At 34.6% G+C, this 72,089-nt stretch overlaps 2 protein-coding genes across 3 annotated transcripts; both read right to left on the reverse strand.

Moving 5' to 3' along the window:
- Positions 1-16,579: 16,579 nt before the first annotated feature.
- On the reverse strand, positions 16,580-19,925 carry LOC121250343 (protein TIFY 10A-like). The gene is made up of 5 exons (XM_041149448.1): positions 19,474-19,925; positions 18,752-18,944; positions 17,320-17,630; positions 17,157-17,214; positions 16,580-16,921 (listed from the first exon to the last, which is right to left on the reverse strand). Exons 1-5 carry the CDS (start codon positions 19,625-19,627, stop codon positions 16,801-16,803), a joined length of 837 nt encoding a protein of 278 aa, XP_041005382.1. The 5' UTR covers positions 19,628-19,925; the 3' UTR covers positions 16,580-16,800.
- Positions 19,926-32,472: 12,547 nt separating this feature from the next.
- LOC121250168 (probable polygalacturonase) lies at positions 32,473-43,868 on the reverse strand. Of its 2 annotated transcripts, XR_005937725.1 has the most exons (6): positions 43,043-43,868; positions 37,859-37,979; positions 35,330-35,578; positions 34,621-34,774; positions 32,696-33,324; positions 32,473-32,621 (listed from the first exon to the last, which is right to left on the reverse strand). XR_005937725.1 is itself a non-coding variant. In XM_041149151.1 (5 exons), the coding sequence occupies exons 1-5, from the start codon at positions 43,466-43,468 to the stop codon at positions 32,799-32,801; spliced, it is 1,476 nt and encodes a 491-aa protein (XP_041005085.1). In that variant the 5' UTR covers positions 43,469-43,868; the 3' UTR covers positions 32,473-32,798. The 2 variants fall into 2 exon arrangements, 1 of the variants encoding a protein (XP_041005085.1); XM_041149151.1 differs by having other exon boundaries at positions 32,473-33,324.
- Positions 43,869-72,089: the final 28,221 nt, after the last annotated feature.

Consider the following 72,089-nt stretch of genomic DNA (forward strand, 5'->3'; position numbering starts at 1 on the left):
TTTTTGAAGTTCGATTCTTAAGCTGGTTGCTCCGAGAAGAGCTATTGATCACGAGGGTTGTCAATTCTAACACACAGGTTAACTTTGTGTAACGACCATAATATTGATGAAGTAAAGGTAACGAATGATTAATGATGTTAAGAAGATTAATGTTTATGCTTGAAGATGAGGTAAAAGGATGTTTCTTAATGTCTTATTATTAATGTTTGATTTATGCTAGTTTAAGTAAAGTTTTTCTCCCTAATCTCTTAAAGGAAATCACTTAATTACCTGTAGCTGGAAATTTACACTCATTAACAAGATTTCAATCACATTAACTTGAATCTTAGTAGGGTCCTCTTTAACCTAATTAAACTGACATATTGGCCCCTTTCTCACTTGGAAGTAACAATCCAGTTGTGAAAATGGACCTTCACATACGGCCATTAAAGACGACATAATTTTAAGTACAATTTAACACTTCCTGACGAGGTTTTTACTGAAAATAAAGCAATGAAACTTGTTTTCATTGGCCTGAGCTGGTTTAAATAATGTGATGAATACTTCTTCTTTTTATTTCACTTTTGTTTAGAAGGGCGGGGCTGCTTCACTTCAAGGTAGATGTTTAATTTGTAAGTTAAAGATCATATCCCATGATATAGATCATCCCCTTAAAATTGTTTAGAACCCGGGCGAATGGTTTGGATAGTGAAAGTGTTTCATCACATTTTATCTCATCATTACAACTTTTTCAAATCCCTACACAAAATGCAATAAATAATTCAATTCAACTTTTTCAAATTTTAAAACAATAATAATATTAAAAATTAATATTCTAACAATATTTTATTTAACATTAAACTTTCATCTAAAACCATCTCATCTTATATCATCTCACTATCTAAACCACTGTTTGCCATTTAAAGTACTGGCTAGATCCCAAACTGGCCTAGCTAGCTAATATTCTTAGAAAAAATCAGATTTTAAGATGCATTGGAATCTTGTGATTCATTTTTCAAAAGTTGCTTAATTTCAGGCTTGTCTTTCTCGATGTTTTTATATATTAAGAGCAATATCGTTGGCCGGTCCATCTCGATCTAAACATGCAATTTTTTTTCATCTCGGGATGGCCTTAGCTAACTTGACTCAGGAGTTCACTAATTAAGAACTTATAAGTTCTTATTGCAATTAATATATCCCCAACCATTTTGTTCAAACCCCACTTGGAGTAAATTAATAAATATTCATACACTTGGAGAGAACATTGGGAGGCAATGTAGCATCGTCTGTGCATTATATAATATAGAAAAACTCAAAATGCAGGCATAAAGGCGTAGGTCTTGTGCACACCAGCTAGCGTGTATTAATGATATGCTGCGTTTAGTGAATTGAGAGGTTTCAGAAGGATGCACAAACGCGGCCAGAAGGATGAACATACGCGGCCACGAGGGACAGAAATCCCTTCTGATGAAATGGTGTGTTTCATTAACGTAACCCTAAGCCTCTTGCAATTCAAACCCTTCTGAACGAGCAACCTTTTTTTAATTCATCAGCTTCGTATCTTCTCCCTGGCTATGAGTCCAAATGCTTCAAGCAATTGGATTAGCATGATTCCCACAGTACACAATCGGCATCTAACAAATTCTATAGTAACAGTTAATTTCTATACATCCAGCAGTGTTGAACTTTAGAAAGAATCACTACCAATTTAGTCAATATAACATCCTCTATTGATGCGGGGAAAAAACAAACCAACTAAAGAGAATATGAAGTGAAATGAAGGCATTGAAGGTTTCCATAGAAAGTAACCTAATGGGTTTCCAACAAAATTTAACCAGAAAGTTTTAGAGAGAGAGAGAGAGATGCATTAACAGTGGAAAGTAGGATTCGTTTTCCAAGTAGTTTGAAGTGTAAGAGAAATTTTAGAAGCAAACTCTCGAGGAACGCAAAATGGGTTTCATTTTCTGAGCGGTCTGTATATGGATAGAAATGGGCACTGTGTGTTTCTTTCCTCTTCCTACGTTTTGTTTTGTTTTGTTTTTTTTAATATAAGCGTTGACATGTCTACAGCATGCATAATACCTCCGCACTTGTGCTTGTACATATCAGAATTGTTCATTACTGTGCCAAACTGACATTCCTTTCTCACCAAAATTATGATGTGATTGAGTTAATACTTGACCATATGGGTCTACAGGAATCTGGCTGAAAACCGATCAAACCGGCTGCCGGAGCACGGAACTGGCTGAAACCGACAGGGAACCGGTCTACCGGCAGTGGAAAATAAGCAGAACCGATGTCAGCCGGTTCGGTCTCGGTTCGACCCAATGAAAAACCGTTGAACCGGTCGATCAGTTCTACCATTTTTTTTATTTTATACCTATATAAAAACGATGTCGTTTCACTTAAATGAGCGAAACGGCGTCATTTTAGGCCCCCTCGGTTGAAAAACAAAAAGATAAAGCAAACGGCGTCCTTTCTGGATTAGGTTAAGATCGCATCCTTCCCCCTTCTCTCTCTCATTCTCTGTGTCATTCTCTCTCTCTCTCTCTCTCTCTCTCTCTCACACACACACGCACACACACTCACAGACTCTCTCATCTCCCTCTCAGCTTTCTCTCTCTTCGATGCCATCGATCCATTACCAGTTTTATTAGGTTCTTCTTCCGTTGTCGTCCCTCTCTCCTTCCATCCATTTGCGCAGTTTCATCCATTCGCACTGTTTCAAGTTCTCATCTTCAATTCGTTTGAGGTTTGTTGATGGGAACTGGGGTTCTTTTAATTTTTCTAGAGAGGGTACAGATCCATTTTGTTGACTTTGTTGTGAATCAATCTTATGATATTTGTTGTAAGATTTTCTAGAGAGGGAACCGATCCATTTTCTAGTTTTTTTGTTATGGCTCAGTTCTGTGATAGTGTGATATTTGTTATGAATCTTTTGATATTTGTTGTGAATCTTGTAACTTTGTGAATCTGTGATAATGGCGTTTGAGTGTTTGTAATTTTGTTTGCGTTCAAGTGTTTGTGTGATGATTGCGTTCGAGACTCAAGTGAATTTGTGAAATGTGAATCTTCGTTTCAGTATTTCTCATTCCTCTCTCTCTCTCTCTCTCATCGCGCCACCGAAATGTCGGCGAACCGATCGGAAGAAAACTGAGACCAACGTCGATGGTTTTCTTCCCCTTCACTGGCCGGTTTCGCTCAAGGTAAAGATATTTTCAACTTATCGATGCATTTTCTGTTTCGGACCAAAACCGCACCGAGAACTTCAGCTTTCACCCCTACCTTTTTTTTTATAGAGAAAAACTTCATTTCATCAAGGTATAAAAACCTTAAGATGGTGTATAATAGTGTTGATCAATGAAAATTACATTCTTAATGAAAGAAGGAACATTATTCCACCAAATATTCATATCTTCAATTGAGTACATGTCTGCGTAACGGGCGGGAAGTAAAAGGGACTCTCGATCTTCTAATAATGAGACATCGACGAACCACCAAGGACACCAGTAGGGTAAGGCAAATCGGAGAACCACGCCGCATTAATAGCACCACTATCCGAGCTACACGCCATATCAATGATGTCGTTATAGAGGTATGTTGCATTAAAGGACTATGACAAAACGAACAATAAAAGGACTCGAACTCCATAGGGATATACACAATTTGTCCTCCTAGACTCCCGATATAAATAGCAACTTCCAGGTACGAGAAACTCTCTCTGATCCCTAGACTCTCTCATTATTTACAAACTTCTAAGATACTCTACTAATTTTGACATTGGAGACTCCCCGGCCCCAAGGCAGACCTTCCCTAGCTACTTTCTACTTCTTTTTCGCAGGCCCAGTTCTGAAGAACTGAGTTGTTAGAACTTGGCTCAAAAGTGTACGAAACATGATGTTAACAATAATGATCCAAAATGCATCTACAAATGATCCCAAATGCATCAAGAAAAGGGAGAAATATAATAAGAACAGTAATGTTGCCTTCAATGCACTTAATGAAATTATCTGCTTCTCCTTCTCTGGCAAAGGCATGAATAGCATCCATTTTATTGAAAATTAAAGTAAGGAACTTTTAGCTCAACAAAAAGAAAGAAATAAGTACCTTTGAAATTTTTATAGATAATTTATTTCTTTCAACATATGGCATCTGTTGGCAAAAGAAAGTTGTTATCAAGGACCAGTTAATACCAATAGGAGTTATTTAAAAATTCATGCTTTGCAATGCTAAGGAAAAGTATTGCATAGCTCATGAAGCACATCCATAGACATAATAAAAGGCATCATGTTAACTGATTACATACAGTAAGCATTCCATAAAACGACTACATATTTCCATTAGTAATAAGAAAGGAACCACTAAAAACCCTTATCAGTTGCTAAACAAGAACAAACTGAATCATGATACTTGTGCCCCATCACAAACTCCAAAAATAATATTTGCCTTCTCCTTCTCATACAAAGCCTATCCCATAAAAAAGTCATAGGCAATATATATAATATCTAAATCTGGAATAGTCTAAAGATTTAAACTTTTAGTTGGTTATAAGAGTCTTCAACCTAAAGCAAAAAAGAATAATTGACCACCCTGGAATCATTCCTTTTAAATTCAAAACAAGAAGTTAGCATTTAAAAGACCAACAAAACGGAATTGCACACCTACTCTAGACTGAAATTATTGAGTACTGAACTATCAATTTATTCATAAAACATGAAGACACTAATTAAAAATGATAATGCTTGAATATAACAAGAATCTCAATGTCCCTGAAACCAAATGGCAAAAACCATTGAGAACCCAACAATCACTAGATCAAGAAACGCATTACTACTAGCCAATCACATCAATTCCATGATAACAAAAATCTCTAATTCAATAAAAAAGCAATAAATGATAAAAATAAATAAATAAATAAAAACAACCCTACAAATAACACTCACATCCTCTTCTTATAACAGAACACATAAACTCTAATTTTAAACCAGCCAAAATTTCAAACACGAAATCTCAACCATATGTAAAATCAATGTTCAAATCTCAACCCACCACAACAAAATTTAAGTTTTAAAGCATTAAAAATGAAATTGAGAGAGGGGGAGTGAGAGAAATAGATGGGGAGACGGAGAAAGCTTACTAGACATCGGCATTGCAATGGTGGGAAAGACACTCATTGGCTAGACAGAGGGAGCGAGATGAGTGCAAGGCGGCGACGGACGGAAAGAGTGTGCGGGATGAGTGTGAGAGGGAGAGAGACAGAGGTGAGAGAAGAGGCGGGAGAAAATTCCTATAGAAGAGAGTTAGTATCGAGCTGGGGAAGATAATAGGGAAGAGTAATGCTACTCATCATCTCAATTCTCATCATCCCATGATGTGACATTAGATAATTGGAGACTATTTATTATATTTCATTTGTAAACCTATAATCTAATGTCTCATCATGGGATGATGAGAAAAATGATGATGAATAGATTTACTGAAAAGGGAAAAGGCTAATTAGTTCTTCTATCGTGACTTTTTTCGACAATTTAACTTCGTCGCAAATGAAAATGTAACTAATAAAAGTACCAGCGTCTTCAATCGCTTCAAAAGGCATCTTGATTTCAAGTTTTTTATGTTCATTTGCAGTGATTTTTTATCGCCGCAAAAAGTGGGTTTTAGCCTCAACTTATTGTTCACCGAAAATAAACAAACAAAAATGTTAAAACTTGCATTTTTGCAGAAAAGTTATAATTGCCATAAATAAAATTGGTCGCAAAATATCTTTTTTGGCGATTTTATTTGCAGTGAGTAATTTTCACCAGAAAAAGTGTGTTTTTTTCAACGATTCAACCACTCGTCGGCGAGGCATCCTTGCAACAATAATTATTGACTTATTGCAACAAAATACTAGACGGTGATTCAGCCACTCACCGGAGATGCAACCTTGCAACAGTGAAGAACTCAGCTTATGTCACTTCGGTGTCCTCTTTTGCATGGCTGACCCCCTTTCTCTCTCTTCTCCCCATTTTTCACGTCACTTCCCCCTTTCTCTCTGACTCCCCTGATTACCCCATGTCTCTTGTCTCATCGTTGTCCCCTTATCCTCCTTTCTCACTTCCTTTCTGATGAATCCTCTCTTTTGGGTTGGGCCTAAGATGCCATATGGGTCAGGGATATTTTATCCCTTCCAATTAGTGCGCGATTCTTAAGGTCGTCCTGCTCAATAAGAGAGTGTTGAGAATCTTCAAATCAAGCTACATGTATAACTATAAACTTTGAAAGTTGGTCTTTAGTCTTCCGCTTGCCAAAATGATGATGATCCTTAAGCGCGAGGCTCAGCTTGTAGAACTAGGCGGGAGATCAGTCGACCACGCTAGGTGCGAGCGTGAAGCTTGGCTTATAGAACTAGGCAGGAGATGACTCGATCGTGCTAGGTGCGAGCACGAAACTCGGCTTGTAGAACTAGGTGGGAGATAACTTGATCGCGTAAGATGCGAGCGTGGAGCTCGGCTTGTATAACTAGTCAGGAATGACTCGGTCGTTTTAGATGACGAGCGTTTGCTTGATAATCAAACACTCGAATGGTCGTGCATCTCTATTCGATGTTAGCGATGAGTGTGTATACTTATTAGTGTTCGGTGGACTTTTGTCCCTTGGTGTTAGTTTTTGTTTGATGTTTCCATTTTGGCGTTAATGTTAAAGTTTGTTTGAAGAAACCCGTGCTTAAGTGGTCAAGGAGCCTATCGAGCCCCTGGGTTCATCTTAGGCGGTTGTTGAGCCTGTCAACTCTTTTCCAAAGGAAACCCGTGCGAGGCTGTTGTGGAGCCTGCAAGCTCAATCCTGAAGGTAACCCGCTAGCGGCAGTTGTGGCTCGAGTGTAACACTCAACGGTTGTGCCATTGTTGCTATCTAGATGCGAGCTTAGAGCTCGGCCTTAAACTAGGTAGGAGGTTTGCTCAACCGCATTAGGTGGCGAGGAAGCCCGGGGAAACTTGGCACAAGTGTTCTCTTCTATGATCGTCAGGGTGAAAGAACGGAGCATTGGCTTATGGCAAGGAGGATGTGGGACACTTGTGAGAGGTGTTCCCTCTGTTGATTTCCGGGTGTAAGCATGGAGCATCGACTTATGGCAGGGAGAGAGTAGGACACTTGGGAGAGGTGTTACCTCCGTTGATTGCCGGGTGTCAGCACGGAGTATCAACTTTGATGGGAGATGGACTCGACAGAGTTGAGGCGAGGAGGAGTGAGACACTTGGAAGAGGTGTTCCCTCTGTTGATCGCCAAGTGTGAGCGTGAAGTATCGACTTATGGCAGGGAGGGAGTGGGACACTCGGGAGAGATATTTGCCAGTTGATTTCTTTGCGTGAGCACAGAGTATAAACTTTGGAGAGAGATGGACTCGACCGCCTTGAGGCAAGGAGGGACTGAGACACTTGGGAGATGTGTTCCCTCTGTTGATTGTAGGGTCCGAGCACGGAGCATTGACTTATGGCAAGGAGGGAAAGAGACACTTGGGAGAGGTGTTCCCTTCGTTGATTGTTGGGCTCAAGCGCGGAGCATCGACTAAGGTGGGAGATGGACTCGACCGCGTTGAGGCGAGGAGAGACTAGGACACTTGGGAAATGTATTCCTTCCTTTGATCACCAAGTGCAAGCGTGGAGCATCCACTTATGGCAAGGAGGGAGTGAGATACTTAGAAAAGGCATTCCCTCCGTTGATGTCGGGTGCTTGCGTGGACCATGGACTTATGGCAGGGAGGGAATGGGACACTTGGGAGAGGTGTTCTCCCTGGTTTATTGTTAAGTGCAAGCGTAGAGCATCGACTTTGCCAAAAGACAGACTTGATCGTGTAGAGACGAGGAGGGATTGGGATACTTGGGGTGGTGTTCCTTTCATTGATCGTCGGGTGTGAGCGCGGAGCATCAACTTATAGCAGGGAGGGAGTGGGACACTTGGGAAAGGTGTTCCCTCCATTGATTGTCGAGTGCGAGCGCGGAGCATCGCCTTTGGCGAGAGATGGACTCGACTGCGTTGAGGTGAGGAAGGACTAGGACACTTGGGAGAGATGTTTCCTCAGTTGATCGCCGATTTCCAAGCACGAAGTATCAACTTATGGTACGGAGGGAGTGGGACACGTGGGAGAGGTGTTCCCTCCATTGATTGTCGATGCGAGGGCAGAGTATCGACTTTGGTTGGAGATGGACTCAACAGTGTTGAGGCGAGGTGTGACTGGGACACTTGGGAGACTTGTTCCCCCGTTGATTGTTGGGTGCGAGCACGAGGTATCTACTTATAGTAGGGAGGGGATGGGACACTTGGGAGAGGTGTTCCCCTTGTTGATTCCCAGGTGCGAGTGCGAACCATCAACTTATGGAAGGGAGGTAGTGGGACACTTGGGAGATATGTTCATCCTGTTGATAATCCAAATTAGAATTTTGAGATCTACAAACTTGAGCTACTTTACTTTGAGTGTGATGAGATGTTGTGGAACCTTGTATGGTGGCACCATGGTTTGCACAAACCGTGGCATGTAACACACTATGGGTGAGTACTCGTTGTGGATAAGTAACATGCTATGGCTGAGAAGTTTCCTGCCATGGCAAGGAAGCACACTAGTAGCAGGTCCACGGTTGTAAGGAAGCCTAAGGTGGGTGAGTTGTTCATGGCCCGCCATGGGGGTGGCTAGATGCAATCCAGTGTGACCGTTAGGCATGTTGCTTGGGCCATGCAACATGCAGCAGAGCCCGGACTTGCTCCTTATGAGCCCTAGGTGCATGGCAATGCAAGCCGCCACACACTGCCGTCACATGAGTGTGAGGGTCGTCGTCTTGGAGTAGTGTTGTGGATGGGATCACCACATGAGGATGCCCTGCTCGGAGTGGCGATGGAATCCACTAGGCAAGCAAGAAGCTTGCCCTCCACAATGATGATGCCAACTGAGCGGGCAAGGAGTTTGCTTGTCATGGTGGTGATGCCCACTAGGAGGGCAAGGGCACGTGGTCATTGAGTTGTGGCCGAGGAGGGTGGCAAAGAGTTTCCTTCTGCCGGGTCAAGGATCTTAAGTGGCCGAGCAACTATCGTTTCCCATCATAGGACTGAGCAAGAACCTGTTGGGCTGAGGAGGCACACATCGCGATAAAGGAGCTTCTCGTGGCGAGCAGGTTTCATGGCTAAGGAGTTGTGCGAGGGTGGCGAGGTGGTTACACCCACCCTTGGAATGCACTGCCAAGGGTAGGGATAGGGTTATGGAATACCCTACCGGTGCAGAAATCGCCAAGGGTCCTAGTGGTGGTTGGTGGTCCCCCCACCAACCCATGAGCGTTGTGGGGAGAGACTGCAACTAGTGCACAACAACATGGACCCACCACACTCCTCGTGCATGTCGCCCGTGTAGGGGCCACCTTCACGATGACAGAAGTCATCGTGTTAGGGACCTCGGTCTAGTCCCCAAACATTAGGGTCCGCTAGCTAGCATCACCTTGTGATGACCGAATGACTCTTACTAACTTGCTTGACCTTGAACTAATTATGGCAATGAAGGGTCCCTAGGTTGATAGAGGCATAATGTTTAGTGGTGGGATTGATGATGATGAGGAGGAGTTGGGGTGATCTAAGTGATGAATTTTTGCGTTTGATGCAATGTGGCACAGTTTGATGATGACCCTTGGTGTTGGCACCATTTGGGTGATGCCTATGGTTGGTATGGTGAAGTGAGGCTAGGTTTTGGATTATGGCTAAGAGGAATTACGAAATTGAGAGGCGTTGGATTAGGGTTGGCGTGTAGGATGAGTTGCTAGGGTTTGAAAAGATGTGAAAGAGTGAGACTAGGATTCCTAAATTGTAGGAGACAATTTAGGGATGAGGAAATTCGGCTAAGGCTTGGAAAGGAATGTCTTTTAGGTGTTTGAAGGAGTCTAGGGTTGTTCCTAGAATTTATGGATTTGGAGATGGAATATAGGATTTGGAGATGGAAGATAGAATTTATGAGTTCTTGGAAGATGGATTAGGGTTTTGACTTGGTCAAGAGATGATCCTACATTATAGGAATTGCAAAGGAGGCTAGGGTTAAGATTCCTAAAGTTTAGAAAATCCTTATAGAATGCTAGGGTTTTAGCAAAGGCAAAATATGTGTATGGAATGATGGAGGCAATGGCTTAAAATGGTGGAATGTATAAGGAAATGGGGATTTCGGCTATGGTAATTGGTGGAATGTATAGAAAGTAGATTTGGTCTTTGATAGCAAATGAAAGATGAAGACTCTATTTTTGGTATTTATGGATATTTGAGAAATCAAGGAATATGAAGAATAAGGCTTAGGATATGTTTGATATGCAAGAAAATGCAAGAAAATATGTGAACAAACTATGGATAATTTGGATATTGAATAAGGAACGGAAAATATGCAAAAGGAAGATAAAAGATTCAACACCTATTCACGAATTGCAAGGTGATGAAACATAAATAGATAAATGGATAGATAGATGGGACAACACATATTCATGAATTGTAAAGTGATGTTCCTCTCATTGGGATTCATGAATTGCACTTAAGTAGTTCAAGTGCAAAGGCACCGAAAAGGATCTCAAGAACAAATAAACCGTCCACAAAGGCAATTGCCAAAAGATCCAAATGAAATTTCTAAAGATCATATTTAAAACAATAACATAAGTGGAAAATCCTAAAAGGTCTCCTTATAAAATACGTCTTAGATGGGCCCCATGAAGGTCAGTACCATATGTTGGCCCATGGTGGCCTAGGCTAGCCCATGGCTACTAGCGTGTGGCTGGCATGGTTGTGGGGCTATCAGGGCTTGTCAACGACAATGTCGAGGCATGGCCCGTGGAAGGGGTGCTACCCACCCCCTATAGGGCGGAGCCACTCCTTCCCCGTACCCCACCCCCATAGGACGGGGGGTGGCGTTTTCACCCCCGCCCCTGAGATGCGGGTGCGGGGTGGATACCCAATCTACCCCACCTCCGTCCACTTAAAAAATATACTAGATTTTCACTAGGTTTAAAAATTATTCCGAAGTCCAAAAGTGATTAAAAATACATTTTTAGACCCAAATTATAAATTTAAAATTTGTAAATATGACTATAATTTAAAAACTATGTAATTTTTAAATTTGCTAGTGCATATTTTGTGTAAGTTGTAGTGTATTAGTGATCAGTGCAAAACTGAAAGTGCACAGTATCATAGTTTTATAGTAAAGTGATTAGAAGAATATCGTCCTCAGGGATTGGTAACTTACTTTTGACAAATACCGAAATTATATTAATCTCGACTTTATTTAGAAAAGTCATTAAGATTTTTGTAATTGCAATTTAAAATAAAATCAATTCAAAGAAAATACTCAAAAGAAAAGAAAGATGTTGTTCGAATATCAAATTAATGGTAAGAAAACTTCTAGGAAATTGATCTCACCTAATCTCTCACTATGCTTTACTCATCTAACTAATTGAATTTAATTCTCTCTGTTCGGTAGCAAATCTCCAATTCATCCAAAAGGCCCTTTCAATAATCAATTAGAATGTATTCTTGTTCATCATTTTACACACGAGTATGCAAATTAATAACGCAAGAAAGCAATAAGACCAATAATTTTAATACTACATAGATTCATACAAATCTTTCGATCTCTATATTTACCTATGCCAAAATATCTAAGATCTATCCTATAATTCTCTCTTTCGATAGCAAATCACAATATCAAAATCATCTAATTAATGGCCAGTTAATTAGAAGCGATAAACTCAGAATAAATCAGACAAACATGAAAGAGGATTACTTCAAATTAGCATAGAAAAGCAAGTATAATTTGAAACTAGATTACATCGTTTTCGTAAAATAAAAAGAATTTAGTTCATGCTAAAAATCAAATTCAATATAAATGAATTCACTATAATTTTTTTGAGAAGAATGGAAAAAAATAAACATTAAAAAATATTCCAAAAAATAAACACTAAAAAATACTCGTCATCCCAACCTCACAGTCATAGCGTCTTCAAACAAAAAAGAAAAATCCCTTTTCGTCCGAAAGTGCCAAAAGCCAAAAAAAAAAAAAAAACTGTTGTTTTACCTCGCTCTCCTCTTTTTCGAACCAAAAATTAATTCTCATGCACGTCCGTGCGTGCCGTTCTGTGGACCTGTTGCCCCACCTTGCGTCCCTCATGCAAAAGTCGTTTGTCCAATAGAAGGCTCGTATCGTACGCCTTCCAGCCTCTCAAGCCAAGTCAAACCGTTTCCTTGTGTATATCCGTTCAAGAGCCCAAAAATCCCACGCACGCATGCAAGCGTCTAGCGTCTCATTCCAAATCAAAATAAGAGCTCGTATCGCACGCCTTCTAGCATGTTTATCCGTAAAAACCAAAAAGACCCCCGCGTGTATCTCGCATAAATTCAAACCGCAACTTACGTCCCTCGCGTCCCAGTGCTGCATGCGTTTTTTTTTCTTTTATTCGGCAACTCTTATATTCAAATAACATCTTCATTTAAATGGAAGAGTTTCTAAACGATAGGCTTACAAATTTTGGATTTTCATTTCTTCAAATTTAAAATAAAATTTAATGATAATAATGAAACCTAAAATAAATAAATAAATAAATAAAATTAAACTAAAGTTTAAAATTAAGAAGTGATAAAATATACTAAATTATGCAAGTCATCAATTAGTTTTTAAACTATGTAATTTTTAAATTTGTTAATGTATATTTTGTAAATAAGTCTAACAAATTGCAATATATATTTATATATATACAATTTGTAAAATATAAATATATATTTATGTATATAATATATATATATATATAAATGTAAGCAGGGGAAATGCAGGGCGGGGTTGGGCCCTCCCCTTCCCCCACCCCCGCTAGGAGCTCTAGATGCAGGGCAGGAGGCCCCACTCTCGCATGGGCGAAGCAAGGTTGCCCGCCCCGCCATGAGGGGGTGGGGCGAACAGGGGCAGGGTGCGGGACCTCGTTGCCCACCCCTAGCCCGTGGGGCTGTCAAGGCTTGTCAGCAGTAGTGTCGAGGCATGGGCCGTGGGGCTATCCAGCCTTGTCAGCGACAATGTCAAGGCATCAACCATGGGCCTGTCAAGGCTTGTCATGACAAGTTAGCAACTTGGTCGTAAGCCACTAAACGTGGGGTTTTGACACATTAGCGGTCAACGTGGTGACTATCGGCATCCTCGGTAGGCTCACGATTAGTAACCGTGAGCCTTTTGGGAGCAAATTACATGCACAACTTCCATGGTCGGGACCTCAGCATGCATGGCCGTAGTGGTCGGAGACCACCGCAGCAAAGACAAATGATGCTAGCTGTTCACATTGGGTGGGCGAGGGGGCTTCGACCGCGTGCATGTTACATGCACACAATTGTTGTGGCGGGCATCGCCTCCGTGGTCGGGGACCACTTCAGCGGTGACAGAAGTTGCCAGCGGTCCATGTGGTGGTCGTCGGCGTCTATGCTTGGCCTATAATGGTTGGGCGATGTCTCCTTGACGTGCACCCATATTGCACCGTGCACGGTTGGGATGCTCTCATTTGCACAACGCACTTGCCCGGCCTCTACCTGCACACTGTGCACTATACACATTAAGTGTACAATACATGTCTGGGCTTTGGGTTATTGCCCCTTGATTTTCCAGCAGCAATATTAATAAAAATAAGAAGCTAAAAGTTGAGAACACTTATCTGAAAGGGATTTTATCTACTTATTTAGAGGTGTTTTGGTAAGCTAGAACATCATCCTTCCCCCACTTCCGGTGTAGAAAATAAATCGATGCTACAGACATCGTCAACTGTTAAGGTGAGTACCACTAGGCTGCAAAGGGAGAGAGTCAATCCTAGCCCACGGTGGTGACTTGGGCTTTGGTCAGTGTAGTTTGAAGCTCATGAGGGCGGTCCAAGGTGACGGTATGGTGTCTGTACATATGTCAATTCCAGTAAATAGAAAATAAATACAACAAATATAAATGGAGATATAGACATAAAATGACATGGTTCAGCATATGGCCTATGTCTAAGAGGTTTGGAGGGCAAATCTACTATAAATGGGAGTATTTTATAGTCTCTCGTGGTCTCTCGTAGCTCACTATACAATTGGAGTTGGTGATCTCTACTGCCTGAACAAAATAATAAAACTGAATCTTCTGTCTGGAGGTTGAAGAAGTTCTCACATCCAGTCGCTCAGAAGTCCCCATCTCTAAGCCGATATGGTCCATTTTATCTATCTATGTCCGTGGTAGGTGAATAACTCAAGTTTATGTCATTTCATTATTCTCTTATGCATAGCTGACCTCTTTTTTCTCTCTTCTCTCCCTTTTTCCCGTCACTTCCACCTTTCTCTCTAATTTCCCCTTACTTCCCTACGTCTTTCCCATGTCTCTTGTCTCATTGTTGTCCTCATGTTCTTCTCTTTTACTTTTTTTTTTTTTTATGAATCCCCTCCTTTGAATTGGGCCTAAGATTCTATATGTATATGTGTATGTATAAATGTGGGTGTTTAAATTTTTTTAACAATCTAAACAGTTGAAAATGGGTAATTTGCAGTGTCAATCTTATTAGCAAAACTTAGATATTGAACTTTTATCTCGGTTCGTGCCATAACCACGAATGAAAGGAATGGAAACCAACTGAATTTGCCGCATTGAGACCAACCACAACGTTTCGGATGAAAAAAGGGCTTCCCAGTCCCCTAGCAATTTTCCCGAGAATCAAACTAAAACTTAACGAAATTATGCCCTGGACCACAGGACCTAATAATAGGACTTGGTTCCCTGTATAAATGGGCAAGAATGAATTCATCCCACTTGGAAAGAAAAACCTAAATCATTTTTAATTTCTTGTGATCGTGATTCGTAAAGTGGGTAACCAAAAGCGAGAGAGAGACAGAAAAAAATAATAGGTCAAAACAGGACCGTCCCTATATCCCACCAAAACATGTTGTTCACATAATTATATTGGGACGGCAAAACATGCCGTATCTTTGATGTTTCTATAAATAATAAATGGTTAATTGTAAAATCAATCCTTTGAGTTTTTATGTTTTTGCAATTTGAAGTCTCAATTTCAACTTTTACAAAATTGATTCCCAAACTTTAAAAATTTACAATTATGTACTTCTGTCAACTTTTTGCTAGGAAACTAGCAAAAGACAGATGTCAATCTTTTATTGGCTGACGTATGACATCAATACCCACGTTAGCCAAACGAACGCCAACCTATGGTATGCTAATGCCACATGTTAATCATGCCAATAGTTTTGCAGTGGCAAATTATCCGATATACCTAATTATTAGTTTCTTAAAATTCAAGTATTAATTATTAGGGCTGTACAAAAAATCGAGAAACTGACCTAGACCAGCTTAAACCAACCGTCGGAGCTCAGAACCGGTTGAAACCAATGGAGAACCTGTCGAAGTGCAGCAACAAATAGAGAAAATCGATATCGGCCGATTTGGCGCAGGTTGGCCGACTAAAGAAATTATTTTTTTTATATAGATTCTGTACTCAAAACGACGTCAGAACGGTGTCGATTTAAGCCTGTACTTGTGTATTAAACCAAACCCCGTTGTTTAAGTCATAACGAATTAAAAAAAAAAATTAAGTAGAACGATGTCGTTTGGTTTAAACCAAACGTTGTCATTTCAAAATAACTTTGTCTTCTTCTTCACACCGTCTTCTCAGTTCTCATCCTCTCTCTCTCTCTCTCTCTACTCTCTCAGATGAAGCTCGGTCTAAGAACCAATCGGGAACCACCAAAAAAATGAAGCAACGGTTTCGGCCGGTCTTTCTCCTCCTCGTTAACCGGTTTCGGCTTGTTTTCTTCTCTAAAAATTAACTTTCGATCAGCGTCAATTTTATCCAAAAACCGAACCAAATGGATCGGTTTTCACCCTTATTAATTATACAAAAAATTAAAAATTATGAGCAAAAATTGCGAAAAGTGTGAAAACCCAAATCCAATTTTGCAATTAACACAATAATTAAAAAAAATGTACATGTCTATTATTTCTCAATCGCCTGTCGCTTTTATGGGGTTGACTATTCACCAGTAGTGCTCTCATTGCAGGGCCGGAAAGAAACCCTTTTTCAATCAACAAGTTGCATTCCAGCCGAATTGTTTGACTTGTTAGGAACATTTTGGATTACGATTCAGAGAAAGAAAGTTTAGGGTAATGATAGCTTTGTGATAACATCTGGAAGGAGCGATATCATATTCAGAAAGGTACATAAATGCACCATATTCACACTAAATATAGGATGTTTTAACTTACTGTCTATTTCATTTCATTTCAGGCACAATTTATGTGAGTGAGTAAATATGGCCATATGATAAGCATGATGGAATATGACAAAATTTAAAATAAAGCATTTTCTTATAAATTATATTTGTTTTCAAACATTAAATAAATAAATACTTTAATCACAAAGAGATTATACAAAAATAAATTTACAAACTGACTTGACTTGATACAGTTCGTTAGATTATAAAATTACTTTTAATATATAATAGATCTAATGGATCATATGAAACCATATCAGTTTGTAAGTATACTTTTGTATAATCTCTTTATATGTGTAGCAGTCCAGAAAAAAAAAAATAGTACATCCACCCAAATCAGAAGTAAATCAGTTTCCTTCATTCAAAATTATCCGTAACCGAGATGATCATATCAAACATAATTACAGCAACTATGGTTCATCAAAAGTTAGGTCTAACAGAGAAACATAAAGGAGGAAGCTAAAATAAATAGTATAAGGAGGCATAAAAACCCACCAAAAAGAGAGGACAGTAGGTTCAAATTATATAATTTTCCTAAAACTGAGTATGATTTGACTACTTTGGTGACTGAGCAGCCAATCCGAGCCATGGCTTGCTATCAGCCGGATTGGTGGAGGCTGCTGCCGCTGCTGCCGCTGCCGAGTTGCCTGTTTGGTATGGTGCTCTTGCTGTGACCCTGTAAAAAAATTGCCATAAAGAGATTAACCAGAGATCAATCATTGAACCACAATATAATGTCACTGTTATTCAGCTTTCTAAAATAAGTATAGCAGCAGATAAAAGCACCCCTATCACCAAGATCACTGGTGAACCAGTCACTTTGATAAATCTACAGCTAAATTTAGAGAGACATGTTAGACAAGCAATTTTTCTAAAAAGAATATTTTCTTTTTCCCAGAAAAAATGCATACCTATCTTTTCTCTTCTCCAAGAACCGGTGGAGGGAAGCTCTCCTTGCAATTGGTAACTCTGCCATTTTGGAGAAAATTTTAATCAGAAATATATCCAGCATAACGATCTGAACATTCCATATTTTGTACCAGAAACATATGGTCAATCACAAGAAATAATTACCACAAGCAAGGGGTTGAGTTGGTGGTTGAATTTGCTCGTGAATTGTTGTTTTGTTGCCCAAGTTTGGAGGAACAATACTGGAGCTAGTAGCCATCGAACTGCTGGAGTCAACTGAGTTCCCGGCCAATTTAGAAGCAACAAAGGCATGCTGGTTGTTGTTGGTGTTGTTCTGGGAGCTTCCCTTGCTTGCTAAGAGCATGACTTCCTGGGCCTTGTCAGCTGGAAAGTCGTTAAACACAATTACTTGCCCAGCATAAAATATTGTCATTTGGGCTTTTTCAGGCTCTGTTGTGGCAGACTTGTTAACCATGCTGTATGATGAATACGTTCCAATAAGATAACCAGAACAGATAATTCTCTTCTTGTATAAAGAGTGTTGAGACAAAATATAAATAATTAAATCTATCACTTTTTATCAGCTTAAACTTTTGCCACATGTGGTGATTTCTCATGGTCTAGATTCTTGTTCGAACATTGGTTCTGCCCTCTATCCCATTTAATTAAGGGTTGTTCGGATTAAGAGAGCCTCTTAATTCATTTCATCTAATCATTACAACTTTCTCAAATCTCACACAAAATACAATAAACAATTCAACTTTTTCAAATCTCAAAACAAATATAATATTTTAACAATATTTTATTCAACTTTCAACTCATTTCAACTTACTATCCAAACCTCTCCTAAGGGGTTGTTTGAGGTTGTCTAGAAATAGAGATGGTTTCATCTCATCTCATTTCCTTCCCAAACATCACTCAAATATAAATATTTTTCAATTTCAAATCTTCAATTTTTTTTTCATTCAACCTAATAATTACAACTTTACCAAACTACCAAACAAAATATAAAAAATAATTCAACTCTTTTAAACCTCATATCAAAAATAATATTAAAAAATTATATTTTAACAATATTTTATATTATAATATTTTTATTAAATTTTTTCTCTCTAATTTTTCAAAACTCAATAAAACATTTTAACTCAAATCATTTCATAACTATTTACAAATCATTTCATTACTATTCATAGATTTCTAATCTCATCTCATTCTCCAAGCATCCTCTAAATATTACACGTGTTGAGCCTACTTATTCTGAAAGAATTTGATCCACACACATGAAAGAGTATTAAGACGAAATATAAATAATTAAATCTATAATTTTTCATTAATTTAAGCTTTTGAGACAACTGTGATGATTTCACGGACATAATTTAAAACTTCTTCAACAAAATATTTATGCTAAATTCGTGCCACTTCATCTTCTCTCCCATATTAATCGACCCAAATCATTAATTAGTCCATTTCCTGCTTAATCAAGAACTCTAGAAAATCTTTATAATCTTTATCCTATTTCAACGAGACATTAAATATGGGTATTCAGGAAGACTTTTTTTTTCCCCTTTTATGGCATGAGTATAGTTACTGAGCTCACCTAGAGTCAGCAGCAATCTTTGAGGCCTCTTCCTTAGGTAAGGAGGCAGCAAACCCAGCTGGTTGAGGGAACGAATCCCTGGGTTTAGGGTTCCGACTTGCAGCCACGTTTTGGGTAGAAACATCGTTCAATTTCTCATTGATCGGAAACAAATTCATCGTCGGTGCTGTCTGACGGTACATCTCAGCTGTTCCTGTTACAATCCTCTACATCATTTTCCAAACCTCAAAGGGAGAAAAAAAAAGAAAAAGAAGAGTTTTTTTATTTTCTAGAACCCAAGACCAAGTCTCTTACTAAAAGAAGAAGAGAAATAATCTCAACAGAGCGTACCACGGAAACTTCAACACCCAAAAAAAAGGGGACAAGAGCCCTTCATTGTCCCTTTTTACAAACAAATAAAAAAAAAATCAAAAGTCAGATTTTTTAGTGTTATGAGGAGAGAATCAAGGCATGTTCCATCAGTGTTGAACCATTAAACGGAACATTGATGTTTTTCCATCTTTTATCGATTTGGAATTAGACAGTCAAAAACTCGAAAAAAGAAAAAAAGAAAACCTTACACAGATCTAAGCCCTGGGTTTTCTTAGTTCAACCATCGACTAGACCCGACAAAAGACCAAAACCTCCGGAAAACACAGCTTAAGATTGGATTATATCTGTCTGCAACTGACAAATGGAAACACCCAGAGAAAAGGGAAAGAAGAAAAAGAGCAAAGGCGCACCGTTTCCTTCGATGTTGCATGTCATCCCGAGGCTGAGATCGCCGAAGGACCCCTTCTCCTTCAGGTACTGACTCAGAAGGCTACACGTATGAGAGAAGCTCGGCCTCTCTTGCCTCTGCCCGGTAAGTTCAAAAAACTCCGGCGAGCTGGACATCTTTCCCGGCCAAAATAAGAAACAAACAAGAAGTTTTTAAAAAACCAAACGCTTCAAAAATGCGAAAGTACACCGGAGCTTCAGACTTTTCAGAGAATTATATCTAAACGAAATCGAAATCCTCGATGTGTGTGCGCTCAGAGATTGAGAAAGGAAAAGAGAGAGAGAAAAACTATATGAGCTTTTGTCGACACCTCCTCCATTAGTCTGCAATCTTCTCCGTGACCCTTTTATCTGTACAAAAAATAATTAATAATTTTTTTAATTATTATTATTATTATTCGGGTAATATGTGGTTGGTTTAATTGGGCCCCTTCTTCCCGTGTTTAAAGGCACGAGGAATATATGGGTGTTTTTCTTTTTTTTCTTTTTTTTTTTTTTTTTTAGGTTGTTCTTGTTCCTCGCAACTTCGGCCTTCGGTCGCTTTAACTTTTTTTATTATTATTTTATTTTTATTATTGTCTATCAATTAAAACACGTGTTCTTTCCATCAGAAAACGGCATATGGCATGCCTGCTTTCTTTCCCGTCTTTGTTTCTCTGTTTGGGTCGACGACTCGACAGTCGACATCCCACGACGCACACGGTTTTGCGTCTTTTTTTCATTTTTGCCCCCACTGGCTAACGTTACCATATTGCCCCCGTAGTATAACTGTTCCCCACCGCAAGAGCAGTACGTGGTTCTCAAGTTAGAATTTTTTTCCGAACATCTCGTATCAATAAAAAGGATATCTTCTCGAATATCTAAATTTAAATGTTTATATAAATTTTTAATTGCTCGAAAAGTTAATACATGTATCTATAAATGTTAAAAAATTTATATAATATATCTATCTCTCTACTTAATCACACCTCTAATTCTATTAAGTATTAATTAAGAATTTGATCTTTGTTCTTGATTTTTTATTCTAAAATTTGTGATTTTAAAAAACATAAATTGATGTGACGATTTAAACTGACTTTTCATTTAACTATCCATTAAATAATATAAAATTTACTTCATATATTTACTTAACATCTTTACATCTAGCGTATCTTATTAAATTAAGTCATTTTTTAATGAGAAAACTTGGAGAGCGGTCTAGCTACTCCCCTCATTAAGCAACCCTTCAATAGTTGTGTGTCACATAAATAGTTTATAGTGTTTAGTCTACATTAGCATACACCTGATCAGAAACCCATACAATCCCTCCCCCACTCCTTCATCTTCCATGACATCCCAACCCAAATGAAATCCTACCCCACACTCATCCCCAAGGGCGCTCGACCTAGACGGTGGCAAGGAGAAAGCTCGACCTAGTTCCACCACTACCATTCTTTTGCCCACCATCTTTGTCACCTCCAACTTCAATTGCCTCCCATGTTTTCTTTGATTTGTCATCAAGCAATGTTCATCGATAAATGATGACGAGTTTGGCTTTCGTAGGGAGCATGGGGGATTTTTGGGCGTGGTCGTGTCGGCGAGAGGGGTATTGCTGGGTTTTGGTCAGATGTGGTTGTGCGAGAGTGGGTTAGGGTCTGCAATATTTCTTGGAGACTCGCGAGTTTTTTTATTTCTTTTTCAAACCAGTGTTTTACATTCCAAACATGAAATTCTATGGATACATTCATGATCTATAAAAATGAAAAATGAAAAAGATTACACATACAAGCATCTAAAATCTCAGCTCCTTTCTGCCATGAAGAATATCCAAAACTATCTCAACTCGGTCTCGTTGGATGGAAAGGCTTCTGACAGTCAGTTCACTCCATGGTCGTGAAGGTCTTACTGGATCATTCAATCTGGAAGAGATCTCTTTCTGTGTGAGGGGGTCGAATCGATTTGGGTTTTGTAAGTGGAAAGGGGGGCGTTGCCGCGGACTATGGTCTATTATTTGTGGGTTTCCGTCGAGAGAAATGGAGGGTCAACGCCGGTGTAAGGGTTCCAAGGATCAGACCTACCCATCTGGTATAGCTTGACCAAAGTTTTTCGCATCCGGTCTTGGGCGGCGGCTTGGTGGCAATGCAAAGAGACCTAGACGACACTGCCCAAATAACGATTTCTGCCTCTTTTGCGTGTGGTGATTTTGTGTGTTGAGGTCTAACTAGTTTATTATGTTTTTTCCTACGAGTCACTGTCTTAATGGAGGGCTACCCTTCTGTCTACAATAGCTCGACCGTCCCGCAACGTTTCTCTTTTTTAATTTATTTTCTTGAGATTATTTTGTAGATGTAACAATTATCGTACTAAATTTCATGGTTCACTCGCACTTTGTTACGTTGATGTGACATTATATATTAATTTTTAAGTCAGCTATTAATTTTTTAGAATAATTTAAAAAATTGAATTCTAAAAAATTAATACATAATAAGATAAAAATAATATAAAGGTACCAATTGAATATATATATGAAAAAATGCATATTTATTCTGAACAGTAAAAGCATGTATAATTTTCATTTCCATTTTATGTCTAAATTTATATTTGGCATGAAAGTATTTTGAAATCACATCAATTTATGAATTTATTTTTATAGTTAAATCATTTATACTAAAAAATAAATAAAGATGTTGCTTTATAAGAAATGAAATATTAATGACCATAATATTAATGCTTTACGAAGGTCTTCAATATTATTTTTCTTTCATTTTATTTATACTCTCAAATTATACATTATGTTTTAATCGCTTCACTTTCTTCAATAGCAAATTAGCATTTAGATTCTATATTTCCACGTACCAATAAGATTTTTTTAAAACACATCATTAAGTCATAAGTCTTAAATTAATGGCACGTTTTTTCTTTAGTTATTTTTAATGTTTTTTGTTTTACGTTTATGTACATTTGTCGCAATATTAGATGCAGTTTTAAAATGTACAAATTTGATACTCTTTAAAAAAATAATATTTTCATTTAAATTTTAGATTAACTCATTTAAAAAAATACACAAAACTTACCCACCCTATAATTACAAAAAAAATTTATACTCATCATCCCTACACATCACACATTATATTATTATTATTATTATTATTATTATTATTTTGTTTTATTTTTTCAAAACTAATTGATTTCTTCTACCTTTCATCCTTACACCTAAGGGTGCAAATCGGTCTATCCGGTCCGGTTTGGTAATGTTCCATTTTCGGTCCATCATTTTTCTAGGTCGGACTGGACCGAACACCTATAGGAATCGGACCGAACCGGTAGCTATTGGTTTGGTCTGTCCAGGCTAATTATTTTTTCTTTTTTTTTTTAAATCAATTAATAAAAAAATTTATTTAAAATAGTAAATTAAAATTAAGTGACTTATTAATGTGGATTATGTAACTAATTCAATAAAAACATATTTTATATAATCAATGATAATAAATTAGATGAAAATTACATTATTAATTTATATAATTACTATATAATTAGCTAATTGATATTATATATTAGTTAATTGATGGAATATTAACAAGTTTTAAAAACATATTTAAAATTTTATATTGTTAATGATGATAGGTTAGATGAAAATTACATAATAAATTGTATAATTATTATATAAATAATATATAATATATTTTTTATTTATATTTTTCATTCGGTGCGGTCTGGTCTGGACCGACTTTTATCACCCCTATTTATACTACACATTTGATAAGATAAGAAAAAAAAAAAAAACCAATTCACCACTATAGTTAGGTTACATTTGGATGTTAAACTGAGTTGAGTTGAGTTGAGATGATAAAATATTGTTAAAATATTATTTTTTAATATTATTATTATTTTAAAATTTTAAAAAGTTAAATTATTTATTATATTTTATATTAAAATTTAAAAAAATTATAATGATAAATTAAGATAAGTCGAATAATTATACGAAATCAATTCATGCCCAAGCAAAAGAGTGGAGGTGGAGGTGGACAGTTTTGTAATCTTAGCTCGGGTATGATTGGTGTGACTCGGACTCCTCCACTGGCTTGGACGGCGTCCGAATTAACGGCGTTGGGTGCTTTGTAAAATTAAAAATATTGTTTGTTCATTAACGTGCCGTCCTGCGGGTTAGCATACGACCAAAGTGGGCTCCACACTCCCCATGCTTTTCCTTTCGTTGAAATTATTAAAGAATAAAAGGAGGAACCGGCAAATGCACGTCATGTTTACCAACTATAAACAGACACGTGGGGTGTTAAGGAAACTCTCGCGTGGGCTAATTCCATACCCACGAGGCTGGGCTGCCGACTAATGAAATTAAAGAAAAGAAACGTTTTTAATGAAATTTAAAAAAATAAAAGAAGAAGATTTTTTTCCAAATGTATCTGAGTTTTTGGTTTTTATCATTTTTTATTCTTTTCACATTTTTATAACACAATATATTTCATAATACATATTTTAAAATGATAATATTTTTATAAAATGATATTATTTTTATAAAATATTTTATTAAATTATCTTTTATTTTAAAACACGATATATGATATGTTGTGAAAAGTGATAAATGTCTATTATTTTTCTTTAGATAATGTCTTTTGGTAACATCGACTGAAGTAAAGTTGTGACTCCGTCACTGCTTGGATGTGATTGCACTCATTATGCATCTTATAAAAAAAAAGAATATTAATATTGGTTTTATAAATAATATTTATAAGTAATAGGATAATTTGAAAGAGTATCTAATTTTTTTATAAATACAGTATTATCTCTTAATTTTGAAAACAAATAAGGCCATTAACATCAAATATACATCATATTTTATAAAATATTTAAGAGTAATATATTATCATTTTGCTATTCCAATTTCATTATTATTTAAAATTTTTGTATATTATATTTTTGAGTAAAATTTTTACATTTATTTTTTATTTTTACCAAAATTTTTCACTTAAGATTGATTTTATTTTAGGCAAAACTTTTTTCATATTTTATCTTAATTAATATTTTTTTGTAATTTCCTTTTTAAGTCGTAATTTTTTTTTTCTTTTTTTTTTTTGTGGGGGCCGGCCTACTCAAGGCGGTGGCCTTAGTTGCCTAACCCTTGAGGCGACCCTGGGCGGGATTTCGAAAAGTGTACTAATGGTAACTAACAATACATTTTATAATATATTTTTCAATAACATAGATTATAAAATAAGTATTTTTATAAAATATTCATTTTAAAATATTATTGTATTATAAAAACTGACGTGTGTTTTTATCATTTTTCGTTTAATAATATCTCTTGATAGTCAAATCAATCCACAACAGGAGCAAGAGTGATGCTTTGTTTGAGAGCTAATATAATAAAATAATGTTAAACAGTTTCGTAAGTATTGTATATATTTTTTTAAAAAAGTAAGTTTTATTATTAAATAATTAATTTTTTTTTTATGTAAATCGTATATTTTTTTATTTATTTTAAATGAATGCATATGAACGCGTGCATATTCTATAATTAGAAATATTATTTCTCATATAATTATAAATATATATGTACGTTTTGCATATTTGGATATTTCTTTTATTTTATACACAGGAAAATTCCTTGACAAGTATTATAGTCAAGTTGAACGAAGCATGTGAGTAATAAGAGTAATGCAGTAGATCATCACAGGTTATGCAAGTGCTGTATATATATTTTTTAAAATAGATTAAAATTTATTATTAAAAAAATAATAAAATTCATTATTAAAAGATGAAACCCATCATTATATATAATTTTAAGGTATACAAATTTTACACATTTGTTTAAAAAAATGAAACCTATCATTAAAAAATAAATTTCTTTACCTGAATCTTATATTTATTTACTTTTTTTAAAGAGCATGTGTGATTTGCGAGAATTACACATTCTAAAACTATACAAATTATATTTTATAATAATAATCTCATATTTATTTTCCGTATGCGATTATTATTTTTGGTGCACAGGAGATGCTCCCGTCCAAATTATATTTTAGTTGACAATTATGCTTTAGATTTTGTTTGGTTATTATTAATTTTTTTTTTTTTTTAAATGCTCCAAACTAAACATATTTATTACTTCCAAGTTGCCATTATTTTATGACAGGTACTAGTTAAATATTACGTGCAAGATGATATATAAGTTACCCGTATTAAAAAAAAAAAAAAAAAAAGTCAACTTTTACGTGGAAAATGATGATGGTATTTGGTTATTTTTATATGTATATAAATATTATATATTTAGAAAAATAATCTTTATAGTTTTGAAGAGTGCACGACGTTCTAAATGTTTTATTTAAAGAAAATAAATAAATATAAAACTCTAGAGATAATGGGTAACAAAGCTAAGCAAGCAAACATGGATGGATGCATCTGATGATGGATGGATTGATGATGATAAGAATAAAGAGGGATAATGAAAGATAATCTTGCATTTTCATTTCACGTTGTACAGCTCGTAAAAAACCTATCCTCCGGCCCTCTCATCTTTTATAAAAAAGAAATATTTTAGTAATAAAGTAATTATATAAAAATAATTTTATAAATTGATATAATTTATTTTGTTATAAATTATTATTGTAAAATAAATTTAATAGATCATATAAAATTATAGTTGTAATACTCAATTATATATAAAATATAATATAATATAATATAATATAATATAATATAATATATAATCTCAGTGTGGAAAACGCGGGAGATATATATATATATATATATATACAGCGAGAGCGAGAGAGAGAGAGTGCAAGTTGTTGGGGTTGTGGTGGAGAAGGTAGTGTTAAAAAGTAGAAAGAAAAAAAAAGAGGAAACATTGAACCGCCACGACACGCGTAAAGGAGCACGTGGCGAAAAAGGGTTGGTTGGGAAAAGAGGGGAAGCATATTTTCCTCGTGATGGTGACCCGGGTGTGCTGTGCTGCATTTTTAATCTAATTTTGTTTTGATTTTGGATTTTGGGTTCTTTAGTAAAATAAAGGAATAACTCGAGATATACTTTAGCTATTGTTTAGATTCGAAAATAGATTAAAATGAGTTGAAATAAATTATAAATAATAATAAAATAAATTATAAATAATAATAAAATTTATAAATTAAAATTGATAAATAGTAATAAATAATAGTAAGATAAATTAAGATAAATTGAAATGAATTGAAATAGATTATAACTACAAACCGAACCACGTGCAAGTTCTAAATACTTTAAAAAAAAAAAAATTAAAAAACTAATATTTGTCATTTCAAAAGATGTAACCCTTTACTCTTTATAAAAAAATGCGGTTAAATTTAAAATTTATATAAAAAAATTATTTTTTTAATACTTTTATTTGAAAAAATATAATTTAAAATTATATTTAGCATTACTTCAATATAAATGTATTGAGTTTTGCATTCATCCATATGCGCTACGTGCAGTCATTGAAGGGGATGTCTTTGAATAGATTTTGAAAATAAAAGTAATGCTAGATATAATTTTAGAGTATATAAATTTTATATGTTTATTTTTATAGAGTAATATTATATGCAGTCGTGAAGTACGCAAGCGACGTGCAGTTATTTTGAAAAAGAATAAAGTTTATTATTAAAAAATTATTATTTTTTCATATAAATCTTATATATATTCATTTTTTTTAAAGTAATTACGTGGCGCTTGCATACTCACAACTGTAACTATTATTTATCTTTTAAAAATATGTGGAGGTGCATTATTAAAAAAATAATTTTTTCTATATGAATATCATATTTATCAACTTGAAAAAAGTACTCGAAACTTACTCACCGTAAAATTGAAAATATGATTTCTCTTTTCTCCTTTTTATTGTTTCTGTTTTCTTATAGGTAGGTTTTATTGCAAACTTTATGTGAGATGTTGTCACAGGTCCATTATTTGGTCGTGTTATTTAAATACTTTACATAAAGAATAATTTTTAATAAAAGACTAATGATAAAAAATTATAAAGTATAGTATTATAAAATATATTTTGTTTTTATAAAGACAACGGAAGGGGGGGTTGGGTCACGGACTCACGGGGTGTATGGTGAAAAGAACAGGCCCTCCCCCCAAAATCCAACCACCACGTGATCTTCGTGTTGTCTGGGGAAGGTTGGACTTTGCTTCCCTTTCTAAACACCCCCAGATCTTTTATCCTCAACAAAATCACCATGCACTTCACACGTTATCCTGTACGATTCTGCACTACATATTATCCCGTGGCATAATTTAACTTAAAAATAAATTTTAAATATTATAAATTAAATTATATAAGTTAGATAATGATTCAATGAGTGGTGTAGAGACATAAATAATATTGCTCTCTTTTTCTTTTATTCTTCTTTTGTAATCAGAATGAGTGGAAGCCTTCAAAAGTTATTTTGTAAGCCTAAAAAATAGGGATGGGCTCCGACTCCGATAAAGTTGGAAGAATGCCCACCTCTAATCTCTGACTCCGACTAGGGTTAGAGGTCAAAACCCCTCTGACTCCGAGTTCAACTCCGATTGGAGTCGGAGTTCGACTCCAATTAGAATTTGGAGTTCCGATTGGAGTAGAAAATAGACTCGAGTGAACAATCTGTGTGATGTTTGATTCAGCCACAATCGAGCGAATAATCTGTGTGACTTTCACTTGAGTCACACTCAAACGAAGACTCGAGTGAACGTCACCCGAAACAAAAAGATCTGATTTTTACAAAAAAGTCGGAGTTTACTCTGACTCCGAGAGTGAATCCGAACTCTGATTACTGGAGTCGGAGTAACTCTGACTCTAATTCTAAATTACGCAAACTCCGATTCTATTAGAGTCAGAGTCTTGTAGAAACTAGGATGGAGCTCGAAAATTTTGCCCACCCATACTTAAAAAACTAGCAAGGAACACATGTTATCATCACAAATGGAATGTCATGTGCAGGCCTATAAATTTGATTTGATTAAATTCGAATTCTGACTCCATTTAATTATGAAATAAGTTATTCGTAAATAAAAAATACAACTCGTATAAAACTTGTCCGATTTGAGCAAAGTTCATGAACATACTCATATACAACTCGGTTCAACTCGTTAGCTCTCTCATATTATATACGTATATAGTTTACTGTATATGGTATATGCAGTTGTTATGATGAATATATGTATGTACATATAATTCACTATTTTATTAGTATAATTATACAAGTTTTATAAATTTATTGATACCTTATACACGTATAACTGATCAGAATTGGATAATAGTCAATTAATCATATAATCTTGTAACCATTTAATTGTATTTATAAATAATATTGTCATTGTAAGAATAAATTTGTATTTAATTGTATATTTTGAGCAAGGAATTTCTGTTATTTTATTTTATTTTTAATTTTAATTTTTTTAAAATGTTAAATCAATCAAGTCAACTTGAGTGCTCAATCGAGCACTCGACTTGTTTTTTAGTTATGTCTCGATTTGAGTCGACTTTGAATATTATAAAAAAGCTTAATTGAGTTCGAGTCGAGTTAGAGTTTAATCTTTTAATAATTGAATGAAATTGAAAACTTGAAATAGTGTATTTAATTTTTAGATTTGAAGATGATTGGTTTGTAATTAATTAAAAAGCTGACATTTTTTTTTTCTTGGTAATTAAACATGACTATCTTTATTTCTTAAAAAATCAAAGGAGTTACATTATTCAGCATCTATAAAATGTTAACTGAATAATAATAATAATAAATAAATTTTTAATAATTTAAGATAAAAAATAATAAAAAAATGATAGAATATAATTTTAAATTCTTAATGAACTGTACATTTCAATTCCATTTAACCCTTCCATCATAAAGTTGTGATTGTGATGCTGAACATCCACTCATATGATTTAACTATCCATGGCAAGTTGTGCTATGTATACATGTACTGATTCTCTGTCTTGCCAATAAGAAGCTGAGGTCAGGAATTTATTGGTGCTCTACTACAGTGACAATTTCAACATGAATCACTTTATCTTTCTACCCCTATCAACTATCATAATATATAATAATGTTACATACCATCAATCTTGGTTGTGTAAGCTTTCTGTACTTATTTTGAAAAAAAGTAAGATTTATTATTAAAAAATAATTTTTTTATGTGGATCTTAAATTTATTCATTTTATCAAAAAGAGTATACGAAACTTGCACACTCTAGATCTATAAATATTATTTATCATATATATATATATAGCAGTGCTATATAGCATCCATTGTAGTGGTGCACACAATGCACACACTACGTGGATGCTTCTGCGTTTCTACTTTTTTTTTTTTCAAAACGCGACCTTCTACCCCTCTCTCTCTCAACATCTCTCTCCAGCGTCTCTCTCTCTCTCATCTCGGCTCTCTCTCTCATAAGCTCTCTCTCTCATAAGCTCTCTCTCTCCTCGACTCTCTCTCTCATCCCTCATCGTCTCTCTCTCTCTCCTCAACTCTCTCTCTCATCAGCTCTCTCTCTCTCTCTCCTCGACTCTCTATCTCATTAGATCTCTCCCTCTCATCGGCTCTCTCTCTCTCTCTCTCCTCAACTCTCTATCTCATCGGCTCTCTCTCTCTCTCTCTCTCTCCTCAACTCTCTATCTCATCAGATCTCTCTCTCTCATCAGATCTCTCTCTTGTCTCCGCTCTCTCTCTCAGTCTCTCATCGTTTCTCTCTTTCATCATTTCTCTCAGTCCACTAATTTCGAGTTATAGGAGATGTGTGGTTGGGATGATGACACATAGAGTGTGTAAAGTGGCTACTCCCAAACAGTGGCTTTTTCTCAAATTTTTTCATATATATATATATATCGCATTAAACTTGCTTTTCTTATTTTTTGGGTGGGGCTTGGATTTGCCATTACATCAAATATAATTGGAATATTTGGTTCAAAGTACAATCTAATGCACAAGAGAAAAAAATGGCAACATTCCAGTAAGGTTTTCAAATGATCAAAGAGGGAATGAAGTGATAATCCACCTAACAATTTTGGCAATTAAGTTGGGAACAGCATCATCATCATATTATCACACCAGTAGTAGTGAACCTTTGATTGTTTGTCCCTTTTAAGTGACCCTCTCCACAAGAAAGTTTATCTCGGGCGGCTAGAAACAAGGATGGTGGTCAGCCACTTCATGAGTATGATTGACATGAGCCGACCACCCCCAACCACCTCATGGGCGGCCATTTTAGTTATTTAGAAAAAATTAATTGGTTTTTCTTTTTTCTTTTTTAATTTTTGATACTACAATATGACATCTATGGCACATGAATTGCCAGATTAATTTAGGGACTAACATGAATACTATCTCATAGCTTTAAAACCCTTGGAGCAAAATTGTTTATGAATCTAACATTATCAACATGTTCTTTTTTGAAAACTGCAACAGATACAAAAAGATTACAAAAAGTAAACTCACAAACTGATGTGATTTTATGAAATCCGTTAGATTTACTTTATAATAAAAGTAACTTTACAATCTGACGTACCACATCGAGCTACATCAGTTTGTAGGTTTATTTTTGTGTAATTCTTTTATAGCTAAAATATTTTTTTCTTACGAGACATGTCACATGAATAGTAAAAAAGGGACAATGATGTTGGAAGTTTATGTTGTGAAAATTAAGATTAATCAATACAAAGAATCTTATTCAACAAGTTGATCCATCCACATAAAACTAAGACTAGGACTAAGGAATTTAGCATAAGACTAGCTACTTACTGCAAGGAATAAGCACGAGCGAGCTGGAAGGTAAACCATTCAAACAACACTAGACTTAAGAATTACGCCTTTTGACTCATTATACAACTTGAAGTATAAATAGCATTCTTACTTTGTCTGGTTCAAGAAAATTTAAAGGAAGATAATGACCTCTTAAAGGAAACGTTAACCAAAGTAGCTCAGAATTATATATTTATTTTAAGATCTCGAGAACCCTTCAACTTCATCATCTGCTCTTGCCTTTGCTTGTGTTTAGCTCTTGGTCAAAGAATAGGGCCGGATCAGTCATATGACCAGGTCCCCATCGCCTAGCTTGAATGTACAATATGCATGATATTCATTTAACAGGTTGGCGTTTCATTGGACCACCAAAACTAGAAGCTGCTCCAATTCAAGCGAGAGGCTACTGGCAGATGCAGACTGCAGAAAAGAGAGTCTTTGTCTAGGCAGTAAAGATAAATTGCAGCAACCAGGGTCTTATATATGCGAGGGATCATTCATTAATCGGCTAATCTTGTTTATGGAGAGAATATTTAAGTCTTTGTCGAGTAGTGGAGATTTTGGAAGCACAGTGGTGCAAGTGAAAATACCATATTATTCACTCTTTTTAACCTTTTGTTAAACATTTTGAATGGCTGGTCCACTACTCTCGCACACAAAAGTCAAAAGAAAAAAGGGAGCAAAATAAATATAGGGAATCCTAACCTGATCTGAGATCTCCACTAAATTATTCAGCACTGAATGTCCACATGATTGTGTATTCTACGGAAATAACATAGGTCCACATGATTGGTGCCCTCACGTTAATGCTTCAAAGATTGGACCCCTTTTGTTTTCACATATGCGATGAGACGAGATGAGTTAAAATTAAAATTAAAAATTAAATAAAATATTGTTAAAATATATATTTTTTAATATTATCTTTGTTTTAGAATTTATAAAAGTTGAATTGTTTATTTTATTTTACGTGAAAATTTAAAAAAATTATAATGATTAGATGAGATGAATTGATAAGAGTTGTAAAAACAAACGAAGCCACAATCCATTTGTTAAAAAGTGAACCCTATCTTAAAAAGTGTAAAAAAACCTATTATCTTTTAGTGAGATCTACTTTTTTACAAAGGGATTGGGTTTGATTTGTCTACGTAGACTTGTAACTAGCGATCATTCCTCATAAGTAATTTCAAAACCATGATAATTGGATTTGAAGTAGATAAGGTAAAAGGATTTGGACATCACACCAAAAGGCACGACAAGTATCAGCAATCTCATAAATGAATAAGCTTGTGAAACTTTTGGTATATACAACTCCATGAAATCATAAATCTCTAAGCAGGGAAAGCCCTGCTGGTTTCATCTATAGACGTTCTTACCACCCTTTCACCTGCATAAAAATGGAGTGAAAAAAAAAGGAGAGAGGAAGCTGATGAAGAAAGGGAATAACAAGAGTTCCCTCACCTTTCCCCCTTCCGCCTCCCCCCAAACTTATCCAACTAAACCATTTCATACAAACATACATGGAGGCAAGATGAGTCGAGGAGATTGAGGATGTGCCACTTTCTCAAAAATCATAATCTATATCTGTTGCATTCTGGGTGGATGAACGTTTAACAAGCCGTTCTTGCTCATCATACTGATCAAGATTATCACAAGGAGCAGGGAAGATGGTCCCTATCACACGGCCCTCAACAAAGGCACACTGGAATATATGCTTCTTCTTGTATGTTAAGCCTACTGACATATCTCGAAACGTTACATTTCTAACTGGAATTTCATCGCTCCCATGTATACGAACAGGCACACGAACTCCCTGGCCATGGACGCTAGTGAAACTTATGTCCTCAAGCATTGGAAGGGCCTTGGGATCAAACCCCCCATCAGGGTGTTCATTGTAGTCTGTCTTGATGACAATTCCAACACGGACGTTATCAAATGTAAGATTTCTGTAGGTTATACGTCGCACGTATCCACCTCTACCTGGGGCAGTCTTGATACGAACAGCACGCCTTGAGTTCCAGACAAGGAGGTTCTCCACAGTGACATCTGATACACCACCAGACATTTCACTGCCTATTGATACGCCAGCACTGTTACATTTCAGCAAAGGGAGATCTCAGTCATTCTCTTAACATGTCACACTATCACATGCATGTCGTCAATTGACCAACCAAAATAAAAGCAAAGATCCCAACTATAGTGAAAGCAAGGGCAGCAGTTGTTTTAACTGGTAAAAATCTATTTAAATTGCATAAGAAGCCTACAATCAAATCAAATCAATCCAAAATTTCATCAAGTATAGTGAATTTCTAAATGAGGAGCTAGCTCCTGGTGTATGGCACATTATTGGACCCCCCTCCACCTGCAAAAAGGTTGAAGATTGGCCTCATTCGGTTGGGCCACATTCGGTACAGTACAGGACCAAATGTTGGGCCTAGAAGCCGCGTGGGTACTCTCTTTGCTCAAACTTCACGAACAAGCAGCAGATTTATTTTATATCATGCAATCTCCCACGACTGAATGTGAATCCTTGCTTCCCACTTTGAAGCTTATATGGTTACAAAATTTCTTGCAACATATTGGCTTATCATTGTAACAAAACGTCAAATGATTTAATAGAAGATTCAGCAGGTTGCAAAATAAACAAAACTCTGTTCATTCTATAAAACACAATCAATAATTGGAGAAGGAACCAAACCACACCCCAACCATGAAGTCCTCATTGCATGTACAGAGAAAAACAATGATTAATTTTTCATCGCTTCCAAAATTATGGTGAGACAGAGCTATAATTCAATTATCTCCAGACAAGAACAATTAAATACATATATATATATATATATGCATATATATATAATAATAATAATAATAAATGGAAATATCCTTCAATATTAATAGTGGTTGTACTTCCTACAATTCTACTGCAAATTTAAACTTTGTTGTGCGGCATTTAGTACTGACTTGGGTTTCTACAATCTCCAAAACACAACGCGAGTTGCCATCACATAAACAGAAACAAATCGATTACTGAAAGCTACATACTCCAATCACTACAAAACCAAAGTATATAAAAGAAAAGAAAGAAATCCAAACCCATTACCGCAGTAAAATCTTTCCAAAAGATATCTGGAAGTAAAACCATTACAGAAGTTTTCGACCGAATCAGTAAGAAACACTGCATATCAAACTCATTCATGCATACAATCAAATTTGCAACTCAGCTAAAATGCAAACATGAACAGAAACATCCAAAAATTTCATCTGTTAATGTCTCGTGCATGCAGATGATAATGGTAATATTTTTGGATGCCATAAGTACTAAATGTGGTGAAAGAGGAGGCCATGATGGCACCCTAAGTTAGAAAAAAGATTTCTACGAGTCTCACCTGACCATGGAGCGAACAACAAGGTTTCGAATGAGTATATTCTTTGAAGGCTGTCCATAAGCAATTCCATACTGATCCCAGCCACTCTTTATTGCAATTGCATCATCCCCAACACTTATGTAACAGTCCTCAATTACCATATCCTCGCATGAATCTGTTTATGCCACAAAGAATTGGAGTTTGTTCATTAATGCTGTATAACCAGGAAAAAAATGTGACTGATGAAAAAAAGGAAAAATGTAATGTATTGACCTTATGTAACAAGGTCATGGCATTTTTGCTATCATTTATTCATAGATGAGTTGTATTTCAAGATGCTACATTCCAAGTTCAATCAATCCAGCTTATATGATTCCCCAATTTCAAAAACCAGTTCTAGCTGCATCAATCACTACCTCTTTGACACCCAGAACAATATCTTCCAAGTCATCACTTTAACCTCTTCAGTTTGGTTGGAAAGATTGGAAAAGAAAAACCTAGATGGTGAAGCATTGCTAATATCTAGGTGACCATAATTAAAATACTTTTCTGCCTTGTATCTACTTAATAGTGTTTAACGGTCCAATGTTTTAGCTGGTTTGACAAGATACTCATCAGACCAACAAAGTACATCATGGTAGGGTAGCACTGAATAACACATCCTATATTAATATAAGAATGTGCGCACACATGCTGCATGTGTAACCATCAGTTATCAGAATACATTTACCTGGATCTATTCCATCAGTGTTTGGAGCTTTAAAAATGGGAGCCAAGATTGTAACATTTCTGATGGTTACATTCTTGCAGTCATATGGATGAAGTGTCCAAAAAGGAGAATCACGCAAAGTTACGTTAGTGATTAGAATGTCACTTGACCACATTATCTGAACAAGTGGGCCCCTAGTATGGTTAAGGAGCTTCTGGTGATACTTTGTCCACCATGTTTGACCCTGTCCATTTATGGTACCATTATGCCCTGCAGAATAGTAACAAAATTAATTAGATCAAGTTAGAAATTAGGAAAATGATTGCCCATTTGACAACTATATCTGACGAATGGTATGTATGCCCCGCAGGATCCTAGAAATTAGCAATTTGCACAGATGATTGGCGCACAGGTTTAATTCCAACCATAATTATGTGGCTACCAGTCATCCACATACCTTCTTTTATGAACTCACACAAAAGCTTAAAACCATTCAAATCATGAAACTTATATGGCTGGTGGCACAGAGATATCCACAGTATGACGAGTTGATGAGTATGATTTGCAGCCTTGTGGTCAATATTTTGTAAATTAAACAATAAGCAATTATTCTAGTAAATGTTGATATAGAGGAATTGTAGATATGTATGCATACCTATATGTTAGAGAAAAGAGAGCAAGGGTCCCTTCCTTATCTGTTGGAATTGCTTAGTTGGCCGACACTGTCAATTCATTTTTTAATTTTTTAGTCTCTTCTTTTTCTTGGCAATTTATTGTCTTTTTTTCAATTGCGATAATTCTACAAGACGATGTGGTCAGGTAACAAACAGAAGCAATTCTTACCGCATGACATAAGATGACAGATGACCCTGGCATTATAGGTAGGTCACAGTCAGTTCAGGAACCAGCTATTCCTTACTCCTCTTATGAATGACCTAGGACAGTCAACTGCCACCCATTTGCCCAAAGTAAAATTATAACGATTGAGTATTTTATGGTTAAAAGAATAACATCCTTTTGTATTAGATAACAATTTGGAATTCCCACTAGAGTAATTTCTAAAAAATACCTTTTTGGGTCAGCATGTTACAGATTTTTTTTTTTTTTTTTTTTTTGTTTGGGGGGGGGGGGGGGGGGGGGGGGGGGGGGGGGGGGGGGGGGGGGGGGGGGGGGGGGGGGGGGGGGGGGGGGGGGGGGGGGGGGGGGGGGGGGGGGGGGGGGGGGAGCTGGTGACGAACCTGTTTTTGGTTTGCTTCACCATTAGCTTCTGTTATGAGTGCTTAAGAAGTAAGTTCTAACTATAAAATTGGGCCATTGAAAGTTGCAGCTATGATAATTGGTCTGTCGTAGCCCACTAGATATATCTATATGGTCTCTTTGCAATTCCATCATAATTTAATGAGTTTCATGGTTGATAAAAAAAAAAATCTCATTGTAAATTGCAAATTTCAAAATAGGGATCCGTAAATTGGGACACTTCCCTGAGTTCACACTTGCAAACTTGCTGCTGAGGCCATGGTCAGGTGGTAAGAGCCTCGGTCTTGGTGGTATGTATTTTTAGTTCTAAGGTTCGAACCTTTGGGTGCAGACAATTTCTAAGGGCCATCGGACTGGAGAATTTCCCTTTGAATTACTTGAGGTGCACTTGCAGGAAACTCACAGTGCACCCGTAAGATTAGTCGGACTTGGGGCTTTGTTCTGGACACCCGGTGCCAACAAAAAAAATTAAAGACAACTAAAAATCTTGAGTTGAAGGAGGTATTAAACTAAAATTTCATAAAAAAATCAAGGCATATTTGAATATACTTGGAACTCACACTCAAGTCAAGAGCCTTTTCATTGAATAAAAGGCCACAACTCATGGAAAAAACTAGCCACTTCTGTGCTATAATCTCAAGAAGATTAGTCAATTTGATACTTCACAAGAATCACTCATTAAGCCTTGTCTCACATGGTAAGTAGTCAATATGGGATTTAGCACCCATGACTACCTTTATAACCTACCACTCTATGTGGGTTATTTATATTCCCAATCAGGGATTGAGGTGTACAAACTCTCCTGCTTAAAATCCCCAACGTCCTCATTAGAGTCATATCATGTTGTGCTCCACTATCACATGGTTGGCCTTACTAGGTGGCGCTATACCATATGTAACAACCCAGGGAAACCGGTTAGCCACCTCTGCGCTATTACCCCAAAAAGACTAGTCATTTGAAGCTTTTAGAGAATCACTTATGCAAGCCAATTTCACCCAGTAAGTAGCCAATATCAAACCTAACACGCATCGCTACTTTCATAACCTACCCACTCTATGTGGGTTATTCATATTTCCAATGTGGAACTGGTGTGTTACATAAAAAATAGAATTTAGTTTCAGCTTAGAAAAGTAGGGAACAATTCTAAGTAGCCAATATGGAACTTAACATGCATGACTACTTTTATAACCTACCCATGCTACGTGGATTATTCATATTTCCAATGTGGAATTTAGGTGTCGCATAGAAAATGTAATGTAGTTTTGGCTTAGAAAAGCAGGGAAAAATTCTAACCAGTAATAACGACATCTTTGAGATTTTGACCATGAATCAAACTCCCATACCGAGGTCCAATATGCTCTCTCCCATACCCATATGAAGGCAAAGGAGGCATCAGTGGCCAGTACTTCTCATCCTGTTATACATTCACATAAGAGGACTTAAGAGTTAAGTAATTAACAACTAGCAATAACTATAGTGGAGAGAGAGGGAGGAAGGGAGGGAGGGTTCAGTAGCCACAACCAAAACAACATAATTAGATCAATTTTTTGTGAAAACTAGGATAATAATTGAAGCGATAAACATAATGTCTGTGCAACTCAGACATTATGCTTAGCCATATAAAAAAACCATACAATGCATGTTATCCAAACCATATAAAAAGCAATTTCTAAGAGCACTCCCAATGCTTTTTGTATCTTTTTCTCTAAAATATATTACCAAAACCCACTTTCTCTATTTTTTTTATGAGTAAGAAGTAAGTTTCATTAATATGAATGAAAATAGGCATAGCCCATGTACACAGGGAGTATATAGAAGAAAACGCCTAAATACATTCTAAAAGCACTAAATTAAAGATAAGAAATCATGCACATTGTTTCCATTAAGGACAATGGCTGAAAACCACGAGTAAAGTGTGTAGAAAAAAATTCTGAAGCTCCACCATTGTTCTTTCCCTATCTTCGAAGCACCGCACATTCCTTTCCATCCAAGTACACCACATAATGCACAACGGGATCATCTTCCATGCTACTGCCACCTGGGGACAGCCTTGGATACCCTTCCAGCAAGCAAGCAGGTCAGCCACCTTTGATGGCATATATCAACTTTTTCTATTTTACCTAATGACTTTTACAATCTACCATATATCAACTTATCTATTTTTCCCTATATCATTTATATAATCTTTTTTTTATTCATTTTAAATATTTCCTTTAACTACCAATGAATTTGCAACATCCTCATATCCTTTGCTATTTACAATATTTCCCATATACAATGTCATATAATTATGTCCTATACACACAAAATAAAAATTTATAAGCCAAACAAAAATTAAAAATAAAGTAAAAAATATAAAAAATTGAGATTATATTATGAGAATATATTTTTTTTATAACTAGATTATATTATGAGAATATTAGAAAAGTATATATACCTATTTCTTCTATCTAGCACATTTGCAATATCTTTATATCTTTCAATATATTTAATATTCCCTATTAATGTGATTGTAATGTGTCTATCCACACTATAAATGATAAAAACAACCTAAATGAAAAAAATGAAAACAAAATGAGTGTATTACGAGTTATTTTCTCACACTTGGCTTCTTAAACAATGATGTAGGATGCCACTATAGCAGTAAATAGTCAAAAAAATAGCAGGAAATAAAGAAAGAGAGAAGGAGAGAGAAACAACGGATAAAAAATTTTAAGATAGATGAATAGTTCGCTGTACATGTAGCGGGTTACTGTAGCTAATTGTATTTTAGATTCCTTTTTACATAATTGGATGGAACTCTTTATTTGAGCATTTCATTAACTAATTTAGATTCATATGTATAATGCATAAACTATTGAGAATGCTCTTATAGTAATTTGTTAAGTCCATTGCATATGGTGTATCATATGCACCATAAATATGTATAGAATAAACAAGTACTCAATGTAAACAAAAAGTGTCTGAAATGTCAGAATAGGTAGTGGGGGGGGGGGGGGGGGGGGGGGGGGTGGATCCAGTTCCAAAATACAATTAGAATACTGCAAGAAAGTTGGATGAGCATCATAAATCATACACATCTCCAGGCACTAAGATGTCCCATTGTGTCCATAATCTATAGCTTGGTGTTGAGGGCTTTTATTCACAATTTTCTACTAAGATTATTCCCACACTTTGGGCTGCAAAATAGCCATCATTATTCTTCAGGTTAATATAATGTTTCTGTCAAGTGATTAGTCAGTTTTCCATGTCTTCAGACACTGATTACAAGATTACAAGTTATGCTTCATCACAGACCAACAGAAACAGGGTTTTGTATATGGGTCATTACCCTATTAGAATTGATCACATCTATATTCACACCAATTCATCCTAAGGACTGCTCTTTGTTGCCTCATAAGGAGGCAGATATTCCCCAAAATCTTTTGCCTACACAATGATAAGTGTAATTTTTACATGATTTTTATTATTCTTTTCATTATTAAAATTGTTAGTTTTCCTTTATTTCTTTTGATTTGATTTGATTTTTATTTGTTTTTTCTTTATTTGCTTGTATTTGAAGGAATGATAAGGTTTAGTGCAAAAGGAGGGCATTTTGGTACATTCAAGGAAGGAAACAAGGGCATAATTGGAAAGTTCAAGATTGAATCAAGATAAGGCTGAAACATATTTTTAAAAGTCCTAAATTGCTTAAGATTCACGTGGAGATTAGGCTAAAGGGGAGGAAATTTGTTGTGATTGGGTAATAAAAAAAAAAGATCTTATCTTGTTTTGTTTTTTTTTAAGGGCGGAAACTGTTCTACATCGGGGGAGGAGAGGAGAGATCTTCAACAACCTTGAATGCTTCATCAAACTATTCCAAGCAAAAGAGTTTTATTCTTCTTCTCTTTAGTTTTCTTTTGATGCATTCCAATAAGAACATGGTTGATTTCAGATTTGTTATGAACGAATTTTATTTTTCTAGAGCATTGATGTAGTCTAGCTTTGAATACACAATTTAAATTCCAAGTTATTTTATTTCCAATTTTTTTTCATGTTGAGTGTTTATCCTTGATCTTATTGCTTACAATTTTCTGGCCAATTATTGTTTGATCTATTGAATCATAATGAAACCGAGAGGTAATTTGTGATTAGAAGTTTTTAGGATTAAATACCATTAGTTGAGTGAAAGATAGAGATACTTTACCGCAATTAGCGTGATTTTAGATTAAGAAAAATCCAAAGAACTTAATGAATCTTCAAATAATTTAATTTACATAGAGATATGATAGATTATTAGTTGGAGATATTTCTAATGTTATTCGAGAGACAACATTGAATAATTAAGGGAGTTTTTTTTTTTTTTTATCAACTTGAAAAATTGAAATTTTATAATAAGGAATAATAAATTGTGTGAGATTAGCTAGGTGAAATCAAAAGCTCTAGATTTATTTGTATTATCTCTACGACCTTAAGTTTTATTCTATTTTCTTTTAATTTATTTTTGTCAAGCACTTTAGTTTAATTTAGGTGGTAAAATATTTAAAATTTCAATTTTTTTTTTTCAAATAGAAAATAATTTGGTAAATTTTAATACTCAATAGCATAATTAGTCCTTGTGGGTTCGACACTCTTTTCTTTAAAAGTTTACTACTTGTTGCGATTTTGTTTGCATGCAAATATTTTCACACCACATAGTGACAAATTGAACCTCCCATTCTGTGTACCCATTTAATGTAAAAAAAAGTGTAGTATGCACCCTCCAAGTTTAAGGTTCAAACCCTTGGGTACAAACAATTTCTAGGGGTCATCAAACTGGAGGACTTTTGAGGTGTACATTCGGGAAGCTCCTTGATGAGGGCTTTGCACCCCTAGGATTAGCCGGGACTTTGTTCTCAGACACCTAGTGGCAAATCAAAAAAATCTTTCGTACTCCTACACATTATCCTAGTCCACAGAGGATGCCTCATGAATTTTGCATGGTAGTATAACCTAGGATTAGAATTGCAGGAGATTCTTGTACACAGAATTTTATCCCAGTTGCCTACATCACGATGCTTCAAGTCCATACCAGACAAGACTGGCATAATGTTTATTAAAGCCCTGACACTTCAAATTATTCTTAAGCGCTTGTTTGGGAAGTAAGATGAGATGAAAATTTTGTGAATAATAGTGAAACAATTTGTAAAATGTAGTCAAATGGTTTGAGTTAAGATGTTTTATTGGATTTTGAAAAATGAGAGAGAAAAAATTGGATAAAATATTATAAAGTTGAAATATTGTTAGAATATAATTTTTTAATATAATTTTTGTTTTGAAATTTGAAAAAGTAGAATTTTTTCTTGTAGGGGTGAAAATGGTCTGGTCCGGTCCGGCGATGGACCGAATATTTTCGGTCCATCATTTTTCTGGACCAGACCGGACCGAACACCCAAAGGGACCGGACCGATAGCAATCGGTCCGGTCCGGTCCAGTCGGTCCGGCCTTTTTTTTATTATTTTATTAAATAATTAATAAAAAAAAATTTATTGAAAATACTAAATTAAATTAAGTGACTTATTAATGTGGATTATGTAACAAACTCAATAAAAAGATATTTTATATGGTCAATGAAATTATATTACTAATTTATATAATTACTATATAATTAACTAATTGATATTATATATTAGTTAATTCATAGAATATTAACAACTGTTAATAACATATTTAAAATTTTATATTGTTGATAGTGATAGGTTAGATGGAGATATATATAAAATATTGTTAATTTATAGAATATTAACAAGTATTAATAATATATTTAAAATTTTATATTGTTAATTGTACAATTATTATATATAAAATATTTTTTTTATTTTTTTTTCATTTGGTCTGGTCCAATCTGGTCCAGTCCGAAAAACCCCTGGACCGTGGACCGGACCGAAACTTTTCGGTCCTCTAAAATGTGGACCGGACCGGACCGGTCTAAGTCTCGGTCCGGTCCGGTCCGGACCAAAACGGTCGGTCTGGTCGGTCTGACCGGACCGTTTATCACCCCCAATGTTTTATTTGGAAGTTTGAAAAATTTGTAATAATTAAATAATGATTAGATGAAAAAGTTAAAATCTGAAATTAAAAAGTGTTTGTGTTGAGTGATGTCTATAGAAATTATGAGAAGTTTTGAGATAAGATGAGATCATCTCACTTCCCAAACAACCAAATTACTAAGTAGCAGCTCATGAACTTAAAATATCCATCCTGACTTGTCAAAGAACAAAAATCTCAGACACTGCTCACACAACAAATAGTGAAGACCCATATGAAATATGAAAACCAACCAATCCCCGAATGAACTACTGGTCCCAATAGCAGAAATTCATCATTTCATACAGAACAGAAATATCTCAGTGAAATGGAAAATCACTTCCAGTCATAACTAAACAATATCAAATCAACCCAAACAAAATATAGTAATCATTGAAAAGTAAAGATAAAACAAAAAAACAAAAAACATGCCTGAATTCCTAGTATTTCAGCATCCTCAGCAAGGAACAAAGTCATATGACTAGTGAGATTAAACGGCGCCGTAAGCCACCGGCCGGCAGGCACATTGAGCTGGGCACCACCTCTCTTTCCCAACTTGGAGATAGCCGAGACTGCCCTCTCAAAAGCCTCGGTGTTCACAGTGACCCCATCGCCGACCGCTCCAAAGTCCGTCAGGTTAAACGCTACGGGCCTCAGCAGCGGCATGGGCTTCATCGGGGCCCGCCGGAACACCAAGAATCCATCGACAATATTCCTCTGCCACAAGAGAACCGAGGCAAGGGCCGCGATCCAAAGCACCGTGAAAAGGGTCCTGTGGTTGGACAAGAACGCCGGAACCCACCGCCTCCATTCCAGCCTCTGGTGGTTGGACCGCCCGACAGGCAAGGTCTCCACCATCACTCTGAAACAGCTACAGCGAAGAGAAGAACCGAATTCTGTAAAATTGAAGCCAAGCCAGTCACAAGTAGGTAAACGGGTGATCCGAATGGTGGGGGTGATCGAGTTTCACCATGTGGGGTTGTGGGTTTTGTTTTTTATTTATTTATGGGGGGATCTAGTACTCTATATCCAACCGAATTTTGAGTATGGGAATGGCGAGAGCGAAAGAGAAGAGGCAGATAACTTGTCGGAATCAGGTTTGTTCTGTTTTGTGTATAGGAAATCGATGGAGTACATTTGAAGGGAAGGTTTTTCGGGGTTCGTTGATTTTCTGGGACACTCGTCTCGAGTAACAATGGCGTCTTATGTTGGACGCTGTTCTGCCATTCTGGTCGCGTGTTCCGAGTGTCCTTCTATCGAGATAACTACGTTTCCTACCGTTTAAGATTACAATTCTTAACAATATAGCATTTGGATCTAATCCTAGCTACGTTTCCTAAGATCAAGGCAGAGTTGAGATGTGATATAAAATTGGGGATTAAATAAAATATTATTTTTTTAATATTATTATTATTTTAAAATTTAAAAAAATTAAATTATTTATTATATTTTATATAAAAATTTAAAAAAATTATAATTATGTAAAAAATATAAATTTATTTTTCTCTCAAATAATATTAAGTAATTAATAAATATTATGAACAGAGCATTTTCATATGTTTGCAAATGCTATAAATTTGTTTCACATGCCCATGCAAACACGGCTAATCGCAGCTAGGCATCTTGGCTTCGACTTCGGTAGTAGATAGACTCATTTTAAGTGGGTTTAATAAAATTCATTCTCTCATCTCTACTTATTATTATTTATAAATAATTCAATTCAATTTAACTCAATATTTAAATAAAACCTAAATTTAAACGGATACCAATGATTTTCTTTCTTTCTTTGATTTTTCCAACTATAACGTTAAAAAACAAAGTCTTTAGTACCTTGACATAGATACATGTTTGATTTCTTTGTCATTTATTTATTTTTTCGACGGTCTCGGGTTTTTAAATTTACTTTTAAGAGCAAATAAATATTGAAAATTGGGGATAATTATTATTTTTATATGTTTTTCATAATATGTACTGTATTATATATAACATAAAGATATTATGATAATGATTCGAGATATAAAAGATAATCAATATTATTATATCGCCAACGTTAATTACAAAGAAAAAATATTAAATAATTTAAGAAAAAAGTGAAAAACAAATCACATGTAAAAAAGAAAAAAAAATATAGCAAGAAAGAAAACTCTTAAAGATGAGTCTCCAAAAAGAATATAGAGAGCAAATTGTATGAGTATTTTAAAATAACATATACTTTTTTAACTTTTTAAAAAAATTTTAGAGCTAGAATTTTAAAACTTTAAGGAAAATTCAATACTTTTGTTGCATTTGGGATTAGATTGTAACAAGAATGATATACTTAGGGAGTTGTCTTTTTTTTTTTTTTTTTTGGTAAAATTCTAAAAAAAGTCCTAAAAGGTTTTTTTTTTTTTTCAAAAAGTATTGGAAGGACTGTGGCTCTCCCCCATCTACCTCACACGAGAGGAGGATGAGATGAGATGAATTGAAATGATTTATGAATAACAAGAAACTTTTTAGTTGAAATTAAATGAGATGAGGTGAGATAACTTCTGAATCCAAACGTGCTAAGTGAAATTCAAAAAATTAACGAACCTATTTGTACTTATTTTGTGAAAGAATGATTCAATAAATATCTATTCATCAAAATCAGAGAAGACGTGTAAGGCAGCAGTATATCAACATTTTAATTTATGTAATAGGGAGATGTAAGTTCCGATCTACCCGAAAGGTGTAACAATCCCATGTCCATACCTAGAATGAGAATTAAAAAAGAAGAAAAGAAAACCAAAGCATCTGAGAATAAACGAATTATATCTATCAATAATAGACTTGCTTGCCCCACATAAACAAGTTTTAAGTATGCATGAATTCTGGATCTGTTGGGTGGATACAAAGTAAAATGCAAACCATATGTCTATATTGAGTAACAGTTAGGCAAAGATTGGACAAACATACTGATGGAGTAGGTGAAGTGGTGAAATGTCAAAATGGGTCCAACCAGATTAGTACTCCCAGAAAAAAGCAGTTGAAGAGCTACAATCATCACATACTGATTATTTAATCATTAATGTTCTCAGCTGTTAGGGTAGTTGACCCAAGCCAAAATGAACACCATTTCCCCGGTACCCAACATTCTTAAGTTATTTTTTGAGAATAATTCAGGTCTGGTTTGAATTTAAAATTTATCTCAATTCATTTCATATCAATTCATCTCATATTATTATTATAATTTTTTTAAATTCTCACATAAAATATAATAAACAATTCAATTTTTTCAAATCTCAAAATAATTTTCTCAAATTTTCACATAAAATATAATAAACAATTTAATTTTTATTCTACTATTCACAAATATCTCAACTCATCTCTGAATCTAAACCACTCCAATCATTTGGGAACAACATCTCACTAAAAGAAATTTGACTTTTAGGGATAAAATTTGTCCCTAAAAGTCATTTTTGGAGACGAAATTTCATCTCGAAAAATGCCTGAGCTACTAAATTCGTTTGAATGGAAAAATATCCATTCGAATAAGATATTTTGTGACGAACAAAATCGTCTCAAAAAAGGAAAACCGTTCGAACCGAAAAAATAGATTTGAATATGGAATTAATGTCCGTTCGAACAGTATATAATTTGTTCGAATAATAATATTGGCGGGAAATTAATTTATTTTTCCCGGAGAAAGTTAATAACCGTTCGAACTTAAACTTCCTTGTTCGAACGAACATTTTTTCAATTAATTTTTTTATTAGTATGGATTTGTACATATATTTTTTCCATTAAAGTAATAAATATTTTTTCCATTAATTTGTTATCATTTTCAAAATATAAAAATGTGTATATATTATATATTATGAATTGCAGTGAATTAAAATATTTATAAATTCATAAATATATTTTATGTAATTAACTTCAATAGTGATTTATTTTATGTTAAATTTATATAAATATAACTTTAAAGATAGTATCATTTTTTATATTATCATGAACGGCAAGTAAAATGAAAAAAATAAACAAAGTAGTAAACACGAAAAATAAAAACCATACATTAATTACATCTCAAATATATAATGTTCAATACAACATAAAAAAGTAAAATAATAACTAAAACGATCATTGAGTCCTTAGTATCTCAACATCCTCTTGCAACATTTTAATAGATCCTTCCAGATCCCTAAGCTTGTCCATGATGGGCTCAACGAACTCCACAAACAGAGCTCGTACCTGATCCAAAGTAGCCCCAGGAGGCTGTCTCTCAATAGCGGCAGCACTACTAGAAACTGGATCTGTGGGAGGATCACTAGGCTGTTCTGGTGTAGTCTTCCGCAAGTGTCCATTGCTCTTGCTGAATGTGATCTTGTTAAGGGGCCCCATCTGTGGCAACTTCCGCTCAGTGGCCGACACTGTAACCCCCGATCGTTGTAGGAGGTTAGATATCAGCAGTGCAAATGGTAGACTACCTCTATTGGAAAAACGTGACTCCGATAGAATACGGAGGAATAAATACAATGCTAGATCAATGGGATCCCCCGTGTTATCCGCAGCAAAAATCTGGCTCGATTGATCCCAAAATCAGTCTTATGTTTTTTCGGATCGATGTTATAGCCAACAATCAAATTAAGCATTCTGAAAAATCCTATACAATCGGCCTATCGGATCACTTTGCTCCCATCATATGGAGGAGCTGATGGGTCTCACACTAGCTGACGCACCTGATCGTCTGTGAGACCATCATCAGGTAGATCCTCATTCTCACTACCATCCGAAGTAGCATCCGAATCTACATTCGAGCTAGCGTGGAGAATGAGACCAGTGTGTCGGAATCAGATGGTGCAACCACTGGTCCCCGTGTAGCTGCTGCAGGATATGCGTCGGCTATATGGGGAATGTCAAGGAATTCAGCAATAATGCGGGGAGAGAAATTAATACTCACTCCCAGGACTGATATGGTGTAGAACAGAGCATCAACACTAAATTCTCCCATGGCACTGTAGAACTCACCGACCATCTCTGGATATGCAATCCCCCGCTGCTCACAGATCAGTATCCATCACTGCTCGGTGAAGATGGACTGTATGCTCCGTCCCTCCCATGAAAGATAAAAAAAGTCCAACAAAATGATTGGACGCTCGACAAGTGTAGGCCTCGTCTCCGGAGCATGAGCTGCTGATCCACTACTTTGGCTGGGCTGATCTCTCGCACGTTTTCTTCCGCTGGATGCCATTGATATACTATTTAACCATAATGAAAGTAAGAATATAATTAATCATAATATTTAAATTATATTATTGAAGAATTATAGTATATTGAATTGAATTGAAATAATTCGTTCGAACAGAACATAGACTGTTCGAACTAGAAAACTCTATTCGAATGGACTGTTCTGTTCATTCGAATAGAGTTTCTTTGTTCATTCGAACGAATTTATTTTGTTCAAACAAAAATAATGCTATTTGGCAACTAAGCATTCGAACGGACTAGAGTTTGTTCAAAGGGAAGAAGCCAAACAGCCATGGCTGAGTCGACTCAGCCCCGAACTGAAAAACTTCCTATCTAGATGTTATCCTTTGTTTTAATCGGTAGAAATGATTAAGGAGTGAAACCCAATCATTTCTACCAATTATTTTGATGTTATTTCCACGGAATACACCAAAATGAGTGGATTTTGGATTCGAAATCCATACCCCCAAACACATCCCATTCGTGCAAAAAACTAAATAATAGAGGTGGAGAGTTGACCCATACCTCTTAGAAGTTCAAATATGGGGTTCCTAGGCGGTTGAGTGGCGGTTTTCACGACGGAGTTAAGGGGCGAACTCAGAGGCTCTCAGTGGTTGCTGATTCGAATGAGAGAGTTTTGTTTCATTGTATTCGAACTGGGTTTATAATGACCGTGGCGTCTTGTTCGAACTGGATAAATATTCATTCGAACGATTATTATATTAATATATTTATAATTATATTACTAATAGTAATATATAATAATAATAATATTACAAAGTACAAAAGTATAAAAATGAAACTAATAATAGTATTATAATACTTTTAATTAATATATTTAGTATATTATTTTTAAATATATTGTTTCTATTATACTAAGTACATACTAAGAGCATTAACATTGGATTCATCATTTTTATCTTTAAAATTTGATGAAAAGTATATATTTTTCATAAACTCAAAACCTCCATATCCATAACCCCACATTAAATTAGCCATTGGATTCATCAAAATAATAATATAATATGATTTTTTTAATAATAATATTTTTAATTTATTTTTTTCATATTTTATAATTATACTAACTATATGTTAATTAATAATTTAATTTGATACTTAAATTATTGTTTCCCAACTTAAATATATTGTGGCTCAAAATTGGGAAACAATAATTTAAGTAAATAAAATAATAGTTATAGAGTGTGAATAGTGAGTCTTCAAATTTGAAGATGAATTGGAATGCACAATTCGTCAAAGTTTCAGATTTAATGTTTGGTGAATCCAATGCAGTGATTTTAAACATGAATTCATTAAATTTTGAAGATTGAACTTATTTAATGAGTCTAATGCCAATGCTCTAAGTACTTAGTATAATTACAATGGCTGAATTATAGAGGTACTATATATAAGTTATGATAACTATACTCCTATAGTTTATATAATATTATAACACAAACTATAGTTACTAGTTATATAACTGCATTGTAAGTATTATATATAGTTACTATATAGCTATAACTATTATAAGTTATGATAACTATACAAGTTAATATAATTAATATAAATATAGATATAGTGGGTATTAGCTATATAGCTACTACAATGTAAGTATTATATAGTTACTATATAGTTATAGCTATTATAAGTTATGATAACTACACAACTTAATATAATTAATATATATATATAGTAGCTATTAGTTATATAGCTACTACAGTGTAAGTATTATAAGTTATAATAACTATACAAGTTAAAATAATTAATATATATAGTACTTATTAGTTATATAGCTACTACAGTGTAAGTATTATAAGTTTTGATAACTATACAAGTTATCATAAGTACTATAGTTAAAATAGTTACTATGACTATTTCAGTGCAAGTATTATAAGTTATGATAACTATACAAGTTATTGTAACTATAGTAACTAGTTACTAGTTACTATTATAAGTTACTATAACTATAGTTATTATATTCTACATCACAAGATAGTAAGTTATATAATATATAGTGCAAAATTAGAAGACCAAAAGTATATATATATATATATATATATATATATATATATATTAATAAGTACTATATATTAATAGTTAGTATATAGTATAAGTATTATATTAACTATTAGACTTGTAGTACATTATATATTATCAATTATAATATAAAATAGTTGGTAAAATATATAGTTATTATATAGTATGTAATATTAAAATATTATACGATTGGTTCGAACCCAATAATGTCCCATTCGAACGGTGTTATCTCATGGAATGTGTTTGGAGGGAAACTTCGTGCCAAATACTCTGAATGTTAGTTTATTCGAACGTCAAAATTTGTCATTCAAACGCTTTGGTCGAATAGTATTACGAAAATATTCTTTGAGCTGGTTTACATTTGAAGAATATGCCAAGAAATATTCTGATTTGTTAGTTCGAACAACAAAATGACACGTTCAAACGTGAAATAAATCGCGGCAGATTTGGCGCCTATTCGAAATTTTCGTATTCGAATGGGTAAATTTCTAGTTCGAACGGGACTTCATAGATTCATATACCTGAACCTCTAGTTCATTTTCACAGTTGATGAATGTTTAATAGGAGGCAGAGCACGGCTTTGTGATTTTGTGTGTGTGAGAGTGTTGTGGAGAGAGAGATACTCACAGACTTAGAGTGTGTTTGGATGTTGAAGTGAGTTGAGTTGAGATGATAAAATATTGTTGAAATATTATTTTTTAATATTATTATTATTTTAGAATTTGAAAAAGTTGAATTGTTTATTATATTTTCTGTTGGAATTTAAAAAAATTGTAATGATGAGTTGAGATGAGTTGAGAGTAGTTGAAGATCCAAACAAAGCCTTAGTGAGAGAAGGGATTCTTGAGAGAGAGAGAGAGGAGAGGTTCGAACAAAATGTATGTTTTTGTTTTCTATGTTTTTCTGTATTTCGAGTTTCATTAATGTTATTTTATTGTACATGATTTAGGTTTTCTCATAATATATTTTTTGCTTATGTAGGTATTGTGGATTGATACTTTTGTTTGGATTGCTTAAATTCAAGGTAATATTTATAATTTTTAGATTTTTGATAATTTATAGTTTTTAATTAATTATGTTAAGATGCATGCTGTATATTTGTGTTTGTGCAATCCCATTTAAAATGAACATTCTGGCAATATACATCTTATGAGATTGTGATTGTGAAAATTATGTTTTGTGGTAAATGTTTTGTCTATGTTTCGTGTCTGGAATCTGGGTTTGTCCCGTTCAAAAGCTATAACGTTAGTTTGAACGGGATCTTGTGGGAGTAGAATATTGTTCAAACAGAATCCTAATATAACAAAAATGATAAAATTATAAGATATAAAAATATAGATTAATATAATATAATTACAACATAGTTTATATAAAATTAAATTAGAAACTTAAAATATAGATATAACATATCGATTGTTAATAGTTAAATTAATGTATAAAACTTATAAAAAATGTAATTAAAAAATAATATAGTATAATTATAAAATATTATGCACTAAAATTAAATTAGAAACTTAAAATATAGATATAACATAGCAATTGTTAATAGTTAAATTATTGTATAAAACTTATAAAAAATTGAAAATCAATAGTACCGTCTGATCTTAATAATGATTCTTGTACCTTTTGGGCGAAGTAATATGGAAGTCAGGCTATGAACTTTTCCTTCCAGTATGGCTGTTGACAATCATTTCTAATCATAACTTTAGTTAGAAATACATCTTTATACCAACGGAAATCAGATAATTGAGGGCATTTAAGATTAATCAATAAATCACTAGTTCTTTCTTTAAATTGAATGAGATCACCTACAAAGTGTTTAGTTAATGCATATATTAATGTATTGACAGCATCTTCTAGGGGTAAATCATTTTCCGTTTTAATTATTTGCATATTTTTATCATATTTATAGGCTGTTAATATACGTGACCTTTCATCATATGAAAGATAATGATCCCACCAACCCTTTAGTTGGCCAGTAAATCCTGTAACAATAATGTGTGCTACCTGATGATCAGTTTTTCTGTTACTTTTATAGACGTTGGCTACCATAATCATTTCTTGAAAATGATTTAGTATTTCGTATTCAGATAATCCGTCTATATTCCATTCGTAAAATACATCTGGTGCGAAGGCTGATCTTACTATATGTTCTCTTTCCTCGAATTGCATATCCGGTGGAGTAGGTCTGGGATACCAATTACGAGAAATAGAGACATGATGTTTTGAATCTCTAGCCGAAAAGTTATTAACATGATCTCCTCTAATTTTGTTTATCTGTAAATCTAGATTTTTAATATAGTATAATTATAAAATATTATACACTAAAATTAAATTAGAAACTTAAAATATATATATATATATATATATATATATATATAACATAGCAAATGTTAATAGTTAAATTAATGTATAAAACTTATAACAAAATTAATTAAAAAATAATATAGTATAATTACAAAATATTAAGCACTAAAATTAAATTAGAAACTTAAAATATATATATATATATATATATATATATATAACATAGCAATTGTTAATAGTTAAATTAATGTATAAAACTTATAACAAAATTAATTACAAAATAATATAGTATAATTACAAAATATTATGCACTAAAATTAAACTAGAAACTTAAAATATAGATATAACATAGCAATTGTTAATAGTTAAATTAATGTATAAAACTTATAACAAATTTAATTAAAAAATAATATAGTTTAATTACAACATATTATGCACTAAAATTAAATTAGAATGTAGCAATTGGTGATTAATTAGGAATGTAATGTTGCAATGTATTTGTGATTTGGAATGTGATTTCATTGTGTAATTGTATTAGGAGTTAGAGAGTTTTGAATTTTAGGATTATTTTTATATGTACTTAAACCTTAGACCCGTGAGTTGTGGCCAAATATTCTCTTAAAGAATGTTTGGGTACAACTCTTGAATTGTCCAAAGTGGACAGTTTGGAATTCTATCATCTATACGGCAGATATATTCAGTTTAAACTCTTGTGTTAGTCAATTAAAATTTTGGTTCAGCGATTCCTTACATTCTTCAGATATGTGGTCTGTAAGTTTCTCGGCCCATTAATAGGGTTGACGACTTATCATGACTAGCATACATGGAGAACAGTAGGAAAATGCTACCGAACTTTGTACTAACATTAGAGTTTAGGACTGAGTATATATGCGATATAGATAATAGTCTCTCGAATGGGATATGATCAACTACCTTATAAAAGTTGGATTTTTTTTTATAGTGTTTATCCCATAAATTTTGTGTTTTTTGATAGACATCCGACAAGTAATAGAAATACAACGGATAAAAGTTAGATACTACTGGGAGATAAATTTGAGGCGAGACTATAAGGAGTATGCACAAGGGGTGAAGTTTTTTATAGAGTTTGCTCCCATAAGTGTTGACAGTCGATGCCATGCATATTATAAGAAGTTCAGTACTACAATAGAGGCGCGCCAAAATCCATTCCAAAATATTCCACCAAACGAATGGGAGAAAGTTTGTGATATGTTTGAAGACCCTGCTTATCAGGTAATATCGTTGCTATCTTTTTTTAATAATATATCATAGATGTATTAAACATATAGACTAATATTTTTTTTTTAGCAATGGAGTACTGTGAACAAAGCAAATAGATCAAATTTAAAGATAAACCATCATGCAGGTTCTCGATCTTTTCATCGTTTGTCTAACAAAATGGTAAGTTATTTTAGTGCCCGTTAAATATTAACATATAATACACATTTTCTGATTTAAGTTCTAATATAAATTTTCCTTTTGCAGAAAGAAGAAAGTCTCGCTGACTATGATTTGACCCAATTGTATGCTAAAACACATAAAAATCGTGATGGTGTTTGGGACAGTCCCGAAACAGAGGCAAATTATGTAAGTTTAAGTTTTTTTAATTTCATTGTCACATAATATTTTTGTTATTTATACTAACTTTAATGTCTTTATTTTTGTAGGACAAAATGCTATCTCTTAAGGAAACTGCTGCGGATCCATCTGATACATCACCTGTCAACGATGCTCAAATCCTTTCTCAAGTTCTTAGATCACATTCTGGATATTTGAGGGGTTTATGACGTTGCGTAAAAACATCATTCTCATCATCATCATCCTATTCTCGAGCCAAATCGAATGACGACAAGACTAAGGAATTAGAGGAAGCAGCACTTGAGATAGAACGATTGAGGTCGGAGAAAAAAGAGTTGCTGACCCAATTAGATCAAGCAGCGGATTTGGAGGCGAGATTAGAAGAGAGGATGCAGTTGAATAACTAAAAAATGTTTAAACAATTTCAGTCAATAATGTCCCAAAACTCTATGCCACCACCATAGTCTTCAAATTTATCTTTTCTTTAATTGCATTTATATTATGAAGTTTGCACTATTTTGACAATTGATGTTTGAATTACAATGTGTAATATTAGTATGGTATTTTTAATTAAATTGTGATCTGTATGATTAATACAGTTCGAACGGTAAATTACCATTAACACATTCGAACAAAAACTGACCCATTCGAACAAAAACTAACCCATTCGAACGACGAATGAGATATACGGACGTTTGAACAATAAATTATTTGTTCGAACAACATTTATGTGCAAAACTCCGTTCGAACGGATATAATTTCCGAAAATAAAATTTATGTTCGAATAGACATAAGTTTTGTTCAAATACAAGTCGTTTGAAAAATTTATTAGTTTGAACGCATAAAATCTGTTCGAGCACCCAGTTTGTTCGAACATAATCAAATATGGACATTAGTTCGAATGTGTATTTCTTATTGTTCGAATGGACGTCTCCATTCGGATGGATAAATATTCCATTCGAACAATATATTGAGACGAAATTGGGTCGTCTAAAAAAAAATTATCCGTTCGAATGGTTTCGATTGGATCTGTCTAATTTCATCTCTAAAAATGATTTTTTGAGACGAAATTTGATTTTCATCTCCAAAAACTTTTTGAGACGATCTTTCTGAGACAAATTTGAGACGAAATTTTTTTGTCTCCAAATCTAATTTGGGACAAAAATTTTGTTTTTTGAGACAAAATTTTTTATCTCAAAAAATACAATCTGTTGTAGTGTCTCTTAAAATAGTGAGCACTCACGTTTGATATCTTAGCGGTTTTCTTTAACTCTTTACCAACTCATGGGCATCAATGTTTAGGGATTGATCTCGTATATGAGTAGTGGGTCTTAATTATTTCAATACCCATATTCAACTAATTAATTGTGATATTCAAGGTAAGAAAAATATCAAATTAACCTTATAATATCACTTCATAGTACCACATACCGGCAGTGAACATGAATAATGTATCTACAAGAACATAGATAGATAAGCATCGAGAATAATCGTAACTAACTTTAAAAACAATTTAGTTGCATGTTATTAAACATTAAACAACTTTTTCATAGTAGATTTTATAACACCCCGTACCCGGAGGTCTAGAGAGTTAGTTTCCATTACCTAAATCATCTCCCAACAATACAATATAATATAGGTGCTCCTCGACTTTATAAACATAAATTCATTTGTTCAAACTAAATATAGGGTGTTCCTCTAGAATGACACCAACATAATAAGCAACAATTCAATAAAGTCTCGATAAAGTATCCACATCCCAATAAATCAAATCAACATAATATTAATATCCAATCTACTGAATAAAATCCTCCAATAATCATAGAACCCTTAGGTACTCAATTCGCTATCCTCAGCTAAACCTTGCCATGCTTCCTATTCTTTTTTTTTTTAATTTTTTTTTTATGGAAAATAGACTTCATTTCACTCAGTGAAACCCAAGTTCCATGTTTCCTATTCTTGATTCCCTGCTGAATCCTCAAAATCATCTGAAAATATTGAAAGTGATTGGGTGAGTTATCAACAACTCACTAAGGAGTGTATATATACTAGTATGTAAACATGAGCCAGTACAGATACAAAACAAAATTGATTATCTAATTATCAGAGCAAACTTCGGAAAAATATTTATTTACAAGAATAAAACATAAACATAATTGAACAGTATCATAATATAATATATTCCATGTTTAACCCAGTGGTAAGGTTATGCAAACCCCGACGACCAACTGAGCAAAAATAAAATGTGAATCTTCCCCTTATTATTCTTGAAGTCCCAAGTGTGCATACAAGAAAGACCACACAAAAAACCATTTTGTTCTAAAGTAGGTGCACTGGAAACAAAGATGTTGGTACCAACATTATAATAGAGGCCACGGTTTTACACCCATGGTAATGATGGGCACCAACATGGACCTAGTTTTAAAGATCCATTGTAAGATCAAGAGTTAAGAAAATCAAGGAGCAATGCAATGATTGGTGCAATCCACTTGGGATGAAGCTAGCAAGAACCCAACACACAAGATGGGCTTTAAAGAAGAAGAATCATTTTTTATCCACTTGATACAAACTATGGAAGACATAACTTAGAGTTATTGTTTGGGCCTATTGTTATTGAAAGATTTCAATTTGTTTAAATCATTTAAATGATTTATTTTATTAGTTATAAGAATTAGTTTAGAATAATCGGGCTTGAGGATACTTGGCCCACATACGTTTTATTTTGTTGAACTATGGTTTCAAGAAGTTACTGTAGCCGCGTTACTGTAGTTACGATACTATTCATTTAGGGGTATTTTTGGAAGAAAGTGTTTTATTTTGGTTAGGTTTTTAATTAGGTTTTGGTTTAAATACTCTTTGTAACTTCATTTTAATTAGTTTTATGAAATTTGATAAATTTATTCATTGTGAGTTGAGTTTATCTCTTTTTGTTTTTGAATGAACTTTTGAACTTATCAAAGGTAAATCACAACCTTTGTGGCGTTCTTCCTTATAATTTAGGTTCTTGAGACAGTTTCTTTAACGGGTCTAGATTTTCATATAATTTAGGTTCTTGAAACGAGGGCACCAACATGGACTTAGTCTTAAAGATCTTTTGCAAGTTTCAAATGGGTCAATTACAAGATCAAAAGCTAAGAAGATCAAGGAAGTAATGTAAGGATTGGTGCAATCCACTTGGAATGAAGCTAGCAAGAGCCCAAAACACAAGATGAGCTTTAAAGAAGAAGAACCAGTTTTGATTCATTTGATACAAGCTGTGGAAGACATAAGTTAGAGTTATTGTTTGAGCCTATTGTTATTGAAGGCTTTCAATTTGTTTAAATCATTTAAAGTATTTATCTTATTAGTTATAAGAATTAGTCTAGAATAATCGGGTTTGAGAATTCTTGACCCACATATGTTTTATTTTTTTGAATTAGGGTTTCAAGAAATTACTGTAGTCGTGACACTATTCATTTAGGGGTATTTTTGGAAGAAAGAGCTTTATTTTGGTTAATTAGGTTTTGGTTTAAATAGTCCTTGTAGCCTCATTTTAATTAGTTTTATGAAATTTGATGAATTTATTCATTGTGAGTTGAGTTTATCTTCTCTTGTTCTTGAATGAACTTTTAAACTTATCAAAGGCAAATCACAACTTTTGTGGCGTTCTTCTTATAATTTAGGTTCTTGAGACAGGTTCTTCAACGGGTCTAGATTTTTATATAATCTAGGTTCTTGAAACGAATTCCTCAACGGGTCTAAATTCTCCGTTGGCTTGATTTTGGCTTTCTTGGGTGAGTTTTCAAATTGATTGTGGGTTCAAGGGATTCCATTTTTACTGGTTCATATCAGGTAAGGTCGTGATGGAAACAGAAACAATAAGTCATGCCAGAGGTTTTCAGATGCAACATCATATTATAATAGAGTACTGAACAGAACCAAATAATCTTCATAAAATTATATACAAAATTGCATATTTTATACAACTGAGAACAAAATGTCAAAAATTACTCATGTTTACACCAGTCAAGACAGAATATGTTTTTCTTTTCTTATATGGATATCATGAGTAATGCAGATAAATTGACCGATGTTGTTTTCAAGTTTTTCATAACAAAACAAAATGCATGTTGTTATAAGATCAACATCAGGCCATTCTTTTTATACGAAGTATAGCATAAGAACACCGCTTACTTGACTCTTGCTATGTATTATTTAAGCCTTGGGTCTGACCTCTAACAATATCACAACTTAAAACACTAAAAAAAGTTAATAACTCAAACAAGCATGCCACTAACTTTACTAACGAACCCCAAACAAGCAAAAAACCAACTTCATTAACAAACTTTCATAACCCGAGCTACATATTTAGCGTGCACAAATTACTCACCACATCCAACGAAATTAGCTACCTCAGGAAAATTAACCCATCCTCGTATTTGCTTAACCATTTACCACAAACTTACTATATTTATATACTCATTTCGGACATGTTATACAAACAATTCACATATTCAAACACAACTTAAACTCAACTTGTCAAACAAATAAACGACACATTTACTTCCTGCATGTTGAACTGACATGCCCAATAACATTACAGCTGCTATTAAGTCTTTTTCGGCCACAATATTACAAACCCGAGACTCCTAACATGTCGCCTTATATGAAAAGCCATTTGTTCATATATGCAGTTGTTCAGACCTTCCTCAAACTTCCAAACCCTCTTTTCTTCATCAAGATTCAAATAGGAAGCGAAATGCGACATCTCTACAAATTTTGCGGCATATTGGTAGACTGTCATAACTCCCTGAACCAAGCTACCAAACTCCTTGGCTCTCGCATCTCTAATTGATATGGGAAAGAAGTGATCGAAGAAAATCTGTTTGAAGTGGGGCCATGTGACGACTCCCCTCCCATAAGTTTCCCAGATTGTTCTCTTTGAAATCTACCATCATTTTGCTTCACTTGATAGCTTGAAGGTGGAGTACCTTTCTACTCATTTGTGCAGTTCAAGACCTGAAGTATCTCCTCTATATCTTGAATCCAATCATTTGCCAGGGTTGGCTCGCCTCTCCCATCAAATGAAGGAGGGGGTGTATCCAATTAAATTGTTTCATGGTACGGTTCCCTTCATTATTGCTGCTGTTGCGACCCGGGAGATTCTAAGTGAGCACTTATATTAATTGTTGTGCTGCTACTCGGAGTACTTCAGAAGCACTTGGATAAGCTTCTCTTCCTTATATGTCGCATTCAGCTCCGAAAGGTTTCGTACACGACGACGAGGTGGCATCCTGAAAACTTAGATTGAATTAAGTGTCTTGAAATAAAGTATTCATATAAAATAATACATGTAATTGTAACCATATATATATATATATATAATACTTCAAAATTATAAAAGTACATATCTAAAAGTTTACACCTAACTATAGTAAAAATATGCACGAAATTTGTAAACACATCTAATAATAACAAATCTTCTTTTTAACCCGTAGCTAATACCAATTTAAAATAAATATAATCCAAAACCTTACATTTTGCTAAAATTATGCCCTAAACTTTGCAAAAGTATAAGCCTTAACATTTGGTCAAACCTAAGTACTGGAAGCCACATAATTTGAAACCTTAAAAATATCCCAATCCTCTCTTACAATCTGTAGTCCTAAACTTGACATCGAGTCAAAATTACGTACATCTTTAGGATCTAAACCTTATATTTGATCAGTTCATATATTGAAGTCTACAAAATATGAAACCTAGCATTCGTTCAAGCTTATGTACATCTCTAAAATTTAAACCTGAAATCTTATCTAAATCCTAAAATGCCATGAAATCAGTTCTTAAAATTTGCAAAATCAAAAACCTCAGATTACGTAGGACACATTTCCTAAAGTTTGTAGATTCTAAAACCTTAAATATCAACAACGTCATTCCTTGAAGTCCACAAAATGCTAAACATCAAATTAGAAAATTATTTCCTAAGGTCGCAGAAATATAAAACCTCATATATTAAAGTCTGCAGAATCTTAAACCTGGCTTTGATACCAACTGTAACACCCCGTACCTGGAGGTCCAGAGAGTTAGTTCCTATTACCTAAATCATCTCCCAACACTACAATACAATATAGGAGTGCGCGCGCGCGCACACATACACACACACCCTGAAGGCTTTATAAACATAAATTCATTTGTTCAAACTAAATATAGGTGTTCTTCTACAAAGATCCCATCATAATAATCAACAATTCACTAAGTCTTGATAAAATATCTTAATCCCAATAAATTAAATCAACATAATATTAATATCCAATCTACTCAATAAAATCCTCCAATAATCACAGTATCCTTAGGTACTTAATCCACTATCCTCAACTAAACCCTACCCATGCTTCCTATTTTTAATTCCTCGTTGAATCCTTAAAATCATCTAAGAATATTGAAGGTGATTGGGTGAGTCATTAATAACTCAATAAATAGTGAATATATACTAGTATGTAAACATGAGCCAATACATAATGCAAAACAAAATTGATTATCAAATTATCAGAGCAAACTTCAGAAAATATTTTTTTTAAGAAGGGGACGATACCCCAATTTTATTGATAGCCCTCATTTATGGTGGAGGAATACCGTGGTTACAATAAGATGCTTAGGGGTTATATATAATCATAGAATCCAAACCTAGGCATCAAAAAAAGATATAGACTAACTCAAACCCTATACATTTATTCAATATAAACAAACAGAACTCAAATATTAATGAATAAATTTAAACCAACTAAATCTGCATAAAATCGAATAGTGTACTAAAAAAAAACCTGCATAGAAAACTGCATAATCCAAATTGGTCTTGTCGAATAGCTTCAACAAAGAATAATAATAAGAAGACAAGCGTGGAAGTAAAGAATTACGGCTCCAGACCCCTACAACCTCTACTAAGCAAACTTCAATCTCAAAAAAGGTAAAGAGCATTTATCAAGGCGCAACAAACCTTTAAGTCTTCTAGGAATAAGGCTATGAGCACGAAGATCCATACAAGAATTATGGGCTCCTACTTTAGCAAAAAAAAAAAAGCCACCATATTGCGTTAACGAAAAACATGACAAATGCAACAATTAAGAAACTGAATAAGCTCAATCACCTCTTCCAAAAAATCCCATAAGTACCAGTGGGAACATTCACCATGATGAATCCATGAAAGCACCATCATAGAATTTGTCTCAACTATTATATCCGATAATCCCAGATCTTTACAAAGTCTAAGGCTATATCTCAAAGCCCAAAATTCAGCTACAATATTGGTCTGAGTTTGATAGTGGCGAGAAAAACCTGCAAATAAATCTCTTTTATGATCAGGAACCAAACCACCACCTCCAGATAAGCTGGGGTTACCAAGCGTACAACCATCTATATTTAATTTCCAATAACCACAATCAGGAGGTTGCCAAGCAAAAACTTTAGTTATAGTAACCCGCGACACAATGATAGGACATCTAACGCTCTGCAATATCTCTTGGTCCCTAGTAGAACAAGAAAGGAACTTCATAGACGCCACAAACACATTTTGAATCCGCAATAGAATAGCTGACACAATATGCTCCCAAGTAAATTTACCCTCTTCCATACGAATCTTACAATGGAGAAACCAAAGTCTCCAAATAATCATAGTTGGAATAAGACCACGCACTATCCCTAGTTGAGAAGAGCACTTGGCTTTCGACCACCAAAGAAAAACTCGATAAAAAATATTCTGACCTCTCCTATATCTCACCTCTAATCTCTTGGAGAAGAATTCCCAGATTTTTTCAGCTAGAAAACCATTCCCAAACAAATATTCTTCCATTTCAATGACACTTTTATCCACACAACAATGGTAGCGGGATGGTAAATGAATACCAAGTTTTTTAACATTTGCATCAACAGGTAGCGCATGATTCCAGAATTCGCAAGCAATATAAGAGATTTTACTTGGAATACCTCTAAGCAAGGTCTATTTTGCCCAATAAGGAGGGTCTGAATGAAGTCTGAAAATATTCCATGCCCACTTAGTCAAAAACTTACCATCTGATGAAGGAACCCATATGAAAATATCTGAACCTTACTTCAGCCGAATATTAGATTGTAGGATTTCATTGCATAAATCAGCCCAACCAAAGTAGAAAAACGAGGAATATCCCAACTGATTGGAGATAATAAATCACAAATCTGTAGCAAAGGGACTCAATCACTTGAGCCCGACTAGCTAGGACACCAGATGGAAGCCAAGGTTCAAACCAGAAGTTGACCTTGCCCTCGTGAACCTTCCAAAGCCCATGATTAAAGAGTAAAGGGACTCTATGAATTACACTTTTGTAGAAGCTAGATCTACGAGGAAGTTGAGCAGCTTCTAAATGTGACATATTCCTCAAATACCGGCTCTTAAAGAAATTAGCCCAAAGGGAATCACTCACAATCAATTTCCAGACAAACTTGAATAAAAGCAAATCTTGCACTTCCTTAAGATATCTCACCCCCAAACCAGCCTCTTGAATTGGTCGGCAAAGTTTCCTCCACGAAACCCATGCTTTTTTCTTTCTCCCCTCTTTGGAACCCCACAAAAATTATGATAACATACGTTGAATCTCTGTAAACATTATCAGAGGAATTTTAAGCATAGACAGAACATGAATCAGCACACTATTAAGGACATGTTTCAAAAGCACCAATCTACTATCAGAGGAAAGAAGATTTCTCTTCCTGCCTGCAACCTTCTTTCTGATTTTCTCAACAAGCGGTTTCAACATCAAAGCTATAAGTCTACTAGTATGTAGCGGCACACCAAGGTAAGTACAAGGAAATTTACCCTCACTAAAGGCCAAAGCTTCCAACATTTGGTGTTTTCTAGCATAATTTATTTTTTTGGAGTAAAACAAACTTGATTTTTCTGCATAGATCTTTTGTCTTTAAACTGATTCATAAGTTTTCGAAAGACCCCTTAAGGACCGTTTGTCACCTCTCATGAAAATCAGTAAATCATCCGCATAGAGAAGGTGTGATATTCTCAAACAAGATCTCGAAATATTATAAGACTTAATGGTGCCCATACAAAATTGAGAATCCAATAATCTAGAAAGGACATCTTCCAATAAAATAAAAAGATAAGGTGAAAGAGGATCATCTTGTCTTATCCCATAGGAAGCTTTGAAGATACACTTAGAAATTCCATTCAACATAATAAAAAAGGTAGGAGAGGAAATGCACTGAAGAATGAGGTCACACTAGCTACGGGAGAAGCCGAATCCCTTCAAAACAGGAAGAAGAAGCCACCAATTCACCAATTCAACCCGATCGTACTCCTTCTCCATATCAATTTTACACATCACATTCCCACCATGAACCTTTTTATCCAAACCGGTGACCAATTCTTGTGCAATGGAGATATTATCAAAAATACTGCGATTGCTAACAAAAGCTGATTGAGCTGGTGAGATTAACTTACTTTAAATAAGAGCCATATGATTCACCATAATCTTTGAGAAAATCTTATAAACGACACAACATAAGCTAATAGGCCTGAATTTAGTGAAGCTATCCGATTTATCCATTTTTGGAATAAGGACTAAATTCGTAGCACCATAGAAAATGGGTAAAGGGTAGCCATTAAAGAATTCAATAGTCGCCTGCCATACATCATCTTGAACAATATCCCAGGCCATTTTAAAAAATTCTCCCGAAAAACCATCGGGCCCCGAGCAACTATCATCCGAAATAGAATCCATTGCCTTTTTAACTTCTTGCATAGAAGGAGATTGAAGGAGAGCCTCATTATCCTCCTCCGAAACCATCTTAGGAATGAGAGAAAACACATCCTCATATCTAACAACTAGTTCGGAAGCCAAAAGCTTTTGATAAAAACTAATAGCACCAACATGAATCTCCTTGGGAGTCTTTAAAGAAGACCCATCTTGCAAGGTTAAAGAAGTAAGAATATTTTTTCTCTTTTTATTCAAGACACTCACATGGAAGAACCTAGTATTCGTATCATCCTCCTTCAACCATTGAATGCGCGATTTCTGTTTCCATAAGATCTCCTCTCTATCTAACCATAACTGATGTTTCACCCTAAGTTGTAACATTTGATTTTCAGCCCTCTCAGAATAATTTCCAGCAACCTCACTCTCTAAGCTAACCAATTGATCCTCCACCAATTGTAACTCCTTTTCCACACGCCCAAAAGTTGAAATATTCTACAATTTAAGAGTAGATTTGAGCTTATATAAATTCCTGGCCCCCTATTTCAAAGCATTACAATTCATATGAGAATCCCACACTCTCTTTACTAGAGGAAGGAAATCATCATGAGATGTCCACATTCTTTGGAACCGAAACTGGCTTGAGCCTGAAAAACTACTATACTGCAGCAACTCAGTACACATAGGACTATGATAAGAGGAAGTGTGAGAAAGATACTTCATTTTAACATGCTGGAATCTACTTAGAAACGATAGATTAACAATAACTCTATCCAATCTAGCCCAAATACGATGACGCCCATTTTGACCATTGTACCAAGAAAATTTAGATCCCTCAAAAGGAATCTCTCACAAACCACAATCATGAATGAGATTATTAAAATCTTGTTTTGCCCTAGTAGCCCAAATAATATTAAAATCACCCTCCAAAAACCAATGCCTTCCTTCATAATGAAAACTCCTAATATCATCCCACAAGTCCAACCGCATTCGCCTAAAACAACTGGCTTAAACAAATGTAACAAATATTCTATCATCACCAAGCGAGAACCAACCCGATAAAAGTTGATTCGTAAACAAACCTGCTGAAAAAAGTATATCCTCATCCCAAAATAGCCAAATTTTACCACCCTCTTCTGAATTCGAAACAAAATTTTGGAACTTCAATCTTTGTGCCCAAAAATTCAGATTATTGTCATCCAAGAAAGGCTCCATAATAACAATAATATGAGGTTTAAAATTCTTCATAATACGAGACAAACGACTACTAGAAGTACGCACACCCTTAATATTCCACGTTAGGATATTAAACATAATTAAAGATGTTTTTTGGAGCGAGTGGTGACTCCACGAATCATCCTAGACTTCATTTTTCCTGATTCCAAAATTTCCCTAATTGTGATTCCCATCTCTGGATCAGAAGCATAGTCATTTCTGGCAATGTTTTCTGCCTCCAACAGGCCTTCAGAATCTTACACAACAACAACATTTTGCCTTTTACTTATATTTAATTCCTCTTCATTTTCATGGTCCATTTCATCAATAACATGTTGCGCAACACATCTCAATTCATATTCCAAAATTTCATCCACCATTTTTAAAGCACGACGTGGAGAATGCTGATTAACAGCTAGATTCAAGTAAGTTTCACGAGGAGTAACATTTTCCTCTAACTCCTCCATAGGTTTCTCAACTAAATGCACTTTAGATAAGACCAAAGGACTTTGCCTATTATCCTCCTCTGTATTCCTCAAAATTCCTTCTTTAGAGACATAAAGAACCCTATTCTCTTCCTCACAAAAATTCTTCCTCTCCTTAATCTTATTAAGTATCTCTTCTCTTTGATTCTTCTGGATCTCTTCTTGATCCACTTTAGGTTTCTCAATGTAACGCCACACCTTCTTTGAATTTTTTTCTCCAATTTCTCTATTTCCTCTCCTTCCTTGATTTCTTTCCTTTACAGTAAACAATTTTTTATCATTGTGCCCTTGAATACGACATTTATGACAAAATACAGGCAAGGTCTCAAAGATGACCTCCTAATATCAGCTTCTAGGTTCACCCGGGGTCCCAACCCAGAAACCATTCCGCAAAGGTTGCGAGACATCCATCTCAATACAACATCTCGCACCTTTTGGACGTGTAACACATGCAGTGGTATTATCTCTCCACAAAAGTCTTCCATAACCACCAGTAAGAATTTTCAACATAGATATGTGATAGAAATTTGAGGGTAATCCTGGTAAAAATATCCACATCGGGGCATTCACAAGTTCAATATTTTCATTAAAATCAGGAGACTAATGAAAAATCTGATAAGGCATACCTTCAATGTCGAAGAATTCCCTTACCATAGCCGTGCAAAAATCATCTTCATTTGTCAATCGAACCATCACATTAGTCGGTTTTCTCATCTCGCCCACTACAGGTTGTATCTTCAAGCTCCATCTTTGTTTGATGAAATTTCGGATCAAATCAAGAGAGTGTCTTTTTCGTAAAAACTTTAGAACGACAGTGAATAAAAAAGGAGAGGCAGACTGATTGATCTCTTCCTTTGAGAAGTGAAAGAACATTTTTCCATCCTTAAAGTTTCGGCGACAAAGAGATATTGACTTCAGAAGAGGTTTCGAGGACTCCACCACGATATCAGTGAACAGACGGTGTCCCGCCGTCGCCTGAAGAGGGTTTGGCGCTTGGGGGGTTCCCCCTGAGAAGCCATGCGTTTACCCACACGCAAGAGAAGCAATGCGGCTACCCACACACAAAATAAACAATACGGGAAAACTAGAGAAAAGAGACCTAGGCCTTTAGAAATTATTTATTTACAGCAATAAAACATATACAAAATCTTTTGGCATAATCATATATGAACAACATCATAACAAAACATATTTCATGTTTAACCCCAGTGGTAAGGTTGTGCAAATCCCGGTAGCCAACCAAGCATAAACAAAATGTGAATCTTCCTTATTACTCAGAGTCTCGAGTGTGCATATAGGAAAGGCCACATAGAAAACGGTGCACCAAAAACACAGATGTTGGTACCAACATTATAACAAAAGCCACAATTTTACACCTATGGTAAGGTCGCGAAGGAAATAGAAACAAAAAATTATGTCAGAGGTTTTCAAATGCAATATAATATCATAACAGAGTACTGAACATAACAAAATAATCTCCATATAATTATGTACAAAATCTCATATTTTTATAATCGCTCTATTTTGTACAACTGAGAACAAAATATCAAAAATGGCTCATATCTACACCAGTCATAACATAATATATTTTTCTTTTCGTATATAGATATTATGAGTAATGTAGATAAAAAGACCGAGGTTGGTTTCAAGTTTTTCATAACAAAAAAAAATGCATGTTTTCATAAAATCAATCTCCATTCTTTTTCTGCAAAGTCTAGTATAGAAGCACAGCGTACCTGACTCTTGCCTTGTATTATTTAAGCCTTGGGTTCGACCTCGAACAGTATCACAACCTAAATCATAACACATTCACGAAAAAAAATTAATAATCCAAACAAGCTTGCCAGTAACTTTACTAGCGAACCCCAAACAAGGACAAAACCAACTTCATTAACGAAAATCCATAACCCGAGCTATATATTCAGCGTGCACAAATTACTCACCACATCCAACTAAATTCACTACCTCATGAAAATTAGCCCATCCCTTGTCTTTGCTTGACTGTTTACCACAAATTCACTACCACAAACTTGCTTTACCATGAGAATTAGCCCATCCTCGTGGTTGGAAGCTAGCCAGTCCATCTCCAATATTACATTGAGTCCCAACATCTGGAATACCACTAGATTAGTTGGAATTAACCTCCCTTTGATGGAAATTGGGCATCAATGGAGGATCTTATTACTTGTCATCAAATTCCCCGTTGGAGTGGATACTATTAAATTCTAACCTAACTGTTTAGTTTATAAAGTACAGAACTTGGCATAGTCCATTGAAATAAAGGAATGGGTAACCCCAGAATCAAACAAAATGATAGCTTTCTTAGAGAAAAGAGAGAGGATACTGGTGATTAAATTTGATATTATCCATTGAAATAAAAGGATGAGTTTCCCTAGAATTAAACGAAAGGTAGCTTTCTTGGAGAAAATAGGGAATATACGTGTGATTACATCATTCTTGTCGTCAGCCTCTCTAAGCTTCAGTGCAAACACTCAAGTTGGCACAATTCTACTCTGATTGTTTGCCTATGTCATTGGTCAGGAACCTTGAGGTGGGTTGGGATTTTTGTTGTCCTCCAATAGTAATGAGCATTCTCTGATGAAATGTTCGGTTTTACCTCATCGGAAACACGACTCCATTTTCCTTCTGTACTTTTCAATGTGTTCATGATTACAAAACTTACAATGATTATTCGGTTCATTCCTCTACAATTGCCTTTGACTTGAGCTGCTCCCTTCATTTCTCTTATTCCACGACCCTTGATCCATACCAGAGTATCCTTGTGGAGTAGCTCTCTTTCTCTAATCTTACAGTTCTAAACTTCTTTTGAGGCTCTGCTCAAGTATAGTCGCCTTATCCACTAGCTCTGTGAAGTTTTGAATTTGAAAAGTCACTATTCGTTCATATGTTCAGTTGTTTAGACCTTCCTCGAACTTTTGGGTCCTCTTCTCTTCATCGGGAATCAAATAGTAAGCGAAAAGTGACAGCCCTTCAAATTTTGCGACATACTAGTGGACTATCATAGCTCCTTGAACCAAGCTTGCAAACTCCTAGGCTCTCGCATCTCTAACTGATCTGGGAAAGAAGCGAACGAAGAAATTTGTTTGAAGTAGGGCCATGTGACGACTCCTCTCCCATTAGCTTTCCTGATGGTTCTCTTTGAAATCCACTATCATTCTACTTCACTTGTCGGCTTGAAGGTGGAGTACAATACTTTCTGCTCATCTGTGCAGTTCAAGACCCAAAATATCTCCTCTATATCCTAAATCCAATCCTCTTGCAGGGTTGGCTTGCCTCTCCCATCAAATGAAGGAGGGTGCATCCAATTAAACTGTTCCACCATACAACCCCCTTCATTACTGTTGCAGTTGCAACTAGTGTCCTAATTTTTCTTTCTGCTAAACCATTTAATTTGGTGTGGGGGGTATAAGGTGCACTAGTTTGATATATAATGTCATTCTCTTCGCAGTACAAAGAAAATACTCACCACCTTTGTCACTACAAAGTATCTTAATTTTATTTTCCTTTTAATTTTCAACAACATACTTATAAGATTTAAACATATTAAAGGCCTCATCCTTATTTTTCATTAAATTATATACATATATCTTGAGAAGTCATCAATAAAAGTAAGAAAATATCCATTGCCTCCTCTAGTTAAAATACCATTTAGTTTACATATATCAAAATGCACATGTTCTAATAATTGCGTATTTCTATTTGTTTTAGAAAATGTTTCTTTGTCATTTTCACTTGAATGCAAATTTCATATATAGCACTATGTTCCTGACTATATGGAATTAAATTATGTTTAGACATAAATTTTAAATATTTAAAATTCAAATGTGTTAAACGATTGTGCCACCAAGTAGAAGACTCAACAATATAAGCATAATTAGAACTTATTTTATTAATACTTAGTTGCCATCACAAGAGTATAATTTTCCAACAAACACTTCCCCTTGAAAATAATTACATTATCAAACTTGATTACGGTCTTGACACATTTCTTACAAAGCAAATTTGTATATACAATTTGTTTTCTCTATTTTTGAGACATGAGGAACATTGATAAGAATAAATTTCTTCCCAGAAATGAACTGAAATTCTACAGTTCCTTTCTCCATAACTTTTGTAGAGTTTTGATTTTCCATTAGTACGACATGTCCATATGCTGCATCTTCATAATTCTTGAATTGAGATTTCTGATTGCAAACATGGATGGTAGCGTCTGAATCATATCACCAATTTGAAGACTCGGTTGTTGTAGCCATATTTAACTTTATAATCATGCTAATGTGCATTTCAGAGACCATGACTACAATTTTTGAAATATCATTTTCGATCAGATTTGTATTATTGGGATTGCTATTTTCTTTCTTGTATTTGTTTTTGTACCTGCATTCATGCTTAAAGTGTCAATTCTTTTCGCAATTGTAACAAGTTTTTATTTTATTGTACTTGTCACCATTGTTGGAAAAGTCATTATATTTTTTTTTTTTGTTTCCTCCAAAATTATCTTGAAACTTATTTTTCTCATAAAAAAAAGTTCATTTTAGAGCCATTTTGAGAAAATAATTTCTTATCACAAATTTGAATTTTCTCTTAAATTTGTAAATATTTTTGAATCTACTCTATAGTGAAATCTTATGATGTGTGCATAAGTTTCATTTTATAATTATTCCAACTTGGAGGAAGTTTGGCAATAATAGCCCTTGACTTGCAGAGGTTTAGAAACTTCAACATTAAGGTCTTGAAGTTTATTCACCAGAACTTACAATTTATGGACTTGATCCATCATAAAAGTATTATCATTTATTGTAAATTCAAAATATTTCATAATAAGGAATTTATCTGTATACTTTTCGGTTTTATACTTGAATTTCAATGCCTCCCAAATATCTCATGGTGACTTGATTGATGTAAACAAGTCGTAGGGACGATCAGAAAGTGTATTTAGAATGTGCCCTCTACATACCACTTCATCTTCCTCGCATTTCTCGTGTTCCACCTTGATTTTATTATTGTCTTCGGAATTGGGTTTTGAAATTAATGGCAAGTTTGGATCCAAAAATATGAAATCTCCAATGTAGTAAGAATGAACATCAACTTATTTTTCTAGCTAGTAAAATTCGTTCCATTAAACCTATCTAGGTTGACAAAATCTTGATTCATCATTTTGAAAGTTGTAATATCAGATTTTGATCCCATTGCGATTATCACCTTAAAATTGTTGAAGACATTTAAGTGGATCCAGTAATTTGAAAAAATAAATATGACTTTGAGGCGTGTAGAATACTATCTTTAATGTGATAATTACCCTCACTCGAAACAGTTTGCTACGAGATTACAAATAATTCATCTCCAGGATACAACAAAGTCACAACTATAGATAGCAATTCTGAAGTTTTTCCTTCAGAGGTTCTCTACAAAATTGTGTAAATGATTGACAAAATGAGAAAAATGAATGTTTAAACTTGTCGATCTCATCCTTTATTTATAGATAATGAAGTGGCAGCCATTCAACTTTTCAATTGAATTAATTTTGAAGTATTACACCCATTCAAATGGCTCTTCAAATGGGCCTTGCAGGCCTTGTGCCCATGCCACCCACCGGTTCGAATGGGCCGTGCATCCCTTGGGCCTTTAAGGCTATTCCATGCTTTGTTACAATTAAACCATCAAAGTGTAGTCATAGAGTTTCAAACCCATTCACTTTCTTTTGAAACAACACACCCTTACCATTGAATCAATGCATCTCCTTGTAGTAGTGGTTCACAAAAATAAATAATAACCCGCATTTAATAAATTCACATATTTAATATCACAATCTACAATAAATATAACAAGCTGGTGGTTGGACGTGATGGGTTGTGGCATGCTTGGAGCTTTCGGTGGCTACAAGATCGCAGACACGATGCGGTTGCAGTGGCTTAGAGAGGTTGTTGTGCGGCAACCCTAGGTTGAAGATGATCAAGACATGAACCTTATGTATGCATGGTTTTCCTTGAGGTGGGTTACGGGTAGGGCATTTCGGGGTGTTTTCTTGGGCCTATTTTGTGGGCTTTAGGGATCTTTTTAGGCTTTATCAATTCAATTGGGCTTTAAAAACGGGTTGGGCCACTCAACAGGCCTAACCCAATGTCTAGGACTTGTCTAGAATTTTTATAGGCCAAGTCAATTAACAACCCTATCCAGCAGGGCCTTTTACTCATTTTTAAATAATTTTTTTGAGCTTAATACTGATTAAATATGAGACCGTTTCTCAATAAATATCAAATGGGCTTTAAACAAATATTATTGAAAACAGTAAAAAGTATTGACCATCATAATAATTTTTCTGGCCCCGAGACTACTCAAAATTATTCGATAAATCTCATTTGGAATTTTCAAAAATATTGAACCATTAATATCATTCAAAATCAACCATTAAAGCAAAACATGCCTTATAATAAGCTTTTGGGCCTATGAGCCGAATTAAAAATTCATAGTCAACCTTAATAAACGATAACTAGTCAGCTTATTTAATATGGCTCGCTCTAAACCTAATTTGGCTCATTACCATTATTCTTCTAACCCTAATAATATTGGTGGGCTAGGTTGTTACGTACAAATGATCTCAAAAGAGACTATATGAAGGTGAGGCAGTTGGAATTCAAAGACCTATTGTCTCAGAGTCCACGATGAGATACGTTTGCATTAGGATTAAGAGGAGATACCTTGTGACAGGCAACAATTGTTTTCGTCACCGAAAAATTAATTTAATATAGTCAAATTTTTATTTTTTATATTAAAAATAATATTTACAGTTTTAAAATATATAATTTTTGCATATTTCCTTAATTTAAAATAATAGGTAAATCTGAAATTCATATAAAAGGAAGTATGCGAAAACTACCAAAACTATAGATATCATTATCCTTTTAA

Source organism: Juglans microcarpa x Juglans regia, chromosome 2D, assembly GCF_004785595.1.
Source record: "Juglans microcarpa x Juglans regia isolate MS1-56 chromosome 2D, Jm3101_v1.0, whole genome shotgun sequence".
NCBI lineage: Eukaryota > Viridiplantae > Streptophyta > Magnoliopsida > Fagales > Juglandaceae > Juglans > Juglans microcarpa x Juglans regia.

Coding starts and splice junctions, on each gene's coding strand:
- LOC121250343 (XM_041149448.1), bottom strand. CDS start 19,627: ATGTCCAGCTCGCCGGAGTTTTTTGAACTTACCGGGCAGAGGCAAGAG. Junction 17,215..17,319: donor AACTCAACCCCTTGCTTGTG/GTAATTATTTCT, acceptor CCAAAATGGCAG/AGTTACCAATTGCAAGGAGA. Junction 16,922..17,156: donor TTGGAGAAGAGAAAAGATAG/GTATGCATTTTT, acceptor ATTTTTTTACAG/GGTCACAGCAAGAGCACCAT.
- LOC121250168 (XM_041149151.1), bottom strand. CDS start 43,468: ATGGTGGAGACCTTGCCTGTCGGGCGGTCCAACCACCAGAGGCTGGAA. Junction 35,579..37,858: donor CAAAGATGTCGTTATTACTG/GTTAGAATTTTT, acceptor ACTATTCTGCAG/GGCATAATGGTACCATAAAT. Junction 34,775..35,329: donor CACTGATGGAATAGATCCAG/GTAAATGTATTC, acceptor TGGCATAAACAG/ATTCATGCGAGGATATGGTA.